Raw genomic sequence first — 60,948 nt, 5'->3', positions numbered from 1 at the left:
TTAGATTTTCTCATTTTAGGAAGGTGCTTTATTATCTGAAACTAGGGTGTCTCAATTTTGTATGATTAAGATTAACGCCTCCATAATACTGGAAAGCATAAAGCAGGTAACATGTGATATCTGCCCCAGTGTTCCTGGGATTTCTGTACCAACCACCAATATGCCCACCACCACCCTGACACACTTCTCACACAAGGCAAATACTCAGAAATGAATTAACATAGACTTCCTCAGAAATGCAGAGATTTCCCCAAACACTCAAAGCAAAGGAGAACCAATCAGATTATGGAGGACCTCACTGTAGATGTGAAGGACCTTCAGTGGAACTGAAGGAGAATCCTTAGAGAATATAAGTCCGTGATGTGTTGGAAAGCAGAAGTCCACTGTGCGAGGAAGATACATAAAACTAGGTTTCTCAAACTAATTTCCATTCAAGGAGGGCTTCTCAAACCACATTTTCAAGTCTCTGTTCCTCCTGGACAACGGCACCTCACCTTTGTCATCGGCTTCATTCCCACCTACCTGGGTGTGTAGCTACTGTCTCCTCTCTCTTGACATCCCAGAGCTCCCTCTTTTGTTCCAAAAAGATGACCAGATCCGGCTTTGACACAAGACCTGTTTGTTAGAAAAAAGGAATAGGAGTATTGCTGGAGATTTTACTTTTCAACTGGACTCAGTGGATAAGAGAGGACATTGTACAATTATGGAAAATGATTTCCCCAGTGCTGTTGCCCAATAGTCCCTTTAGAACACCCAGGATGGTTTCCAAGGTTCACATCTTGATCTCCACTTCCAAGTATTACCAGTATCATAACGAGTAGAAATTGGTATTGAAGATGGAACACCATTTTATGCCCCTCAATGTGTAGAATTGCCATTGATCTAAGAAATGATGATGCTAGTCTAAGAAAGGGAAAACTAACCTGAAAGAAAACATCATGAAGATATTTCTTTACATCTACAAACTCCTACTTCTTTCCCTTACTGTAAGGATTTGTATCCCAGTCATACAAAGAGGAAGCTTCCAAGAGACAGTCTTCAAAGGAAGAAACAAACCTGAGTATGGTTTGGGAAATATGGAGGGTGTTATACTCACCCAAGAAGAGGAGGTGTCCATAGGTCTCTAACATCACATCCCTGTACAGTTCTCTCTGACTGTGATTCAGGCATCCCCACTCCTCCGGAGAGAATATTATGGCCACATCCCTGAATGTCAGCGATCCCTGAAATAAATACCACAGTTACCAAATGGACACATGAGGAGTTCATAATCGTCCCTAAGATGCAAGAGGGAGTTCATGTCACCAGCTGGAACCCACAACCTGACCTTCAGTGCTTACCTGCAGGTGCTCACTGACCTTAGCCCCTCAGTTTACTTAACCTCTTCTTTCCAACTTACCTTTTACTTCAGGCAAAACACTCCATGGGCATACTGTCCTGTGGTGGAAACAGAAAGTATCCAACAAAAGGTAATGACTGCCCTGATGAAGAGCTTGAATTGGCTCAATTTGTACTTAACCCCTGACTCACATCTATGCAGATTAACATTAGAGTAAAGCATGAAGTGAGGAGAGTTACCTTAGTCTCATTATATATATCTTTAAGTTTATTTCCTGAGAGAGAGAGCATAAGTATGGGCGGGGCAGAGAGAAGAAATCCCATCAGGTTCCATGCTCAGCATGGAGCTTTACTTGGGGCTTGATCTCAAGACTGTGAGATTGTGACTTGAGCCTTCATCAAGAGTCATAAGTTCAAGAGACTGGGCCACCCAGAAGCTCCCTTTTACCTCATTATAATACTAAAATCTCCACGCAAGGAGGAGTACAAATCACACTTCCTAATTAACATATAGAGAATGTATACAACGGTTTTCTTAAGGCTCATGTGCAACCTTATCCCCAGCTTCCCCTTTCTAAATATCCACCCTAACCCTAAATAAAAGGAAACCATTCTGGGGCACCTGTGTGGCTTGGTTGGTTAAGCATCTGACTCTTGGTCTCAGCTCAGATCGTGATCTCATGGTTTGTGAGTTCAAGCCCTGCATCAGACTCTGCATTGACAGTGCAGACAGTGCAGAACCTGTCTGAGGTTCTCTCTCTCTCCCTTTCTCTCTGGACCTTCCCCACTCTCTTTGTCTCTTGAAATAAATAAACTTAAAAAAATTTTTAAAAAAGGGAATGATTCCCCCTTCCTCTGTGAGTCCCTGCTTTGGAAGGTATTCCCTGTGATATCCTTATTTCCTGTAAATCAATTTTCCTTTGTCTGACATCCCCACTTGGTATAGTTTTTTTGTGATTCACCAAGGACTGTATTACTGTTTGTTCAGTTATATTAGGAGAACTGGTTCTGGCTTAGATGAGTTTCTTGCCTTCTGCAGTAAGAGAATTTGTAATACAGTATTATGCTCTAATATATTCTTTAACTTTGAGGTGCGAACCATTATAAATATTGTGTTTATTCAAGAGAATTTGTAAAATGAAGGCATCAACACAGGCATACACATTTTGGAATCTGTATTTCCATCATACAGTACATGTGGTGTGAATTTCTTAATGGAAAGTGTTAGTGAGTTACAAATATACTTAGAATATTCTCATCTGAATAGAATTCACAACAGTGCCTTGGAGATCTTTTTAAAATGCAGATTCTGGGGGCGCCTGGGTGGCTCAGTCGGTTAAGCGTCCGACTTCAGCTCAAGTCACGATCTCGCGGTCCGCGAGTTCGAGCCCCGCGTCGGGCTCTGGGTTGATGGCTCAGAGCCTGGAGCCTGTTTCAGATTCTGTGTCTCCCTCTCTCTCTGCCCCTCCCCCATTCATGCTCTGTCTCTCTCTGTCTCAAAAATAAATAATAAAAAAAAAATGCAGATTCTGTTCAGGACTTCTGGGATAGGGTAAGTGTCTGCATTTCTAACAAGGCATTAGTCTGTGGGCCAAGGGATACATATTTCAATAACGAAGAGGTAGAACTCAAATTCAAGAACTCTTGGAGAACGTGGAGCTGAATGGGTTTTACAGAAATTACAAGTTCTTCTAGAATAGCAAGAAAGGCAACAAAGCTTTCCAAGCATTTCCTGGTTAGTAGAGAGCATCTAACAGTTTCTCATAAATTCATGGAAAATAAATAATAATAATAATCTAAGACAAGAAACACATGATTCTTCTATGTTTAGTGAAAATTCTGTCAAGCATCCAGTACATGGTATGGATCAGGTTTTGGCCCAAGTTAACTGTCCTAGAGTTGATCTAAAAGGACACACAGGTCAATATACACAAGGGACCCTAAAACAATGTTCACAGCAAGTGTTAAAACCTGAGCAGGCTGATGGAAAGAAGAAGGTATGCACACACAATTGATCTACGTTTATACATTCCATGCACACATCCATACGTTTTGAAAGGAGTTATATTAACATTAAACGTGATAGAATAGAAAATTATCAGGCTGACTAAAAACTAATTTCAATGAGCAGTGACCGGGTGGCTTAGTCAGTTAAGTGTCCAACTCTTGATATCAGCTCAGGTCATGATCTCAAGTTTCGTGAGTTCATGCCCCACCTCAGGCTCTGTGCTGACAGTGTGGAGCCTGCTTGGTATTGTCTCTCTCCCTCTCTTTCTCTGCCCCTCCTTGTCTCTCCCGAAGTAAATTACAAAAAACAACCAACCAAAAAATATTTTCATGATTTCATGATTTCATGAGCACGAAACTCCTCAATCTAGTTGTAGGTGATAATGCTTAGGTCTGTTACTCACACTATGAACATAAACAGATAGAAGAATATGAATATAACAGTTTTTATTTCTGAGTCTAGTATGATGAAGGATACAAACAGAAACATCTTTACTTTCACCACAGAAGGCTGACCTAGAGCATGCATAGTTTGGATGAGCATCAAATAAAGACTGATTCCTGCATTTTTTTTTTTTTAATGTTTATTTATATTGTGAGAGAGAGCGTGGGCAAACATGGTGTAAAAAGGGGAGGGGCAGAGATAGGGAGAGAATCCAAGCCAGCTCCTGGCTGTGACTGAGCCACACAGGTGTCTCTGGATGCTGGATTTTTTTACAGGGTCACATGACTGTTAGTATGTCTCACCAATTGTTAATATTGAACTGAATGAGGGGCACCTGGGTGGCTCAGTCGGTTGAGTGTCCGACTTCAGCTCAGGTCATGATCTTGTGGTCTGTGAGTTCAAGCCCTGCATCGGGCTCTGTGCTGACAGCTCAGAGCCTGGAGCCTGTTTCGGATTCTGTGTGTGTCTCTCTCTCTCTGCCCCTCCCCTGCTCATGCTCTGTCTCTCTCTGTCTCAGAAATAAATAAAACATTAAAAAAAATTTTTTTTAATAAAAAATAAATAAAAAAAAATATTGAACTGAATGATAAGCACCAGAGAAATCTTGCGGAAGTACTTTTGCAAGAAGAAATTTAAAGAAAGTTTTGTGATTGAACACCTTGTGCACTGACCCTCCCCCATGAACATACAAGCTTCACACAGCCAAAGTACATTTCTTTCTGCCCAGAGTCCTGTCCTTATGCTATTTCAGTAAATTACCTGTCTTGTCTTGTACCATACAGTATCTCAAGAATACTATCTTGACCATACTACTCAATGATACCATAATGTAATATTGGAAATCTTTTTTTAATATTTTTTTTAGATTTTTAATTAATTTATTCGTTCTTGAAAGAGAGACTGAAGGCACAAGTAAGGGAGGATGGAAAGAGAGAGGCAGAGAGAGAATCCAATGAGGGGCAGAAAGGGAGAAAGAGAGAGAGAAAGAGAGCTGTGGGACTTGAATTCATGAACTGTGAGATGGTGACCTGAGGTGAGTCAGATACTTAACCAACTGAGCCACCCAAGCACCTTGAAAGCCTTTTTTAAATTTAATGTGTATTCATTTTGAGAAAGAAAGAGTGAGGTACAGGGGAGAGACAGAGAGAGAGAATCCCAAGAGGGCTCCTGCTGTCAACATGTAGCCTGACATGGGGCTCTATCTCATGAACCTCCAGATCATGATCCGCACTGAAATCAAGAGTGGAGACTTCATAGACTGAGGCACCCAGGCACCCCTCATTGAAAGTTTTCTTTCAATTATCATTTGTGTTCTATGGTATTTCGGGATTTTAAGACACTTAAAGATGTTAATTATGCGATTCTTCTCTTTCTGAAAACACAAAGAAGTAAATAGAGGAGTATGTCTGTGTCATGACTATGCAGTGAAATAAAAACCTACGGGATGAAGGTCTGATTGATTTAGAACCTCTACTCCCATAAGTCCTTACATCTACTACACAAGTTGAGGGCCTTCATTGCTCAGTAGAAACTGATGTGAGGTGGGCCAGGAGTAAATAAATGCTCAAGAAACTATTCTTGAGACCTTTTTGGTGAACGAGGCTGATCTTATTAAAGCACAGGGATGGGGCATGTGGGAAGAATGAGCTGCAGTGTGATTGTGAGGAGACATTCATTATATACTTTAAGTTGGGGGTGGGGGTTGGAATAAAGATTCTGAAGGGATTTCATAGGTTAAAGAGGACTCACAGGATCCTGGAAGTCTGGCTATTGTCAAGGGAAGCTTGCTTTAATGTAAAGCAGTTGTAAATTCCTTGAGGAATATTTTCCTCTGCCAATCTTAAGTACTTCTCAGTGGGTTGTAAGTTGTAAGACAATTTAATTTTACCTACATTTCTTTTGCCTTTGTTTTCTTCATCAGAAACTGCAAGGTAAGGGTGCCTGGGTCCTCAGTCGGTTAAGTGTTTGACTCTTGACTTCAGCTCAGGTCAAGTTCTCATGGTTTTGTGAGTTTGAGCCCTGAGTCATGCTCTGCATGACCCTGTGGAACCTGCTTGGGATTCATGCTTTCTCTGCAACTCCAATCCTCCTGCTCACTCTGTGTCTCTCAAAATACATAAACTTAAAAAAAAGAAACTACAGAGAAAGAGAAACTAGGAGAAAGAAGGTTCCAGTTTAAATGCGAAGGTGTCTGGAAATCGCTCAGGGAATCTACCTAAAATCATTACAACTAATAAGAAGGAAAATATGAACGTTATTGGGGGGAAATCTGGCAGAGAGCCAAAGCCAAGGAATAGAAGGTAACATCAGCTGCAAGTACACCATTCATGTCAGTGCCTAAGGCACACCTCAGGACACATGGTCACCAGTGTGTTCTTGTGGCTCCCAAACAGTAAATAAGAATATAAACAACTTTGAGGATACAGTGCATTTATGTAGCCTTCAGTCACATATAGTTTCCGTGTTCTGTAATGTCTAGACTATTTTAAAGTATATTTTCCACATCCAAATGCACAGGAACATTCAAGGTTATTCTGTGCCTCATATCCATCTGGTGTAGGAAACAGGGTGCTGTCGAAAAAACCACCAGATGCAGAATAGAAGCGAGGCAAGATTTTATTCCCAGCTGGGCCAAACCTGATCTCATGATCTTAAGGAGAAAAGTGCAGAGAATGGCCCGAAACAAAGGTAGCAGCGAGCTTACATGGATTTTAGCAAGTCAGAATACGTCATTATTTGGTTAACCAATTACAATTTACAGCATTTCATGGTAGCCAGTTATATTGTGACACACAGATGTTAGTTTTGGCGGGAGCCTAACAATTTAAAGTTCTTTGTCCTAAGAGGGTTTAAAATGACCAGTGATAGTTAGACCCCAAAGATGCCATGGGGCAGCGAGTATGTAACTTTTTACATGTTGGTCTTGCCTAGGCCAGATCTTGGTAGAAGGGGTGGGGGAGGGTTGTGCATCCTAAGTTCTCTATTTAGCAAGCAGGCAAGGTCACAGAAGCGAGATACGGTGGTTAGTAATTTCCGATAAACCTAATAGGGAACTATATAAGCCTTTTATCTCGATTATTCATGAAAGGTGAGTTTAAGCCAAATTTATATACAATACCCTTTCTGATATATTATAAGTTGACCTATGACAGTGTATTTGTGCATTTTCATAATCTTACTCTACCCACAGCAGAGAAATCATCCAGATCAGACCTAAATGGGGACTGTTTTTCTTGAGTGCTATCCCAGAACCAGCAAAAGGACATGTGGATTCAACACCTTCCCCTCTGGATCTGTTACAAAGGGAATATTTTCAATACTTGTAGGAATTTAATTCAAAGGGAAAACTGTTGATGCCCTACTGGAAGCCAGGTTGAAGAGAAGGGAGCAAAGTCTCTGGGATATAGGGGAGGAGTGTTCTAAAGACATATTCTAAAGAATTCTAAAGACATATTCTAAAGAATATCATTTCTGAGAAGGTTAAAACTTAGGTGAAAACAAAGCAGAACCATCAGAATTAAAAAAAAAAAAATTGCCTTTTTTTTTTTTTTTTTAAATTTCTCTTAGAGAGGATGCATGTAAATGGGGGACAGGGACACAGGGAGAGAGAGGAAATCTTAAGTAGGCTCCAAACTCAGAAGGAACCCTGATGCAGGGCTGGATCACAGGTCCCTGAGATCATGACCTGAGCCCAAATCAAGAGTCTGATGTTCAAATGGCTGAGACACCCAAGTGCCCTGCAATTTCTACATGCACGGACTTCAGGAGAAAAAGATGACAGGTCCTCCGACCTGGGATGCAAGGCTTACCTGAGAACTGGCCATTTCTTCTTCTTTCACCTGGCCTTCTAGATCTTTTTTCTCAGAAGATCTTTGTGGAGAAATCACAGCAGAATAGGAGAAAATGTCTGTAAAGACACCAACACAGCCTCTCCACCTGTAACCTGATCGCCTGCAGGCAGGGCTTTGAAATGCAAAAAAGGCCCAAGTTCCTAGTCCTTTGGGTCAAGAGCTATTCAGAAACTGTCAGCTCCCACTTGGGCACCAATCTCTGAGTTTCTCTCCTCTGCTTTCAGGGGGACTCCCCTCCCACAGGAGCCCACAAATTCTGCTACAGCATAGGAACAGTGTGCTACATGGACCTGACCCTCCCCAACTCCTGTACAGGAGACCCTGTTGCCTCCCCTTGAGGAAAAGCCTGCATTCAACTTTCATAAATAGAAGGGAAGCCTGCCTGCTTACTCTGGCCTAACTTAGAATTTTGATAGGGAAAGAGAGGATTCAGTACACAGAAAGGAAAAGATTAGGACCTGAGATCCCTGGGTGGGGAAAACACTTTTTGGAACAATGCTGGGAGTGTCTGACCACAGCAAACCCCCTCAGGTGTAAGGTTCCTCTTAGGATGTAACAGATACCACTAACTTCCCCTCAGATGCCCCTCAGGAATTTCACCATAAAGACCTAACTAAAAATTAGTGCTAGGGGCGCATGGGTGGCTCAGTGGGTTTAACGTCCAACTTTGGCTCAGGTCATGATGTTCAACTTTCGCTCAGGTCATGATCTCACAGTCCGTGAGTTTGAGTCCCGCATCGGGCTCTGTGATGACAGCTGAGAGGCTGGAGCCTGCTTCAGATTCTGTGTCTCCATCTCTCTCTGCTCCTCCCCTGCTCATGCTGTCTCTCTCTGTCTCAATAGTAACTAAAAACATTAACAAAAATAATAATTATAAAAATTAGTGGTAGACCATAAAACGTATGACCCACAAGGAACTGTGTGGCCTCCCCTCCCCTAGTACAATGGGAATGAGATAATCAGGAATGGAAAACCTAGCACCTAGAGTTAGCAAGCCAATACAAAATAGGAAAAGGAAAAAGGGGAAAGGGAAGGTGGGAGAGAAGGGGGAGAGACCCAATCCTCACAAAAAAAAGATCCTTGCCTATTGTCTCGGGTTTTCATCCTCAGATGCCCCTCTCTGTACAGCGAGCTTTCCTACCACTCTCCCTCTCTTAGACACTAATCACCTCTGCCTGTGGTGCATTTTGTGCCCACCTCTTCTTTCTTTGAAGCAGGAAGACCAGGAATCCCTGGTGTTGAGGTCAAAAATCCTGCACCTGAATCCCCTGGAGCACTTCCCTGAAACCACACTGTGGTTTCCACCCACCCAGGTGAGGGAATGTGAGGGGGAGGGCAGCAGCAATGATCCTTCTTGAAACTCCACAGGTGATCCTACTGGGAAGCATTTGGGGAGGAGATCAGCAAAGCACAGTCACCCAGGCTAGGGATGTTGTCCAGATTAAAATCCATGCCTTCTCCACTGACCAGAGTTTGTGGAGATTTACACATTCTCCCTCTTTCTGCTACACAGAGGGAGACACCCTTCCAAATGGAACTTACCCTGATACATGCAAATGTCTGTTACAAAGGAAACCTGTCCTGGGTTTCAGAGCTTTTCCTTGGTCTGTTTCAAATAATCCTTCTGGCAAAGAGACATAATTAGACTTGACGAGCTGCTGCCCTTCAGGAGGAAAGTTTATTTCCCTAAGTCACTGCCAGGTAGTTTTCCAAATGCAATATATATATTTTTTTTAATGTTTATTTACTTCTGAGAGAGAGAGAGAGAGAGAGAGAGGCACAGAGCATGAGCAGGAGAGGCACAGAGAGAGAGAGGGGGAGACATGGAATCTGAAGCGGGTTCCAGGCTCTGAGCTGTCAGCACCCAGCCCAACACATGGATCCAACCCTCCAAACCATGAAACCATGACCTGAGCCGAAATCAGACACTTAACTGACTGGGCCACCAAAGCGCCCCAGAAATTCATATTTATTGAGAGGTATCATGATTCATGCACTGATAATGAATACGCGACAATCTAATTGCTTTATGGTAGCCTAGTACAATCAATACAATGGCTTCAAGGTAGACCAGCCTGTACACAAATGAGTGGCTCCTCATAAAATTGTTACAAATGTGACCTTTCTGTCCAGTGTAGGTTGTCTTATCTATTTTCAGTCTTGATGATTGACTAAACATGTTCCCAGGTTCATGACATGTGTATGGGTTTTTTTTCCCACATGAATCCTCTGATGATCACCATCTCTGGAGGATGGGTTAGGAATTTTCCCACATTCGTTATATTTGTAAGGATTCTCTCCGAAATATATACTCCTCTGTATACTAAGGTTGGAGCTTTGATAAAACACTTCCCTACATTTATTACAGTCATAATGGTTCTCTGGAAGATGAGTCCTCAGATGTTTATTAAAGTTTGAACACTGCTTAAATATTTTCTCAGATTGACTGCATTGAGCAATCCTGTTTTCATTGAAAGTGTTGTGGTTATGTTGTAAGGTTGACTGCTCAGTGAAGACCCCTCAACGGGATATCACCTACCACTTTTTTTCTTCGGTTTTAAATCTCTGATTTTCAGAAATATTTGATTGAAAGGTCAATACAATCCTATTGTCAAAATGGTACAAATAATATTTTCAGCATAGACTAGGTCACCTTCCAGGTTTTCCAAATTTTTTCTGCAAATATGTACGTTTGACCCTTTGATTTGAGCCTTTACTTAGAGGAACACACCGCTTTGCAGAAGTAGTGTAGTTAGAAAGGGGGGTTCTAAAATGTTTATATCCTTCACCATTTTGTGCAGTGAAACTCTTATTATGGGTAATTGTCTCCCTTTGGATATGTCCTTCATGATAGCTTTGATGCCCTTCACCCTCCCCAACACTGTTCCAGTCTCTCATTAAGCATAGTGTCTACCTACTGACAGTCTTTGGAAACAAGTTTCTATGCACATCTTTGGGAGGAGGCTCTGGGTGCCATTTGAAGATACAGCTGAAAGGTAATGAATAAAAGTAAAATCAATCCACTACTGTCAGATGAATACAATTAAAATTTCTGATACACAAAACTAAAATCAGAGAGTTTCAACTTAAGGACAAATGAATCATTAGTTTTTATACTTCACTCAGAATGTATCTGAATTTCATCTCTCAGTTTTTGTTTTTTTTTTTAATATATAGTGATTGTTGGCACATTTTACAACTTTGATGGTATTTGTTTATTAAGAAATGAAATGCTCAGGGCATTGAGCATCAGACTCTTGATTTCAGCTCAGGTCACCATCTCATGATTTGTGAGTTGAAGCCCCATGCCTGGCTCTGCAGTGACAGAGTGGAGCCTACTTGGGATTCCCTCCCTTTCTCTCTGCCCCTCTGCCACTTTCTCTCTCTCTCTCTCAAAATACACTTTTAATACAAACTTAAAAATAATGAAATGAAAACTTGTTGTTTGCTGGATTCTAAAGGATGGGTGATACCCTTAAATTCTGTGGAATAGGAATCTATTAATGTAATACATTTCTTAAGGTCTTTTAAGTGCTTAATTCATAAAACTTTTCATGAGAGCTTTCCATGAGAGATTTTAATGAATATTCTTTACACCTTTATTGTCCATGAACACATGCCAATAATTCAAAATGTTCCTTTCTTCATAGGTACACAGTCACACTTTAAAATTATAGATACACAGGGTCACTTGGGTGTCTCAGTTGCTTCACCATCCAACTCCTGATTTCAACTCAGGTCATGATCTCATGGTTGGGATTCTCTCTCTCTCCCTGTTCCTCCCTCCTTGTGCTCTGTCTCAAAATCAGTAAACTTTAAAATAAAATTATAGTAGGTATCCTTTAAATAATTCATCTTTCTTATGTAGAATTTTTTGGGTTATATTTTCTCTTATTCTGGTTTGCAATTCCATAATAATATGCTTCCTTTTGTATAGAAATTTCCACAGCATTATTTAGGTGTGGTTTTGTTTTTACCTGTATGTTTTGTTATAGAGTGACAATTTTCAACTCATTACATTTTTGGACAATGTGAGTGTAACTCAAATATGAATTGGTTTTGTTCCCTTTGCCATTAAAAGTATCTATGTGTTTGTCTGTAGAAATATTACCCATGTGTCCTTTGTGACTCACCTTGTGTATTTCTTCCCTTGGTTAGTGGTCAGTGAATGTTGTATTATGTCTACGGGAATTGTTAGAATAATAGAATCCATGACATCATCTATTTATTGGTGAATGTATTATCAGTAGGTATTTTCATTGTGGTTCCCTTAGAGATTACTTAAAACATCTTAAAGGCATAACAACTATTATATGTGTCACTAGCCCCACGTCAGTCTGAGCCATTGTAGTTGGATGACATTCCACTGAAGCTGATCCACAGCTGGCAGAAAACTCAGTCCTGCTTGAGCTCCATGATGTGTTCTACTCTGAGGATTGTGCAAAATACTGATTAGTTGAGGAGCAGTTCACCAGTCATAGGCAGTGCGTATTTCTGCCTCAAACAGTCCACCTAGTTTTTAGGCTAGATGCCCCTCTCTTCATGCACAGCTCACATAGCATTTTTTTCCCCATCTGGTGGGGAGCAGAAAGAGGATGTCTGTCCATTGTAGAGACTGACACCATGAAGTTGGGGACCAGACTGTGCTCACATTTAACACTGGCACAAGTGACAATAACGATGCATTTTGGGGTAGTTGTTGTTTTGTGTTCTGCTATACCATGAAAAGGCCAATGTGTACTTTGTAGAAAGGAAGATGCATATTTTCTAGTATGTATACAGTGAGTATATAGATGCTCATGTCAGATGAAATGGCTCATATACCCTATGGTGCACTCTGGCTTCTCCGTTTCTTCCCTGTGGTATTGTCCACCTGCAGCCATGTGTTCACAGTTGCTCTCTCATGGCCACAGATGCTTGCCCCACCATCAGCTATCAGACTGTGTTCCATGCAGCAAGGAGGGAGTATAAATCAGATGGGACTTCAGGAATTTATTTTGCAACCACTCCTGTTTCATTCAGGGAAGGCCATCCTTTTCAAGGCCCCTCTCTCTTCATCTCATGGACCTGAACGTTGGCAAACCACAACTCTAAGAACGTATCTGTAACACAGGTGGATACGTGAGATGGTTGGGAATGGCCAGTGTAACCTGAAGTGCTTCAAGGCATCTGACACTAAGGACATCATGCCTTGCACTGGAATCAGATGTCATGAAAAATCCTCTGAAATTTAGAGTATGCCTACCCAGATTCACAAGAATTTATCATGTATGCAAATGGGGTGCTAATTCTCTATACCTGATTACAAACAACTAATTAAGAGTGTAATTATTTATTGTGTTATAGGAAAAGTCATGAAATGCAGATTCAGAGTAAGAATGTTGCCATATTCAACTCCATTATAAAATATAACATCTATTAATGTGTGGCCATATGTGTTTCATATCTTACTTGATGAAATATTTGAATAAATTCCAATTCATGTAAATTTGTATTATTTGATGAAAGAATCTGAGGACAAGTGTATTTTTGGGTGATTCCAGCATGCTCAATGACGAACATGAGACATGGAAGATGTGAAAACTGAACCAGACTATGTTAGAGTCAGACTTATTTATGAATAAAGCAAATGTGTATGTTGTGTGTGTGTGTGTGTGTGTGTGTGTATCACACCGCTAACATCACCACAAACACAGAAGGTTTCTAAGAGTGACTTTAAATTTTTTTAACGTTTATTCATTTTTTGATAGAGAGAGACAGAGCATGAGTGGGGGAGGGGCAGAGAGAGAGAGGGAGACACAGAATCCAAAGGAGGCTCCTGGCTCTGAACTGACAGCACAGACCTGATGTGTGCTCAAACGCACGGACTGTCAGATCATGACTGAATCAAAGTCGGATGCCCAACCGACTGAGCCACCCAGGTGCCCCTAAGAGTGACCTTTAATGTGTATAACTCAGGGATGAACTTTGATTTAGTTACTGCAGAGACTGTCAAATTTATTTTGAATCAGATTTACCTGAAGCACTTATAAAATATCAGATTTCTAGGTCTCTTCCCATGTTACCATTTCAATACTTCTGGGCTGTAACTCCCCAATTTTCCTTTCTCACACATTCTCAGGTGATGCCTAAGGGCCATGTTTTGGAACCTACTTGGAGAATAAACATCTGGGGGAATATTTATGGTTGTCCTCTTCAATAAAAATATTATCCCATGGTGGTGCCTGAATGGTTCTGTTGGTTAAGCGTTCGACTTCGGCTCAGGTCATGATCTCGTGGTTTGTGAGTATAAGCTCCTCATCAGGCTCTGCACTGAGCATGGAGCCTGCTTCAGATCCTCTATCTCCTAGTCTTTCCACCCCTCTCCAGCTTCTACTTGCTCTTTCTCTCTCAAAAATAAACAAATATTAAAAAAAAAAAAAGATATCAGCCCATGAAGAATGTAGTCAGATACACAGATGACCATGAAATTGTTGTAGGTGGATGTGGTCTTGGTTTCTAGATGGGAAAGTAGACTCATGTGTAGTCTGGGCTTCTCCTGTGTTTTAACCTGGAAAGGTTGACCAGTGTACCTTGTCCTCAGTAGTCAAATAAATAGTGACTCTGTTACCTCACATCAGTAGAAAAGCAATCAGATTTGTCCAAGTGCATAAAATCGTAAGGGTTAAAGTCTTTACAATAAAGCATTAATAACAGTGAACCATACATTTTAAAGGCTATAGAATGACTTTAGACTTTGGTGAATAGTGTACTTTGGATTTCATTTTTCATGGAGTACATAGCCCACAACTTATGTTGCCCTGCTGTTTTCACTGTGTTTGAATATAAATATTGAACCATGGAAAATGACAGCTGTGTATTGAGAGTGGAAACGATACTCCTGGTCCAGATTTTCACTGGAAACCTGCAGGATTTCTAATGTCATCATTTTCCTTTACTGTAGTGGAACCAGGAAAGTTTGACAGGTTTTTCTTCTATGGGACCTGGAACACCAAATGATTTATATGCACATGAAAACTTGGAAGCACAGAAGTGCTTATCAGCCTGGGTTTACAATAAATATCCCATGGCGAGTTTTAAGAAACAGCATCACCTGTGCCCCCTGCCAGAGTCTGTCTATTGGTCAGGGTGAGAGTATCGGTGCTGCTTTAACTACAAGCTCCAGGTGACTCTCAGGTGAGGCCAGGGTGAAACACGAGGATTCGCAGGCATATTTGGGAGGGCTGCATCTCCTTTCAGTAGAAGAGATGATGATAGTCTGTTCAGCGTGGACTTGGAAGGGGCAGGTCAGTGCAGCCTACGTTCCCTGAACTGTGGCAGGACGTGTGGCTGTCTGTAGGAGGGGAGGACATCTGAAACCGGGAAGGAGAAACTCACAGGTAAGTGTCCACGGAGGAGCTCCTTTATTCTGAATCTCCCCTGAGACAAAGTCAAGGAGAAGGCAGCATTTACTGCATTTCGAGATTCTTCTGCCTCTGAGGTGATGAAAGCAGGTGAAGAGGCTGTGGTGAGGCCTTTAAAGGCCTACAGGTGTGATTTCTCCACCTAATAGCACCTCAGAAAGCACTTGAGAGCAGAAGGGAGAGGAAGAAACAGCTGCTTCTCAGGTAAATCTTGTCCTGACTGAGCTCAGGGCCTGTGTCCTCATCTCTTACTGAAATGCTATGACTGTAGAGCTTGAAAACATTTTTTTTTTCCTTAACCTCTGATGAACCTGCCTGGCAAATTTCTTTTGGACTAGTATTTATCCCTTTTATGATAGTCAAATTCAGCTCTTCAGGACATTCTTGTGTTACATCCCTGGGCCTTCTCTCCATTCTCTCCATCTGGACTTTCCATACAGCATGAGGATTTGTACCATGAATTCATGAACTGCAACTATTGAAAATATTCCCTCTGTGACAGACCCATGTGGTGCAGTGTTGATACCCAAGATTCTCACTGAGATGGGTCTGGTTTCAGGACCCCAGTGAAGGAGGAGAATATGTAATATTTAGGGACTGTCTGGGTGTGGCCTGAGTCTATGTAAACTAGTTAATGTGATATTGAGGCAGTTGTGAGATCCAGCTAGAGGTTTGCCACATTCATTATATTTGTAACGTCTCTGTGCAATAGGAACTATGGTAATGAGTAAGGCTTGAGCAGTCTGAAACGTTTTTTACCACATTCTTTGTAAGTTTTCTCTGCAGTATGAGTTCTCTGATGTTGGATGAGACTTGAGTACTGATTAAAAGGCTTGCCAAATTCTTTGTATTGGTAAGATCATCTCCAGTATATATTCTCTGATGAAGAATCAGGGTTTAAGCATTACTTTAATATCTTGCCACTTTCCAATGGGTATTATTACTCTCCAGTATGAGTTATCTGATGTGGAATAAGAGTTGAGGAATCCTTAGAAATTCTGTCACAGTGTTAACATTTAGAAGATTTGCTCTAGTATGAATTCTAAGTCAAGTTTGAACAGTGAAGAATGGTTTTCCCACATCCTTTACATTGGTAAGGTTTCTCTCCGGTATGGATTCTGTGATGTTCATTAAGATGTGCCTGGTGGGAGAAGGCCTTCCCACAGTCTTGACATTGGTAACCTTTCTCTCCAAGATGGATTCTGTGATGTATATTAAGATGTGCCTCGGGGGAAAAGGCCTTGCCACATTCATTACATTGGTAAGGTCAGTCTCCAGTATGAATTCTGTGATGTTTGGTAAAGCTTGACTGTCGCATAAAGGCCATGCCACATTCTTTGCATTGGTAAGCTTTCACTCCAGTATGAATTCTGTGATGTTTGGTAAGGCTTGACTGTCGCATATAGGCCTTGCCACATTCTTGGCACTGGTAAGGTTTCACTCCAGTATGAATTCTGTGATGTTTGGTAAGGTTTGTTTGTCGCCTATAGGCCTTGCCACATTCTTTGCACTGGTAAGGTTTCACTCCAGTATGAATTCTGTGATGTTCTGTACGGGCTGAGGGTTGGGTAAAGGCCTTGCCACATTCTTTGCATTGGTAAGGTTTCTCTCCACTGTGAATTCTGTGATGTGCCTTAAGGGCCGATTGCCAGTTAAAGGCTTTGCCACATTCTTCACACTGGTAAGGTTTCTCTTCAGTATGAATTTCTTGATGTTGTTTAAGGTTTGATTTCTGGTTAAAGGCCTTGCCACATTCTTTACATTGGTAAGGTTTCTCTCCACTATGAATTCTATCATGTGTCTTAAGGCCTGGGATCCAGCTAAAGGCCTTGCCACATTGTTTACATTGGTAAGGTTTCTCTCCAGTATGGATTCTGTCATGTGTCTTGAGGGCTGAGTGCCAGATAAAAGCTTTACCACATTCTTTACATTTGTAAGGTTTCACTCCAGTGTGAATTCTGTGATGTTGTGTCAAAGGCCTTGCCACATTCTTTGCATTGGTAAGTTTTCTTTCCAGTATGAATTCTTTGATGTCCTGTAAGGGTTGAGAACTGGTTAAAGACATGGCCACATTCCTTACCTTGGTAAGGATCAATGATGATCACCAACAATGGAAGACTGGTTAAGAATTTTCCCACATTCAATATATTTATAATGATTCCCTCCCTTAGGGATATTCCTGTGTGAAATAAGGTTGGCACTTTGATAAAAGACTTCCCCATATTTATTACATTCATCATCGTTCTCTGGAAAGGAGTCCCCAGATACCTTTGACCTTCACTCTCCTCAACCTTGTTCCAGTCTGTCATTAAGTGTACATTCTCAAGGGAACTATATTTATATCTACTCATGACCCTTTTTGGAACGAAGAGTCAATGCATGACTTTGGCAGGAATGTCTCGGTGCCATGTGAAAATATAGCTGAATGAGATCAAATAACAGAAAAGTAAAATCATTCCAGAGTACTACTCTCAGATATTATGTACTTCTAATATAGAACCTTAAAATCAATCAGAATATCAGGAAGACAGCTAAGAAGAAATCATCAGGACTTGCTTCTTCCATGAACACATAAACTTGCACACAAGGAACTGACAGCATAGCTTAGTAGAGAATTCTGTAGCATCTCTTGCTGTAGCACAAATCATGTTCTTATATCTCAGAAAATGAAGAAAAGCACCCTATGTGCTATGTGCCAAAATTAGCAGAAGCAAGGCAATTTAAACTTAAGAGAGAAATGAAAACTATAGAATAAAGCAAAAATAGGAAAAATCAACAATAGAAAATTTGGTGGTTAGAGAAACCCCCCAAAGTCAACAGACCTGTCTCTAATGAAGCCAGAATGATAGAGAAGACTAACTAAAATCAGAAGTGAGGTGAAGGCAGACACAGTATAACTGATCCCATAGAGATAAATTAAATCCAGCCCAAAATAGATAATTACATGGCAAGAAGTAAATACCAAAGAATTATTATGAATTTCCAAAAAGATAAAACCTACAAGGACTCTATCATGAAGAAATCTGTCTGTCTGGCTACCTAGCTACCTACCTACCTATCACTTTGGAGTCTTTAACACACCATAGAGATTTTGATTACCTGGGGAAAGAAAGGTGCATTTTGGCACACTGTTCATTTGGAGAGTAGAGCAAGAGCCCAGGCATGTACCACAATGGCATTTTGACGCCCTCCCTTACAGCCTTGAGAACTGTACCAGTACTCTTGTGGTCAGAAAGCAGCTCCTGCCCAAGATTTTGGAGGAAAGATCATTCTCCTCTTTTCCACATCCCCAAGAAATGATTGTTACAACAACTGTGCCTCTGATTTTGAAGAACTAGACATAGATAGATTTCCTCATATTTGGAGTGTCAGGAGGGGAAGTTGGCACAGCTCCACAGGGTAAGAGGGCTTGATTATTTACAACGGGTGGTCTGCCTTGCACATTTGGTCCTTGCAGGCCTGTCATGGCAGAATCATTGGTTGCCAGGACCAGAGGCAATACTGGGGCTCAAGCCTCCATCGTCTGGGGAGTGGCTCATTTGAGATGGGGTAGACTGTGTGCAAGCAGCATCTCAGTTTCCAGGTAAGAGCTGGCCAGTGGATCCTGGTCACCTCGTGGTGGTTCTCTATGGCTTTGGGCACATTTTGAATATAATGGCATTGGGCAGGATATTATTGAACACTTGCCAACAATTGCGATATAATGAGAACTACGGTCCAAGGGGAGAATACTGGTTGTTGCTTTATTGGAATAAGCTATTTTCTTTGGTGACACTAATATTTACACTGAATTTCAAGTTTTTAATAGATCCTAAGGATGAGAATCTTAAAATGATAGAAAAGTCTCCCTCCTATCATTTAAAGGATTATAAAATTATTATCCGTATAATTTTCCATGTATCCACCTATTAATACTCTACCAAAATACAAAGCTTTCTTTCCTTAGATACTCTCCAAGAGTGTTTTTTTAAAAAAATACAATTATAAATGTAGATTATTTTCCTCCTTCCTTATAGTTGGGCATTATTCCACTTCACTGGTTTTCTACCAAAGGATTTTGGGTTGTTCCCAATCTTTGGCTTTTACATAGGGGTGGTGAATACTTGAAGGTCACTGTTGTGCAAGTTTGCAAGTACTGTGTAGGTAAATTTGAGGGGAAACTATTAGCGAAGACATGAAAAAGTATACATAATTTTGCTAGATATTACCAAATTGCCTTCCACAGCTATGTAGATAATTTCACCCCCAATAGCAAGCATGCCTGTTTCTCCCCAAGGTCACCCAGAATGATTGGCACTATTTTGCTGATCTTTTAAGGCACATAGTCTGAGTTCAGTATTTCTGGCTTGAGTCTGCTTCATAGGCCAGCAGTTGTGGCTCTCTCAAATTTCCCTCAGCTAGTGCACCCTTCCCACAATCACTTGGCAATGAATGTGTGTGCAAATGTAAACTGGAGAATTGGGAACCCAAATTCTGCAATGTGAATGAAACACACAATGGTCTTTGCCTTTAAGGAGTGCCTGGGTGACTCAGTAGGTTAGCATCAGACTCTTGATTTTGGCTCCTTTCATGATCTCATGGTTTGTGACATCCAGACCCTTCTCGGGCTCTGTGCTGTCCATACAGGGCCCGCCTGGGATTCTCTCTTTCCAAAAACAAATAAATATTAAAAACAACAACAGGGGTGCCTGAGCCCCTCAGTCGTTTGAGCAATTGAATTTGGCTCAGTTCACAAACTCGTGGTTAGCCAGTTCAAGCCCCACATTCAGCTCTGCAAGAGGAGAAGGAAATACCAAGGAAAAATCAGAAATTCATAAAATAGTTGGGACACCTGGGTAGGTCGGTCTGTTAAGCGTCTGACTCCTGATTTCAGCTCAGGTCATGATCCCAGAGTTGTGGGATCAAGTCCCGGGTAGGGCTTCACTCCCAGTGAGTAGACTAAGATTCTGTCTCTCCCACTCTGCCCCTTGCCTCACTTGCATGTGCTCTCTCTCTCGCTCAAAATAAATGAAAAAATAAAACTAAAAACTTAAAAATTAGAAATAAGAGAGCAGAATAAACAATAACATGGAAAATAATGCCCAGGTTTTTCAAAATAAACAAAATTGGAAATTCTTCAACTACATTAACTAAGAAAAAACGAGAGACAACTCAAACACCAAATGGAGAAATGGAACAGAAACCTCACAACAGATAACCACAGAAATACATAGTGTGATAACAAATCACTATCAACAATTATATACTAACAAGTTAGGCAAAATTGTAAAAAAATGTAATTTTAAACAACGCACAAGTTACCAAGTTTGAGAAAAGAATCTTGAACTCAAGAAATAGGAAATCTTCTTAGACCCTCACAAAAAAATAAGTTGAATTTGGAATAAAAAACCTCCCAGCATAGGAAAGCCCACAACCTCTTGTCTTCATTGGCCAATTCTGACAAACATTAAAAACAAAACAAAATTTAGGACAATCTTCATGAAAATCTTAAAAGTAGAATAGAGGGAACCCACGGAAAATAACCCTAGGAGGCCAGCATTACCCTAGTACCAAAGCAGGATAATTGCCACACAAGAACAAAATATGTGGTTTGTCCATCCTAAGTATTGCTACTCTGGCTTTCTTTTGACCTTCATCTGCGTGAGAAAGGTTTCTCTACCACCCTCACTTTCTATCTGTAAGTGTCTTCAGGTCTATATGGAGTCTCTTGTAGGCAGCATATAGATGGGCCTGGGGTTTATTTTTTTGTTGTTTTTGTTTGGTTGGTTTATTCCATTCAGAGACTCTATGCGTTTTGATTGGAATGTATAGTACATTTTCATTGCAGGTGTTTATTGATAGATATATATTTATTGCCATTTTATTACTCGTTTTGTCATTGTTTCTAGAAACTTTCTTGATCCTTTTTCTGTCACTTTTGGTGTCTTCTTTGCACTTAAAGATTCCCCTTTGACATTTCCTGCAGAGCTAATTCAGTGGTGAGGAATTCCTTTAGATTTTGCTTGTCTTGGAAACTCTGTCTCTCCTTCCCTTCTGAATGACAGCCTTGCTGGATAGAGAATTCCCTGCTGCCTATTTTTCCCAGTCAGCAAGTGGAATAGATCATGCCACTCCCTTCTGGCTTGCCAAGTTTCTGTTGAAGAATCACCAGGTAACCTTATGGTTCTACCTGATAAGTGAAAGATATCTTCCTGCTTTGAAGAGTTTTTCTTTATCACCGTATTTTGTAAATTTAATTCTAATATATCTTGGTGTGGGCCTGCTTTTGTTGATTTTGACAGGAGTTCTCTGTGCCTTCGGGATTTTATTCTTTATTAAAACTTTTTTTTAAGTTTTTCTTTATTTTTGAGACAGAGAGAGACAGAACATGAGCAAGGGAGGGGAGAGAGAGAGAGGGAGACACAGAATCTGAAGCAGGCTCCAGGCTCTGAACTGTCAGCAGAGAGCCCGATGTGGGGATCAAACTCATGCACTATGAGATCATGACGTAGCCAAATTCAGAGGCTTAACTGACTGAGTTGCCCAGTTCTATTTTTAATTTTTTGTGTGTGAAGTAACCCTTACACCCAACATAGGGTTTTGACTTCCAGCCAAGCATTCAAGAGTTAGGTACTCTACTGCCTAAGCCAGCCAGGCATCCCTCCATTTACATTGTCTTTTCTGTAGGTACACATCAACATTTCATGGTGTGCTTACCACAGAATAACAGGTACTGAGAAATGAATTATTATCTTTCAATTGAACCAGTGTGAAATGTGACTATCACATGCTACCCAACGTTATCTTATCAGTTTCTACAACTGATAAAAATCCTCTTTCCCCTCAAGTCAGGATGGGTGACAAAGACCATGGGCTGTAAAACAACACAGGGACATCTAACCCCAAAACCGCGTGGGCTCTGTGAAGCAGACATCCTCGCTACTGGTGACCGGTGATCTGGTACCCAACTAATCTGTGTCTTGCACACAGGCCAGAGCACAGGACTAGCCTCATCGTGGGGCTGCATGGAAGTCAGGGAGGTCCCTGCTGGCAGGGAGTCAAGATACCTGGGATGTCATCAATCTTAGGGATCAGAGAGGTGTTGGGGTTGTATACCTGGGATGCCAGTGCTTTGTGGAAACACCACACCCACCTTGCTGGTTCTGACTATTAGTGTTCAGAAGCCTGCTTCATCTTCAACTTCCTTTCTGTCACATGACACCTTAAAGCAGTGGCCACAATGTTTAAATCCTCGTATTTCCCCTTTCCAGCTACTGCCACATATCTGGGCCTGGGAAAGGATGGTTATCTATGGCATCCAAAGCAACTGGTCCTGAGGACGGCCAAGGAATTCATGAACACATGAGGAAAGGATCTGACTTCCCTGAATCTAAGAACCTACCACATTTCCCATGTCCCCATGTCTGTCACATTTGTTCATTACAAGTATCTTCCTAAGACTTTACAGTGACCAAAGGAGGATTCCTACCAGATCTTTCCCTGCATTTCAAGAATTCTCCATATGTGCTTTTAGTAGGACCTATCGTCCTGGTCAAGGATAGCATCCTCATATTCTATCTGTCCTCACAACTCTCTCTATGCCAAGTGAATGAGAAAATCCTGTGGTCCACTGATGTTTTCCTTTTCCTCCACGGAAGTGATGACCACATTGTATTTAAATCTCAGGTATGGCCTCCATACCAGTTAACAACCATTTCCCTTTGAATTAAAAGTTCCAAATCACACCTAAGAACCTACCAGAGTCTGTGCGGCTTATGTGGGAGTGGGAGAGCGGTAAAAATGGGATATCCACAACACAGCATAGAAGGACTGCTGTGATGCCTGCATCACTGTAATGGAGATGAGAACATTAAAAAAACTGGAGATGATTTGGAAAGAAAACAAGCAAAATGTATCCTTCTCCATCCAGAGTCAGCAACACATCTTGGACGGTGTCCTCTCCCCACGTGAAGAATTCATAGCAATGTTTCAGCCTAGATGTTTTTCAGTATTCTTTGGGCTGCAGAATTATTCCTAATACAAGATTGTTTTCTCCCTACATGTAGAACATCTAGTAAGCACCAAGCAACGTCGCATGCTTGGTCTCATCAAGTCAATGTTAAAACAACCCATGACACATGAATCTGCAAGTTTTCACTTCGAAGTTTTCACTCCCCAGTGGAGAACTTGGATGATGTCACTTCCAAGAAGGAAAAAACAGTAACTAAAGAAATCTTACTTCGTGTTCTTGTCCAAATGAGAGAAGTGAAATGTATTAATAAAACTATACGGAATTTAGTATGTTCACTGTTGAACTACTCCCATAATCAAACTACTTTTGGAACACCATGTCATTTCATGCAAACCATTCTTAACATCCCTGAGTATACCTGATAAGCAGCAGTTCCTAAACATTTGAATGAGGGAAAGAGTATATGCTACACAACTAATAGGCAGGTAGACAAGACAGGATTTGCATGGGGAGATTCTCAAGCCATGATGCAGGAGATTTAGGAGAAATGAATCGAATACGATCTATAGAAAATTATTCCCATTTTCAATCTGTAACATTTTTGTTTACTACGTAATCATTATTTTGAAATTACCTCATTGTATCTAATATTCCCTTTCCTTCTGAAGATATAGGTACACACACTTAAATATATACACCCCTATACTTGCACTTCTTTCTAGTTAGTTCTTTTATTCCAAACTACATCTTTAGCAGGACACCTGGGTGGCTTAGTTGGCTAAGTATTCAACTTCAGCTCAGGTTATGACCTTGTGATTTATAAGTTCAAGCCTTATGTTGGTCTGTTTGCTGACAGCTCTGAACCTGGACCCTGCTTTGGATTCTATGTCTCTGTCTCTTGCTGGCTCTTCCCTGCTCATGCTCTCTCTCTCTCTCAAAACTAAATGAAAATCAAAAAAGATTAAAAACAAAAGAACAAAAAACTAAAATGTATCTTTAGCTTAATATAACATACTGTATTCTGTGCATACCCAAACCATAAAAATTTGTGTTCTGTATACTCCTAAAAAAAACATACGCAGAGAAAAAGAGTGTAAAATGTTAAAAACAATAATTGATAATTCTGTACATATGGCTTATAATTATACTTGTAATAACTTTGTTCCCTCGGGAGTTAAATAGAACCTGGGGACGTTGGATTGTGAGCCATGGTTGAATAAAAGAAAACAAAGAACGTGAAACAATAAATTTTGCTACTCACTGATCCTAGAGGATGTACCCAATATGCCTTGAGGTCAAGGCTGAGTGAAGGCAGAGACAGTGGCAGGAACTGGGGCAGATGCATTTTGTAGGGTCTACAGTTGGAGTGCTTTGCACTTCCTAAGCTAAGTCTAGAACGTACAATTCAAACCCACATGAGAAGGGCATGGTGAACTCTGTAGGGCTCTTCTCTAAGGGATGCTGAAGGTAGACACACTGGGAGTGGGTGCTCTTTCACAAAGGTTATTGGGGAAGCCCAAGCAGGAACTACTTTGAGACTTTGAGGGCATTATCTACTCTATTGGCTGCTGGGTCTAGCTAGAGTCCCTTCAATCCCCCTGTAGCCAGTCTGGTTATACAAAATGGATCCCATGGCCACAGTATCAAGAAATTGAGTAGCTATGCTCTAGGGGCAGCTGGGTGGCTCAATCGGTTGAGTGTCCAACTTCAGCTCAGGTCATGATCTCACAGTTGGTGGGTTTGAGCCCCGCATCAGGCTCGGTGCTGACAGCTCAGGGCCTGGAGCCTCTTTCAGATTCTGTGTCTCCTTCCCTCTCTCTGCCCCATCCCCCACTCATTCTCGGTCTCTCAAGAATGAAAAAATGTTAAAAAAAATAAAAAGAAGAAATTGACTAGCTATGCTCTCAAGAATACTTCCATGTCATCCATATTAACAGCACCCTAATGTTCCAGCAGTCCCAATAAGGAAGTTAGAATACATAAACTTGCGGAGAATAGATTAGTGATATCATCTACTACTTTCCCAAGCATGAGTGACCCTTGAACAATGCAGGGTTTCAGTGTGGCCACCCCTCATGCCATTGAAAATCTGTGTATTACTTTGACTCCCCAACACTATATTTTAATAGCCTACTGGTGACAAGGAACTTGATCGAGATTGATTAATGTATATTTTATGTTGTATGTATTATATATAGCATTCCTATAGTAAAGGAATTTCAAAAAAGGAAAATGTTAAGAAAATCAGACGAGAAAATAAATTTCTGTACAATGAACAAACCTGACTATAAATGTACCCACATAGACCAAACCCATGTTGTTCAATGGTCAAGTGCACTTTGTGTTACTGTTTACCTACAACCTTAATGAAGGTGGGGCAGGCTAAGGTTGGTGTAGGGGAACAGTTCATTCATTAAGACAGTGTTAACACATTAAAATCTATTCAGTGTTCTTAATCAAAATGTATTAAGTTCAAACACATGCTAAACATACCGTTGCAAAACCACTGTACGATCCTTGGTCAAAACACCCATTTCAAGCATTCAAGAACTATTCTGTTCCTCTGATATAAGAATCTGTGAGTTGTGCTTTCCATGCTGTGCAAGCTGAGGCTCATCATTGAATAAATGTGGATTTACAATAATTTTACACCCTTTTATGCAAGAGTTAGCTATGCTTGCCTAAGATGTGTGAAAATCTCTATTTCAACTGCCTAATATTCTTGACTTCTATCGACTGCTATTATGAAGATGCATGCAAATTTTAATCAACAGCCAACATAATCTCCTTAGAAAAAACTGGCATATCTATTTAAAATTCAGAATGTTCCTCTATCTTACTTGTATTTACTTATTTTTTAAAAATTTTTATTATTTTAAAATTTTATTTATTTATTTTGAGAGAGACAGAGAGAGCACAAGCAGGGGAGGAGCAGAGAGAAGGAGAAACAGAATCCCAAGCAGGCTCTGTACCATCAGCATTGAACCCGACGTGGGGCTTCAACTCATAAACTGTGAGGTCATGACCTGAGCTGAGATCAAGAGTCAAACACTTGACAGACTGTGCCACCCAGGCATCCCTACACTATCTTACTTTTAATGCAAATAATGATGCCCTGAACGATCACTTCATGGTGACTTACGTCACTGTTATAGATCAGCCACAAGCACCATGTGAATGTAGACTTTCTTCATACATTGTACATGACAATGTCCATTATGTTCCATGGAAAAGTTGGTATGAGTGAATTCCCCATCATACTACAGCCCTGCATGTCTGAGAGACAGAAACAATCAAATCCTTTTGCATGCACACGAGCTAATAATATTTTTCACCCCCTCACCCCCAAAATCGCAATTATGGTCAGAAGAAAAAGGAGACGGTGACATTATTCCTCTCCAGACACACATCCATCTTCCCTTGATCCTTTCACGCAGATTAACAAACACAGTTGACCATGTTAGAACATGGGATTGAACAGTATGGGTCCACTTATACACAAATTTACATATATTCTGTAAATCTGTTTTCTCTTCATTATGATTTCCATAATATTTTCTTTCCTCAAGCTTGCTTTATTATTACTGCATATAAAATAGGCCATGTATTAAAAATGGGTTATTGGCTGTTCTAGATGAGGCTTCTGGTCCACAATAGGCTATTTCCATGGGAAAGTAGCTATGTTTCTAAATTTGGGGACTCGCAAGTTACAAGCAGATGTTCACTTGTGGAGGGGTTGGTACCCCATAGCACCTCCATTGTCCAAGGATAAATAAGTGATCTGAATGATTTGACTTTGGATTTTCATCTATAATAAATACTGATTTAGAATCATGTCTCAAAAGTGGTATTGACTTCTTTCTGCTGAGAATTCTCTCAGTTTATTTAGATTTCACATTCCATTATACAGCTTGACAATTGTTCACAGCTGTAATGTTTTTTATATTCAAATAAGTTTGTTGTTTTTTAAATATATATTAAAAACAAGGTTTTTCATTATTCATTACATTTCTGGGGTTTATATCCAGTGTAGTTTTCTGATGTTTTATGAGAGTTCAGTTGTGGGTAGAGTTTGCCAACATTCTTGACATCTGTAAGCTGTCTCCTCAGGATGGTCTCATGTTGAAAGGTTTTGATGAGGATTAAACGCTTTGTCAAATTTTTTACATTGGTAATCTTTCTTTCAGTATGCACTCTGTGATGGCCACAAAGTTTGAAGTTCTGCCTAAAGCCTTTGCCACATTTTTAAAAACACTTTTCAGCCTTCTCCCCAGTATATATCACACCACGTGTTGACAAGTTTTGTGGTACTGAAAGCCTTTGCCATATTGTTACATTTGTAAGCTTTCTTCCCATTATGAAATCTCTGCTGTTGAGCAAGTTTTGAAGACTGGTTAAAAGTTTACCAGAGTTGCTGCATTGTTAAGTCTTCTCTCCAGTAAGGATGCAATGATGTGCCATTGGATTTGAGCTTTCATAAGACACTTTCCCACATTTATTACTTTTATACTGGATGTTTGGAAACGGAGTTCTCTGAAATTGAGGATTTGACCCTTGCTTCACGTTTCTTGCCAGATTCTTGGCATTGGAAAGTTGTATCTCCATACTAAACACCTTGGTAATTATGGAAGATAGAGTTCTCACTAAAGCCCTTCTGAAGTTCACCACACATAAAAACTAGATCCCAATTAGGCACTATGTGATAACATTGAACAGTGATGTTTGCATACAGACTGTCTGGTTATTAGAGACTTTGGAAAAGGAAGGATAAGGCAAGGTGGAAGAATAATTAACCCTCTGAAAAGACCTCTCAAAACAACCACATTTAGACACTGAGTAAGGAAGATAAAAATTCTAACTTTTAGAAACATTTCAGTGAATAAGTGAATGAAGGATTAAACCAATTTTATATTTGAAATGATTTCAGTGATTAGTTTTGGCATGGATTGGTTCATTTTCCAGAATTTCCAAAGTCCTTTCAGAGAATATTTAAGAATAAAAATGAATTTTGGAGGGGCAGCTGGGTAGCTCAGTTGGTCGGATATCTGACCTCAGCCGAAGACACCATCATCTCATGGTTCAAGAGTCCAAGCCCTACATCAGACTCTCTGCTGATAACTCAGAGCCTTTAGCCTGCTTCTGAATATGCATCTCTCTCTCTGCTTCTCCCCTGCTTGCACTCTTTCTCTCAAAAATGAGTAAAGTATTTTTAAAGATTTACAATAATGTATTTTAGTTTTCCCCAAACAAAAACTGAAGGAATTCACCACCACTAAACCAGCCCTACAAGAGACCCTAAGGGGGATTCTGTGAGTGAAATGTTGCAAGGACCACAAAGGACCAGAGACATCACTACAAGCATGAAACCTAAAGGCATCGCAATGACTCTAAACCCATATCTTTCTGTAATAACACTGAATGTAAATGGACTAAATTCTCCAACCAAAAGACATAGGGTATCAGAATGGTTTAAAAAAAAATCTATTTGTTGTCTACAAGAGAATCATTTTAGACCTGAGGACACCTTCAGATTGACAGTGAGGGGAAGGAGAACTGTCATGTTACTGGAAGTCAAAAGAAAGCTGGAGTAGCCATACTTATATCAGACAAACTAGACTTTTAATTAAAGGCTGTAACAAGAGAGGAAGAAGGGCATTATATAATTATTATAGGGTCTATCCATCAGGAAGAGCTAACAATTATAAATGTCTATGAGCTGAATACAGGAGCCCCCACATATATAAAACAATTAATCACAAACATAAGCAGCCTTATGGATAAGAATATGGTAATTGCAGGGGACTCTGATACCTCACTTACAGCAATGGAGAGATCATCTAGACACACAATCAATAAAGAAACAAGGGCCCTGAGTGATACACTGGATCAGATGGACTTGACAGATATATTTAAAACTCTGCATCCCAAAGCAACAGAATATACTTTCTTCTCGAGTGCACACGGAACATTCTCCAAGATAGATCACATACTGGGTCACAAAACAGCCCTTCAGAAGTATAAAAGAATTGAGATCATACCGTACACACTTTCAGACCACAGTGCCATGAAACTTGAAATCAACCAGAGGAAAAAGTCTGGAAAACCTCCAGAACCATGGAGGTTAAAGAACACCCTACTAAAGAATGAATGGGTTACCCAGGCAATTAGAGGAGAAATTTAAAAATATACAGAAACAAATGAAAATGAAAATACAACAATCCAAATGCTTTGGGATGCAGCGAAGGCAGTCCTGAGAGGAAAATACATTGCAATCCAGGCCTACCTCAGGAAACAGGAAAAATCCCAAATCAAAACCTAAGAGCACACCTAATGGAAATAGAAGCAGAACCGCAAAGTCACCCCAAACCCAGAAGAAGAAGACAAATAGTAAAGATCAGAGCAGAAATAAAAAATATAGAATCTAAAAAAACTGTACAGCAGATCAATGAAACCAAGAGTTGGTGTTTTGAAAAAATAAACAAAATTGATAAACCTTTAGCCAGGCTTCTCAAAAAGAAAAGGGACAGGACCCAAATGGATAAAATCATGAATGAAAATGGAATTATTACAACTAATCCCTCAGAAATACAAGCAATTATCAGGGAACACTATGAAAGTTTATATGCCAACAAACTGGACAACCTGGAAGAAGTGGAAAAATTCCTGAGCACCCAAACACTTCCAAAACTCAAACAGGAAGAGATAGAAAACTTGAATAGACCCATAACCAGTGAAGAAACTGAATCAGTTATCAAAAATCTCCCAACAAATAAGAATCCAGGACCAGATGGCTTCCCTGGGGAATTCTACCAGATATTTGAAGCAGAGTTAACACCTATCCTTCTCAAGCTGTTCCAAAAAAGAGAATGGGAAGAAAAACTTCCAGACTCATTCTATGAAGCCAGCATTACTTTGGTTCTCAAGCCAAAGACCCAGCAAAAAAAAGAGAACTACAGGCCAATATCTCTGATGAACATGGATGCAGCAATTCTCATTAAGATAGTAGCAAATCGAATTCAACAGCATATAAAAAGAATTCTTCACCATGATCAAGTTGGATTCATTCCTGGGCTGCAGGGCTGGTTCAACGTTCTCAAAGCAATCAATGTGATACATCACATTAATAAAGATCCTGTCAATAAAATGATACTGTCAATTGATGCAGAAAAAGCATTTGACAAAATTCAGCATCTTTTCTTAATAAAAACCCTCGAGGAAGTCAGGATAGAAGGAACATACTTAAATATCATAAAAAGCATTTGTAAAAAGCCCACAGTTAATATCATCCTCCATGGGGAAAAACTGAGAGCTTTCCCCCTGAGATCAGGAACACGACAGGGATGTCCACTCTCACCGATATTAACATAGTGTTGGAAGTTCTAGCATCAACAATGAGGCAACAAAAAGAAATCAAAAGCATCAAAATTGGCAAAGTTGAAGCCAAGCTTTCAGTACTCAGCAAAGTCGCAGAGTACAAAATTAATGTACAGAAATCAGTTGCATTCTTATACACTAATAATAACGCAACAGAAAGACAAATAAAGAAACTGATCCCATTGAAAATTGCACCAAGAAGCAAAAAATACCTAGGAATAAACCGAACCAAAGATCTGTATGCTGAAAACTATAGAAAGTTTATGAAGGAAATTGAAGAAGATACAAAGAAATGGAAAAACATTCCATGCTCATGGATTGGAAAAATAAATACTGTTAAAATGTCAATACTACGCAAAGCAATCTACACATTCAATGCAATCCTAATCAAAATTGCACCAGCCTTCTTCTCGAAGCTAGAACAAGCAATCCTAAAATTTGTACGGAACCACAAAAGACCCCGAATAGCCAAAGTAATATTGAAGAAGACGACCAAAGCGGGAGGCATCACAATCCCCGACTTTAGCCTCTACTACAAAGCTGTAATCAAGATAGCATGGTATTGGCACAAAAACCGACACATAGGCCAATGGAATACAATAGAGACTCCAGAATTGGACCCACAAAAGTATGGTCAACTAATCTTTGACAAAGCAGGAAAGAATATCCAATGGAAAAAAGACAGTCTAACAAATGGTGCTGGGAGAACTGGACAGCAACATGCAGAAGAATGAAACCAGACCATTATCTTACACCATCCACAAAAATAAACTCAAAATGGATAAAGGACCTGAATGTGACACAGGAAATGATCAAATCGCGAGGAGAAAGCAGGAAAAAACCTCTCTGACCTCAGCCGCAGCAATTTCTTACTTGACACATCCCCAAAGACGAGGGAATTAAAAGCAAAAGTGAACTATTGGGACTTAATCAAGATAAAAACTTCTGCACTGCAAAGGAAACAAGTCAACAAAACTAAAAGGAAACCGACCAAATGGGTAAAGATATTTGCAAATGACATATCAGACAAAGGGCTAGTATCCAAAATCTACAAAGAGCTCACCAAACTCCACACCTCAAAAACAAGTAATCCAGTGAAGAAATGGGCAGAAAACATGAATAGACACTTCTCTAAAGAAGACATCCAAATGGCCAACAGGCACATGAAAAGATGCTCAACGTCACTCCTCATCAGGGAAACACAAATCAAAACCACACCAAGATATCATCTCATGCCAGTCAGAGTGGCTAAAATGAACAAATCAGGAGACTATAGATGGTGGAGAGGATGTGGAGAAAAGAGAACCCTCTTGCACTGTTGGTGGGAATACAAACTGGTGCAGTCCCTCTGGAAAACAGTGGGGAGGTTCCTCAAAAAATTAAAAATAGATCTACCCTATGACCCAGCAGTAGCACTGCTAGGAATTTACCCAAGGGATACAGGGGTACCGATGCATAGGGGCACTTGTACCCCAATGTTTATAGCAGCATTTTCAACAATAGCTAAATTATGCAAAGAGCCTAAATGTCCATCAACTGACAAATGGATAAAGAAATTGTGGTTTATATACATAATGGGATACTACTTGGCAATGAGAAAGAATGAAATATGGCCTTTTGTAGCAACGTGGATGGACTGAAGAGTGTTATGCTAAGTTAAGTCATACAGAGAAAGACAGATACCATATGGTTTCACTCTTATGTGGATCCTGAGAAACTTAATACAAGACCATGGGGGAGAGGAAGGAAAAAGAAAAAGGGAGGGAGGGAGACAAACCAAAAGAGACTCTTAGAAACTGAGAATAAACTGAGGGTTTGTGGGGGCTGGGAGGGAGGGGAGGGTGGGTGATGAGCACTGAGGAGGGCATCTGTTGGAATGAGCACTGGTTGTTGTATGGAAACCAATCTGACAATAAATATCATATTTTAAAAATGGGAAGCAACCAAAAATAAATAAATAAATATTTAAAAAAATAAAACTTTACGAAAATGGATTTTGGTCCTGGGATTCAAATAGAACTGACTTAAAGTAGGGTTTTCCCCCAAGTATTTTATACGCTTGATCTCTTCTGGCAGTATGGGTTCCATTAAGGGCAATTATCCCAGTTTGGCGATATCCATCGTAACCTCATTTCTGCCCTTCTCTACCCTCCATCTTCATCCAAGTCATCACTGAGTGTAAATACTAAGAGCCACAACTTGCATTTGTTCCTACATCACTCTTTAAAAATGGGGCGCCTGGGTGGCGCAGTGGGTTGAGCGTCCGACTTCAGCCAGGTCACGATCTCGCGGTCCGTGAGTTCGAGCCCCGCGTCAGGCTCTGGGCTGACGGCTCGGAGCCTGGAGCCTGTTTCCGATTCTGTGTCTCCCTCTCTCTCTGACCCTCCCCCGTTCATGCTCTGTCTCTCTCTGTCCCAAAAATAAATTAAAAAAACGTTGAAAAAAAAAATTAAAAAAAAAAATAAATAAAAAAAAAAATAAAAAGAATATTCTTTACCTGACTTTGCCAACAAGCCTATGGTGTTATGAAAAGACACAAGTAAAAGATACACGATCAGTTCTCACACTTACTATCCTCACATGCATATATGTTAAATGCTAATATCCAAAATTAATACCCATCACAGGATATCAGCAGTGAAGAAGTAGGGAGCATCAGGACGGTGGCTCCTCCATGGAGACACAAATGGACTAAATTACCTTGTGAGTGCTCCAGAAGGCAATTAGGAGAACCCAGCCCACACAGGCAAGTAGAAAAGAAGAGAAACATCAAAGAGACAAAGTTTGTGACACTGGCCCACAAAGCTACTCACCCTTCCTGACGCTCCATGCCAACACTGTGTGAAAACTGTTACCTCTCATCAGGAGATGAACACAGGAGTGACCTCTATGTTCAGTGATCTGGCTTTTTTGCAGGTGCCTGAGGGACTTGTTTCTGTCATGCAGAACATGGAAGCAGAGGGAATGAGGGCACCCGCTGGATGCACTATGATGGATGCTGAGACAACAGGAGAGCTTTTGTTTACACACTGGAGAGACTACAGAGCTGAGGACAACAGAGGAAGGTATGGGCTCTAAAGAAGTAACTATACTTTCGTAAACTGGGAAATTCCAAAAATTCAGACATTACCAATTACTTGTGTTCTCCTGTACAAACAAGTTCATAAGCCTAAGCCCAGAAGCTGTTTTCTTAAATTCACTAATCTCAACAAAAGGCCACAAGGCCATAAAGAAATAGAAGAACTTGTTTCACTCACAGGAATGAAAGAAATCTCCAAAACTGACCTTGAATTAATTAGGAAGTATTAATGTTATGACCAAGAATTCAAGAAGAAAACATCATAAAGATGCCCATGGAGGAAGAAGAGAAAACAGACAGGTAACTAAATGAGAGCAGAACAACTATGCATGACCAAAATGTAAACCCAAAGAGGCAAAGTATAAGAAACAATCACCCAGAATTTGGGAGCTCAAGTGGAGAATCTCTGAATTTAAAAATATACAAAGAGTCAGCAACAGACTTGCTCAAGCAGAAAAAAGAAGTGGGCAATCTAAAGACCCCTTGTTTTAAATTACCTAAGAGGACCAAAGAAAAATGTGGAAAGAACAAAGTCTAGGGACACACGGGACACCGACAAGTGGAACAATGTGTACAATAATGGGACCCAAAAGGAGAGCAGAGTGAAAGGGGGCAGAGAGTTTCCATGAAGAACTAAAGGCTTGTAGCTCTCTTGTATGTGGAAAGAAGAGACAAATTCACAAACACGGTAAATTCACAATAGGATAAGTATCTATGGCAGGAGACGGGTGAGGGACAGGTTGCTTGGTGATGGCTATTAAGGAAAGCAATTGTTATGATGAACACTGTATATAAGTGATGAGCCACTGAATTATACTGAAATCAATATTGCACTGTATGTTATCTAATTAGAATTTAAGTAAAAATAGAAGAAGAAAAAAGACAAGACATGAACACAGTGACACGTTGTAATTAACTGACCAAAAATGACCAGTGAAAAGAGAATTTTGAAAAGCTTGACAAAGGCAACTCATCTTGTACAAGAGAGCTCCTACAAGATTGTTAGTGGGGTTCTCGGTAGATGTTATAGAAAGAAAAGCATTGAACGATGTATTCAAATACTGAAAGATCAAAAAATATCCACCAAGAATACCCTACCTGGCACAGCTGTTTTCTATGCATGTAGAAATTAAGACTTTCCCAAGGCAAAACCCCTCTAAGTTTATCAGCAGATCTCTCCTACAAAAATGTTAAAGAATGTCCTTCTAGGGGCACCTGGGTGCCTCGGCTGGTCACGTATCCAACCTTGGTTCAAGTTATGTTCTCACAGTTGGTGAGTCCGTGCCCTGTGTTGTGATCTTGCTGAAGACTTAGTGCCTGGAGCCTGCTTCAGATTCTGTCTCTGTCTCTCTCTCAAAATATAAATAAACATTAAAATTTTTTTTAAAAAGTCCTTGTTGAAATAAAAAGATTCTAAACAGTAACTGAAAAGACATAACATAAAGCTCTCTGAGAAGTATAAATATTTACACAATTATAGAAACCTATAGTGTTGTAACAAGGTAGGACAAGTCACATTTATTTCTGCTACAGACTTTTTCTTAAATAAAAGCATAAAAATCAAATCTAGGTAATAATAAATGCAATATAAAAAAAAGAATTTATGATGTCATCAATATAAAGTGGGTACAGGTGCAGAGATGATAAGTAGAAGAGTTTTGTATAAAATTGACACTATCGGCTTAAAACAGTGTGTTAGGGGCATGAAGTTGGTGCATTCAGTTAAGTGTCCAACTCCTGATTTCAGCTTAGGACATGTTCTCCCAATTTGGGAATTCAAATCCTGTGTTGAGGGTTGCTTCAGGGGCTCATTTGGTTAAGTGCTCAACTTCAGCTCAGGTCATGATCTCGGGATTCATGAGTTTGAGCCCCGCATTGGGCTCTGTGCTGACAGCAAGAAGCTTGGAGATCCAGATTCTGTGTCTCCCTCCCTCTCTGCCCCTCCCCTGCATGGGCTTGGTCTCTCTCTCTCTCTCTCTCAGGAATAAATAAAAGTTAAAAAAAAAAAAAAAAAAAGCAAGTCCTGTGTTGAGCTCTGCACTAGCAGCATGTATGAAGGTTTGTTGTACCTTTAAGATGCTTTAAGTACTCTCTAAGGTAGCCTGAATGGAAATACATACAGCCAATACATTCACCAATAAATACATGATGAAATTAATTCTATTATCATGATAACTCACCTAAACAGGATACAACATTCATTTACCACTAATCAAGGAAAGAAATACACAAGATGAGTCACAAGTATGCATAGGTAATACTGCTACAAATACATAGATACTTTTATTAGCAAAGGGCATAAAGCTGATCTTATCTGACTTAGACTCACTCACATTGTCCAAAAACATAATGAGTTGAAAATTGTCACCCTAAAACAAAATACACAGGTAAAAGCAAAATCCCACCTAAATAATGCTGTGGAAAGTTCCATACAAAAGGAAGCACATTACTATGGAATTTCAAAACCAGACAAAACGTAAACCAAAAAATTCTACATAAAAATGATGAAGTATTTAGAAGAGGCCCACTATATATACATATATAGATATATATTTTTTTAAATCTTCTTTATTTTGAGAGAGAAAACGTTAAAGCAGAGGAGGAACAAAGAATCCCAAGCAGGCTCCACAGTGTCAGCACAGAGCCGGATGCAGGGCTCAGACTCACGAACCGTGAGATCATGACCTAAGGCCAGGCATCCCTAGCTATAGCTCTAATTTTCAACTGTGACTGTGTACCCATGAAAAAGGAACATTTTGAATTACTGGCATGTCTTCAAGGGCATTAAAACATGTAAAGAATGTTCCTTAAAATCAACCATGGAAACCTCTAATGAAAACTTTTGTGAATTAAGCGCTTAAGACATTAAACAATGTGTTATGTTAATAGATCCCTCCTATCACACAGATTTCAGGGTATAATCCATTGTTTATTTTTCTAATGTTTATGTATCTTAGAGAGAGAGCACAAGCCAGGGAGACTCTCAGAGAGAGGGAGACACAGAATCCAAAGCAGGCTCCAGGCTGTGAGCTCTCAGCACAGAGACAGACACAGGGCTCAAAGTCACAAACGGCAAGATCATTTCCTAAGCTGAAGTTGAAGGCTTAACCAACTGAGCTACCCAGGCTCCCCTATAATCTATTCTTTAGAATCAAACAAACAAAAACCTTTCATTTCCTTTTTTTGTGATTTTTTTTAAATAAGTTTGAGAGAGAAAGGAAGAGAGGGAGGGAGAGGGAGACAGAGAAGGGAATTCCAAGCTGGCTCCACACTGGGTGCAGAACTGGACTTAGGGCTTAAACTCAAACCATGAATTCATGACCTGAGCTTAAATCAAGACTCAGAGCTCAACACTCTGAGTCACTCAAGTGACCCCAAACCTTTCATTTCTAAATAAACAAGTATCATCAAAATTGTAAAATAGGCCAACAGTCACTTTATTAAAAAAATCTTTGGTATTAAATACATATACATTCTGAGGAAAGTAAAAAAATCCAACAATTAATTTTTCCTGAAGTGAAATTACATTTATAATTAAAACTCTTTTTCTAAATATAGGAAGTTTACTAATTGTCTCCCTCACTTCTCATAAAGCCCATGCCCATGTCATATCAGGATTTTTGATATAATAAATCATTAAGGAATCTCATATACAACTACTCAAATATAATTTTATATTATACAAGACAAAAATCATAGACGGAATCAATTATTAAGAAATAAAGTAACAATTGAGACTTTATTATAGGCTGTGAGTTTTTAACTTCTAATGGCATTAATTTATGTAGAATTATATGAAAATAATAGGTGCCTTAAATTATTTCACCATTGAGAAATGCAACACATTGAGTGAAAATTTCTTATTTTACTTAATACAAATAAAATGAAAGTAAACTTTTTAAAGTATTTATTTTGAGAGAGGGATAAAGGGCAAGTGTGTGAAGGGCAGAGAGGGAGAGAGGGAGAGAGGGAGAGAGGGAGGGAGGGAGGGAGGGAGGGAGGGAGGGAGAGAGAGAGAGAGAGAGAGAGAGAGAGAGACAAAGCATGATCTGGGCTTTCAGCCAAGAGCCCTATGTGGGGCTTGAACTCAGAAACCCTGAGATCATGACCTGAGCCAAACGCAAGAGTTGGGCTCTTAACCCACAGAGTCACCCAGGCATCCTGAGGTTTCTTTTTTTGTTTTTTTAATATTTGTTTTATTTTTGAGAAAAAGAGAACATGTGCCAGACGGACAGAGAGACAAAGGATCCCAAATAGGCTCTTCACTGACAGCAGAGAGCCTGATGCAGGGCTCAAACTCACAGACTGATATCATAGCTTGATTTCAACCCAGACGCTTAACCAACTGAGCCAACCAGGCAACCCAAGAATGAACTTTTGAGGTGAAACAAAAGACGAGATTTTCTCATTTTAGAGAGTTGATTTGATACCTGATGAAATTACTGGGCCTCTACTTTGTATGATTAAAATGAAAGGCTCCTTAATCCTGGAAGGCATCAACAAGAAAACTTGTGATGTCTCCCTCTAGCATTCCTGGGATTTCTGCAGCTAACTCCAAGATGCCCACCACTACCCTCACACACTTCACACAAGAAGCAAAACAGAACTCAGAAATGGATTAACCTAGACTTCCTCAGAAATGCAGAGATTTCCGCAAGACCTCAAAGTAAATGGAGACCCAATTAGATTATGGAGGATCTCACTGTCGATGTGAAGAACCCTCAAGTGGAACTGAAGGAGAATCCTTACAGAATGTAACAGCATGATGTGTTGGAAAGCAGATGTCCGATGTGAGAGGAAGGGACCTAAAACTGGCCTTTTCAACCTAATTTCCATTCAAGGAGAGCTGCTCAACCACATTCTGAGGTCCAATTCCTCCTTCACAACTGGACCTCACCTCTGTCATCAGCTTCATTCCCACCTACCTGGGTGTGTAGCTACTGTCTCCTTTCTCTTCACGGCCCAAACATCCTTCTTGTGTTCCAAAAAGATGACCAGGTCTGGCTTTGACACAACAAGACCTGTTTATTAGAAAAAAAGAATATGAGTGTGGTTGGAGATTCTAACTTCTGATCCACTATTGTGCTTAGTAGAGCAGAGAGGACAGAGTAGAAGCTAGAAAATGACTTCCCAAGTGCTGTGGCCCAACAACCCCTTTAGAACATGCGGGACAAATTTTCCATGTTCAGATCTTGACCTCCACTTAAGAGTACTACCATGACAATAATGAGTAGAAATCGGTATTTAAGACAAAAGAGATACCGTTTTATGCCACTTAGCCTTTAGAATTGTCATTAATGTACAGAAATGATGATGTTACCCTAAGGAAGGGAAAGTAAAGCTGAAAAGGAAACACCATGAAGATTTTTCTCTACGTCCACAAACCCCTACTTCTTTCCCTGACTGCAGGGATCTGAATCCCAGTCATGCAAAGAGGAAGATTCCAAGAGACAGTCTTCAAGGGAAGGAACAAATCCCTGAGTATGGTTTGGGAAACGTGGAAGGAATTATCCTCACCCAAGAAAAGGAGGTGTCCATAGTTCTCTAACATCACATCCCTGTACAGTTCCCACTGACTGTGGTTCAGGCACCCCAACTCTTTCTGAGAAAATTCTATGGCCACATCCCTGAATGTCAGCAATCCCTGCAATAAAAAACACACTTGTCAAGTGGCCACAGGCAGAGTTCATAATGCTAGGTCAAATGAAAGGGGCAGTTAATGTCACCAGCCAGACTCCAAGACCTGACTTTAATGCTTGTGCTTGTACCTACCGATCTTAGTTCCACATTTTACTTAACCTCTTTTTCTATCTTATCTTTTACTTCACAAAAAACTCCCCATGGGTTTGGTCACCTGTAGTGGAAACAGAAACCATCTAACAAAAGGTAATGACTGCCCTGAGGAAGAGCTTGGATGGACTCAGTTTGAGATTAACCCCTGACTCACACCTAAGCCAATGCATAATAGACTAAACTACGAATTGAGTACAGTTACCTTCATCTCATACATACATTTTATTTTAAATCTTATGTCTTTGAGTGAGATAGAGCATGCCCAAGTGGGGGTGGGGCAGAGAGAGAGAGACAGAATCCCAACCAGGGTCCATGCTCAGAGTGGAGCCTGATCTCAGGACTTTCATCCTGACCTGAGCCTAAATTAAGAGTAGGACGCTCAATGGACTCAGCCACTCAGGAGCTCCCTTTTACCTCATTATAATACTAAAATCTCACCCAAGGAGGAGCACAAACCTCATTTCCTATGAAATATGCAGAGTATGTACACAACTGTTCTCTTAAGGCTTATGTGCAACCTTATACTCCACTTGGCATAAGATGATGGCCTCCCCTTTCTGAATATCCACCCTAACCCTAAATGAAAGGACACCATACCCCCTTCCTCTGTGAGTATCTGATTTGGAAGTTCCTCCCTGTGATTTCCTTGTTTCTTGTAAATCATTTTTGCTTTGCTCACATCCTCACCTGGTATAGTTTTTTTGTGATCCACCAACGACTGAACTTCTGTTAGTTCAGTTAGATCGGGAGAACTGGTTCTGGCTTAGGTGAGGTTCCTGCTTGATGAGGTAAGATTATTTGTCACCCAGTATTATGCTCTAGTATATTCATTGCCTTGGAGGTAAGAACCTTTATAAATACTGTTTTTATTCAAGAGAATTTGTAAAATGAAGGCATCAACACAGGCATATACATTTTGAATATTGTATTTACATCATACAGTACATGTGCTATCTATTTCTTAAATGGAAAGTTCTGGGGAGTGACAAATGTACTTAGCATATTCTAATATGAATTAGAATTTCACAACAGGACCTTGGGGATCTTGTTAAAATGCATATACTGTTCAGGAGTTCTAGGATGGGGTAGATGTCTGCATTTCTAACAAGGCATTAGTCTGTGGGCCAAGAGATACATATTTCAATAATGAAGAAGTAGAACTCAAAGACAAGAACTTTTGGGGAACTAGGAACTGAATGGGATTCATAGCAACTACAGGTTCTACTAGAATAGCAAGAAAGGCAATAAACCTTTCCAAGCATTTCCTGGTTAGTAGAGAGCATAAACTGTTTTTCATAACTTATTGAAAAATAAATCATAATCTAAGACAACAGACACATTATTCTTCTATTTCTAAGTGAATATTTTTTCAAGCATCCAATATGTGTAGGGATCAGGTTTGAACCCAGGTCATCTGGCCTAGAGTTGACCTAAAATGACACATCGGTCAATATACAGAGGGGACCGTAATACAATGTTCATAGCAGGTGTCAAACCTGAAAAATGATGCTAAGAAGAAGGTATGCACACAAAATTGATCACCTTTATACGTTCCATGCTCACATCCATAAATGTTCAAAGAAGTTGTATAGATATTAAATGTAGAAAAGTGTAATGGTGACTAAGAAACATTTTCAATGAAGGACACCTGGGTGGCTCAGGTGGTTAAGTGTCCACGTCTTGAATTTGGCTCAGGTCATGATTTCACAGTTCACCAGTACAAACCCCACCTCAGGCTCTGTGCTGACAGTCTGGAGCTGGCTAGGGATTCTCTCTCTCTGCCCCTGCCTCTCTCTCACTCAAACACAAAGTATTTTCAGTGACATGAAACTCATAAAACTAATTGTACATGATGATGCTTACGTCTTTTAGTCACACTATCAACACAAAACACACATTAAAATACAAATGAAACAGTTATCTGACTCTAGTATGATGAAGGATACAATCAGAAATATTTTCACCTTTAGCACAGAAAGCTAACATACAGGGTATTATTTGGACATTCATCAAATAAAGGCTGGTTCCTACATTTTTCTTTTTTTATCTATATTGTCAGAGAGAGCGTGAGTAAGTACGGTGTGAAAGGGGGAGAGGCAGAGAGAGGGAGAGAACCCCAAGCTGTGACTCCAGGCTCCAGGCTGTGACTGAGCCACCTAGGTACCCCTGGTTATTACATTTTTACAGGGTCTCATGACCACGGGTACATGTCACCACTGCTTCATATTGAACTGAATGGTAAGCACCAGAGAAATCTTGCAGAAGCAGTTTTACAAGTAGAAATTTAAACATTTGTGATTGAATACTCTGTGCACCTACCCTCCCCTTGAACATAGAAGCTTCATGCAGTCAAAGTACAGTTCTTTCTGCCCACGGGTCCTGTCCCGGTGCTACTTCAATAAACTATCTGTCACCAGAGTATCTCAAGAGTTGTCTTGACCGTAGTACTCCATGATCTGCTAATATAGTTTTTATTTGAAAGCCTTTTTAAATTTTATTTTTTAATTAATTGTTACTATTGAGAAAGACAGAGAGAGACAGGGTGGAAGTGAGAGAGGGCAGAGACAGGGACAGAGAGAATACCAGGAGGGGCAGAGAGAGAGGGAGAGAGAAAGGGAGAGGCATAGCTCCTGTTCACCTGATGCTGGGCTCCAGCTCAGGACTGGTGAGATCATGACCTGAGTGGAAGTCCGACGCTTAATGAACTGAGCCATGCACGTGCCCCTCATTGAAAGATTTATTTCATTCATCATTTGTGTTCCGTTTTATTTCGGGATTTTAAGACACTCAAACATGGTAATTATGTGATTCTTCTTTTTCTGAATACACAGAAGTAAATAGAGTATGCATGTGTCATGACTATGCAGCAAAATAAAAAGCTACAGGATGAAGGTCTGACTCATTGAGAACCTCAACCGCCAGAGGTCATTACATCTACTGCACAACAGTGAGGGTCTCATTGTCCGGTGGGAACTAATATGAGGTGGGCCAGGAGTCAATGTTGAAGGAAATAGTCTTGAGCCTTTTTGGTAAACGAGGCTGTTGTGTAAAAGCACAGGGATAGGATCTGTGGCAAGAATGAACTGCAGGGTGATTGAGAGGAGCTGCTGATTATATACTTTAAGTTGGGGGGGGGGGAGAGAAATATAAGTTTCTACAGGGATTTCATATGTTAAAGAAGACTTCCAGGACATGGAAGTCTGACTAGGGTAAAGCTAAGCTTGCTTTTTCGCTCTAGGAAAGCATCAACATTAAAGCAGTTGAGCATTCCTTGAGGAGTGTCTTCCTCTGCCAGTCTCAAGTATTTCTCTGGGGGTTGTAAGTTGTGAGAAATTTTAATTTTATCCACATTTGTTTTGCATTTGTCCTCCTCCTCAGAAACTACAAGGAAGGGGTGCCTGGATGGCTCAGTCAATTTTCTGACTTTTGAATTAGGCTGAGGTCAAGACTTCTTGATTTGAGAGTTCGAGCCCCGTGTCCTGCTCAGTGCTGATCCTATATAGCCTACTTGGGACTTGTGGTCTCTCTTGGCCACTCACCTGCTCTCACTCTCTCTCTTACTCAAAATAAATTTAAAAACAAAATAGAAAAAAAAGCTACAAGGTAAAAAAAAAATACAAGAAAAGAGAAACTAGGAGAAAGATGTTTCCAGTTTAAATGTGATGGTGTCTGGAAACTGCTCAGGGAATCTGCCTAAAATCATTACAACTGTTAAGGAAAATATGAACATTACAGGGGAGGAATCTGGCAGAGAGCACAAACCCAAGTAATAGTAGGTAACATCAGCTGTAAGCAAACAAATGGATATCAGTGCCTAAGGCACACCTCAGGACAGGGGATCACCGGTGTGTTCTTGAGACCCCCAACAGTAAATCACAATATAAACAAGTTAAGGACACAGTGGATTTATACAGACTTCAATCACATATACTTTCATGTCCTGGAATATCTAGTGTATCTTAAAATAGCTTTTCCACATCCTCAAGAGCAGTAACATTCGAAGTTATTCTGTACCTCATATCCATGTTGTGTATTTGTGCATTTTCATAATCCTACTCTACCCGGGGCAGAGAAAGCATTCAGATAAGACCTAATTGGGAACGGTTTTCCTTGACTGCTATCCCAGGACCAGACCCCATCAGCAACAGGACACTTGGCCTCAACACCTTCCTCTCTGGATCTGTCACAAAGGGAATATTTTCAATACTTGTAGGAATTTAATTCATAGTGAAAACTTTTGTTGCCCTACTGGAAGCCATGTTGGAGAAAAGGGAGAGAGATCTCTGAGATATAGGGGAGGAGTGTTCTGAAGACATAACCTAGAATATCATTTCTGAAAGGTCAGAATTTTGATTAAAACCTAAAGCAGAACCTAAGAACTAAAAAAATTAAATCAATGGCATTTAAATTTTTTTCATTTATTGAGAGAGAGAGAGAGAGAGAGAGAGAGAGAGGGAGGGAGGGAGGGGCATGCATGCAAATGGAGGACAGGGACTCAGGTAGAGAGAGAAAATCTTAAGTAGGCTCCAAGCTCAGAAGGAACCCTGATGCAGGGCTGGATAGCAGGTCCCTGGGATCAAGACCTGAGCCTAAATTGATATGCCCCGATTCGAGAGACCCCCGAAAACAAACCACCAGAGTCCAGAGTCAAAGCCAAGCGGCAAGGGTTGTTTATTGCAGGTTCGAACCCGGTCCTCCGCGCACTCGTTGCCGGTAATGCAAGAGGCCCCCCGAGCAAGGATCTTACAGCTTCTTTTATAGACAGGCACAAAACAAGTTAGGGATTTTTTTTGAGGTTACAGAGTTGTTATAGGTTGACATTTAAATTTGAATGCTCAGCAGAACTTGATTGGTTCCCACCTTTATTTCAAACCATTCAGCAGAACTTGATTGGTTCCCGCCTTTATGTCAGACTAGGACCGGGCGTGCCCTGGCTGGTTTCGGGAATGGCGGGGGAAAGGGAAAGATCTTTTCTTTGCAGTTGTGAGTACACCCGGTAACTTTTCTCTTAGCCTCTCAAAATCAAGAGTCATATGCTCAACTGAATGAACCACCCAGGTGCCCTGCAATTTCTACATGCATGGATTATCCTGAGAACAAGGTGACAGGTCCTCTTGCAATGGACTCAAGGCTTACCTGAGAATTGGCCATTTCTTCTTTCACCTCCTCTTCAAGAGTTTTCTCAGAAGACTTTTGTGGAGAAATCCCAGCTGAAGTGGGAGCAAATGCCTTTAAAGCCACCAATGCAACCTCTTCACCAGTAACCTGGTCACCTGCAGGCAGGGCTTTGAAATGCAAAAAAGACCCAAGTTCCTCCTCCTTTGTGTCAGGAGCTATTCAGAAACTATGGTGTCCTACGTGGAGACCAGCCTCTGAGTTTCCTGTCTCTGCTTTCAGGGCGCCTCCCCTCCCACAGAAGCCCACCAATTCTGCTTGAGCATAGGAACAGTGTGTTACATGGACCTGACCCTCCCCAACTCCTGTACAGGAGACCCTTGAGCCAAAGCCTGCACTCAACTCTGATAACTTAATGGGAAGCCTTTCTGCTTAACTCTGGCTTCCCTTATCATTTTGATAGGAAAAGATTGGATTCAGTAGGGAGAATGGGAACCATTAGGACCTGAGGTCCTTGGATGGGGAAAACACATTTTGGAACAATGCTGGGAATGCCTGACTACAGCAAACGCCCTCAGGTGTAAGGTTCCTCTTAAGAATGTGACAGACACCACCTACTTCCCCGCAGGAATTTGACTAAAGACCTAACTAAAAACTAGTAGTAGATGATAAAACTTAAAACCCACAAGGAACAATATGGCCATAGACCACCCCTCCTGCAATAGAAATGAGCCAATCAGGAAGGGACAACCCAGCACCTGGAGTTGTTAATCCAGTAAGTGTAGGACTTGAGAAGGAACAAGGGGGAAGGGAAGAGGGAGAGACCAGAACCTTATACCACAAAGGCCCTTGCCTATTGTCACTGGTATTCACATTCCAATGCTTCCTCTCTGTAAAGAGAACTTTCCTACTACTCTTCCTCTCTTATACTCTAATAAAGTTTTGCCTGTTGTTCATTTTGTGTCCGCCTCTGTGGGACCCAAGGAATTTAACAAAAATCCCCTACCCCTGGACAAGCAGAGCAAGACTAACTCCATTTTGTGCTACACCCACCATCTCATGTATAACCCCCATATGACCTACTTATTCCTTAAGACACTCCCCCACACTAATCAAGCCGCTGAGCACACCCTTACTGTAAACCAGCTCATATAGGAATATGGAACCCCTAACCGCCAAAGAATGTAAACCCCGCCTTTTGCCCTCCAAACTTGCGCACCAATTCTGACCAAAGTGATAGGCTAGTTCAAACAGTTACTATAGGGTAAATTGTAATTCAATTGGCCACCTGGGTGTGGACTGACATGACTATGCAACTCTTTGTGTGTGTTACAATCTCATTGGCCACTGACCCCTATAAAACTGCTTTGCCTTTTAACCTAGGGGTCCAAGTCCCTGCTCCGCTGTGTTAAGTATACTTGGGCCCAAGCTTGAGCTTGCAAATAAACCCTCATGTGTTTGCATTGGTATTGGCTCCTCGAAATCGGGGGCATTACACCTCTTTATTCTTTGAATTGGTGAGAAAACAAATCCCTGAATCCTGGGTATTGATGTAAAAAATCCCATAACAGAATATCCTGGAGCACTTCACTAAAACAACACTGTTGTTTCCACCCACTCCAGTTGAGGGAATCTGAGGGGGAAAGTAGTAGCAATGATTATTAATGCAAACTCCACACACGATCCTATTGGGAAGCATTTGGGAAGTGAGCAAGCAAAACACAGTAACCATAGGTATGGTTATTGTCCAGATTTAAATCCATGCCTTCTCCGCTGATCAATTTCTGTAAATTTACACATTCTCTTTCTTTCTGCTTCACAGAAGGAGACACCTTTACAAATGGAGCTTTCCCTATTATATGTGAATGAGGAAGTTTGGGGTGATAGTGGGGTGGTCCAGAGCTGATGGCCAAGAAAGAATTCTTGAAGATATCTTCGGTGCACCCAGGTGATTTTATTCAAGTATGGGGACAGGGCCCATAATTGACAGACTAAGAGAAAAATTACCAGGTGTACTCACAACTGCAAAGAAAAGACCTCCCCCTGGCCATTCCTGAAACCAGCCAGGGCGTGCCCGGTTGTAGTTTGAAATAAAGGCGGAAGGGGCACCCGGGTGGCTCAGTGGGTTAAGCATCCCACTTCGGCTCAGGTCATGATCCCATGCTTTGTGAGTTCGGGTCCCATGTTGGGCTCTGTGCTGACTGACAACTCAGAGCCTGGAGTCTGCTTCAGATTCTGTCTCCCTCTCTCTCTATCCCTCCCCCACTCGTGCTCTGTCTCTCAAAAATGAATAAAAACATTAAAAATTTGAAATAAAGGCGGGAACCAATCAAGTTCTGCTGAGCGTTCAAATTTAAATGTCAACCAATAACAACTCTGTAACCTCAAAAAAAAAAATCCCTAACTTGTTTGTGCCTGTCTATAAAAGAATCTGTAAGATCCTTGCTGGGGGCCTCTTAGCGTCGCCGGTAACGAGTGCGCGGAGGACCAGGTTCCAACCTGCAATAAACGACCCTTGCCGCTTGGCTTTGACTCTGGTGGTTTGTTTTTGGGGGGTCTCTCAAATCGGGGCATATCATTTGGGGGCTCGCCCAGGATCCCCCCAAACCCACCAGACCCCAAGTCAACGGGTCGTCCCTGAGACCGATCGGTAAGGGAGCCGGCTCTGTCCATTTCTGTTTGTTTGTTCGTTTGTGGCTCTCCCGCGTGGGATCTGTATCGGTGACTGACACGGCCCTGGCGGACGCGCTATAGGGCAGTCGGTCGGGTCCAGTAGGAGACGTCCACTGGCACCCGTCTGGGGCACCTTTTTGGGCCCATCGGAATTTTTCTGTTCGGGTGGCAGACACCCGAAACGCGCTAGCGATCTAAGTGTTGTGTTAAGTATTGTGTTCTCTATTCTATAACCTTTAAGTGTTAAACTCCTTGTCTTTCACAGGTGACCTGGCCTGGCCCAGCCAGAAATCCTCATAACTTTAATGTTTCTCCTTTTAATCCTTTCCTCCACCTCCAGGATACAGATGGGCCAATCTCAAAGCACTCCTCTCTCTCTCCTCGTTGCTAACTTCAGGGATGTTAAAACCAGAGGACAGAATTTGAGTTTAGACATCCAGCGGAGAAAATTAATAACCCTCTGCCACTCCGAATGGCCAACCTTCGGCGTTGGATGGCCAACCAAAGGAACTTTCTGCCTCCCTATAATTGCTAAGGTGAAATCAAAGATTTTTCTACCGGGTCGTGAGGGACACCCGGATCAGATTCCCTACATTCTTGTATGGCGGAGTTTAGTGGAAAATCCACCCCCTTGGTTGGCCCCCTTCCTATCCTCGGGAACGTGTAAGGTCCTTGCCATGGGGCCTGCAGGTCCCCCAAAATCAAGGACGCCAGCCACGCCCTTGTATCCCATATTGCCCGATAGTCAGGACCTACTATCCCTAGACCCTCCACCCTATCATCCCCCTCCCCTCACACCCCAGGCCCTGCCCGCAGCAGCCGCCCCACCAGTCGCCCCGCTAGTTACCCCCCCTAGGGGAACTGGGAGGATGGGAAGCGGCAGCTGCGCCAGAACCAGGAGGACAGGAGGCAGCAGCCGCGCCGGGCCCCATTGAAAATGAAACCAACCGCGAGGGGCCAGCCGGCCGAACCCGCGGGCATACCCAGCGTGAGCCAAACCCTCGCCTCCCCGACTCCACTGTGGTCCTACCCTTGCGGGAAATAGGACCCCCCGATGGAACAGGCAACCCCCGACTCCAGTATTGACCCTTTTCCACCAGTGACCTTTACAACTGGAAAACACAGAATGCTCGATTCTCTGATAACCCTAAAGATCTAATAGCTCTTTTAGACAGTGTCGTGTTCACCCACCAGCCCACCTAGGATGACTGTCAGCAGCTCCTCCGCATCCTGTTCACTACAGAGGAGCGAGAGAGGATCCAATTAGAAGCAAGAAAGCTGGTTCCCGGAGACGACGGTCGGCCGACATCTAACCCTGACCTCATTAATGCGGCTTTCCCCCTAACCAGACCTCCACAGGACGAATGGGACTACAACACAGCAGAAGGTAGGGGAAGGCTACTCATTTATCGCCAGACTCTGATGGCGGGTCTCCGGGCTGCAGCTCACAAGCCCACCAATTTGGCTAAGGTATATTCGGTCGTACAGGGAAAAGCAGAGTCCAGCTGCTTACTTAGAGAGATTAATGGAAGCCTTTAGGCAGTTTACCCCCATGGATCCAGAAGTTCCTGAGAACCAGGCTGCTGTCGTTATGTCCTTTGTAAATCAAGCAGCTCCTGACATTAGAAAAAAAACAAAACAAAAAAACAAAAAAAACTCCAAAGGCTAGAGGATTTAGAAGGTAAACAGATCCAGGATCTGCTCCGTATAGCAAAACGGGTCTACAGCAACAGGGACGCCCCAGAAGAGAGACAGATCAAGGCCACAGAGAAAATGACTAAAGTCCTGGCCGCTATAGTCCAGAAAGAACAGCCACCCCCAGAAGGCACTCAAACAACATGCCCTCCCAGGCGGCACTTAGATAAAGATCAGTGCGCCTGTTGTAAAGAAAAAGGCCATTGGATACGAGAATGCCCCAAGAAGAAACAACCCCACCCCGGCCAAGGGCAATGGCAGCCTAAAATAGCCCCCATACTGTTCACCCAAGATACAGAATAGGGAGGACAGGGTTCGGATCCCCTCCCCGAACCTAGGGTAACATTGCAAGTGGAGGGGACCCTGGTCCAGTTCCTAGTTGGTACCGGGGCACAGCACTCAGTTCTGGTCAAGCCCCATGGAAAAGTATCTGAAAAATCATCCTGCGTACAAGGGGCCACCGGAATAAAGAAATACCCCTGGACAACTCAGAGGACTGTGGACTTAGGAACTGGGAAGGTAACCCACTCCTTCCTGGTCATTCCCGACAGCCCTGCCCCCTGTTGGGGAGGGATTTGCTTACCAAAATGGGGGCCCAAATTCATTTCCAACCGGGGGGGCCCACAGTGACTGACTTCCACAATCAACGCATATCTGTACTCACTGTGAAACTAGAAGATGAATATAGGCTCCATCAGGAACCCACTCCTCGGGATCAGGACATCGAGCCCTGGCTTCAACGCCTTGCAGACGCGTGGGCAGAAATGGGTGGTATGGGGTTAGCAAAACATCGCCCAGCCCTATTTATAGAGGTCAAGCCTGGGATGGACCCCGTCCGCGTGCGCCAATACCCTATGCCCACGGAAGCCAAAAATGGCATCACACCGCACATCCGCTGCCTCCTTGACTTCGGGGTCCTACGCACCTGCCACTCAGCATGGAATACCCCCCTGCTGCCCGTGCGCAAACCCAACAGCAGGGAATACAGACCAGTGCAGGACCTGAGAGAAGTCAATAAGCGGGTGATGGACATACATCCAACCATTCCTAACCCCTATACTCTCCTGAGCGCCCTCAGCCCAGAAAAACAATGGTATACTGTTCTGGATCTAAAAGATGCTTTTTTCAGCCTACCACTAGCGCCTAAAAGTCAAGAGCTATTTGCATTCGAGTGGACAGATCCAGACAGGGGCATAAATGGCCAGCTCACTTGGACCAGACTGCCACAAGGATTCAAGAACTCTCCGACCCTGTTCGACGAGGCTCTACACGAAGATTTAAGTGAGTGCAGACAACAACACCCTAATATAACTCTCCTACAGTATGTTGATGATCTCTTAATAGCTGCCGAGACACCCGAAACCTGCATCCAGGGAACCGAAGGTCTCCTGCGAACTCTGGGAACCTTAGGCTACCGCGCCTCAGCAAAGAAGGCTCAGATCTGCAAGTCGGAGGTAACTTACCTGGGTTACTTACTGAGAGGGGGGCAACACTGGCTAATGGATGCCCAGAAGGAGACTGTCCTTCATATTCCCAGACCGCAGACACCACGACAGGTGAGGGAATTCCTAGGGTCGGCTGGGTTCTGCAGACTATGGATACCAGGGTTTGCTGAATTAGCAAAACCTTTATACCAGGCAACAAAAGATCAACAGCCCTTTAGTTGGACGGAAGAAGCCAAACAGGCCTTCCAACAAATCAAAACTGTTCTGCTATCAGCACCTGCCCTGGGACTCCCCGATGTCTCCAAACCCTTCCACCTATATGTAGATGAAAACCGAGGCATAGCTAAGGCCGTGCCAACTCAGCATTTAGGCCCTTGGCGCAGGCCAGTAGCCTATCTGTCTAAAAAGCTAGATCCAGTGGCCGCCGGATGGCCACCCTGTCTCCGGATGATTGCAGCCACTGCCCTAATGGTAAAGGACCCTGATAAGCTGACCATGGGCCAAGAGCTACAAGTCACCGCCCCGCATGCCATCAAGGGCATCCTCAAGCAGCCATCTGACCGATGGCTGAACAATGCCCGACTCACTCATTACCAGGGACTGCTGCTGAACCCCCTCAGGGTCATCTTCACCCCCCCAATGGCCCTGAACCCAGCATCACTGCTGCCAGACCCAGACATGGGAACCCCACTTCATGACTGCACCGACATACTGGCTTAAGTTTATAGGATCCGGGAGGACTTGCAGGATCAGCCATTATTGGACGCAGACGCCATCTGGTTTACCGACGGAAGCAGCTTCGTTCACCAAGGACCAAAGGTATGCGGGGGCGGCCGTGACTTCAGAGACCGAGGTTGTGTGGGCAGAAGCTCTACCCCCAGAACCTCGGCCCAGAAGGCTGAGCTAATAGCCTTAACCCAGGCCCTAAAGTTAGGAAGAGACTGCAAGCTAACCGTGTACACTGATAACCGATATGCCTTTGCCACCGCTCATGTACATGGGGCGATATACAGAGAACGGGGGCTCCTCACAGCTGAAGGGAAAGACATCAGAAATAAAGAAGAGATTCTAGCCCTGCCAGCAGCCTTATGGGAACCCAAAAAGCTAGCGATTGTGCATTGCCCAGGATACCAGAAGACAACCGACCCAATTTCCCGGGGCAAAAATTTGGCCGATCAGACTGCAAAAAACATAGCTCGGCCCCCAGCGCAATTGCTGACCCTACAGCTGCCAGACCTTGGACCCTGGGAATTGCCCCCCAGCCCTGAGTATTCAGAAAGTGACATTCAATGGATGAGGAAACTTCCTATGACCCGAATCAAAGATGGCTGGTGGAGAGACTCTAAAAGCAGCATTATACTCCCAGATAAACTAGGATGGCAAGTTCTAGAGCGGATCCATCGCAGCACCCACGTAGGTTCCCGGCGAATGTTGGACTTACTGAGACAGACTGGACTAAAGATCAGAAATGTCTCTGATAAGGTCGATCAAGTAGTCACTAAATGTACAGTGTGCCAACTCAACGATGCGAGTAGCAATCCTCAGACAACAGGGGTAAGACAAAGAGGGAGCAGACCGGGGACTTATTGGGAAGTAGATTTCACTGAGGTAAAACCAGGAAAATATGGATATAAGTATTTGCTAGTTTTTGTAGATACCTTTTCAGGATGGACTGAAGCCTTTCCAACCAAGAATGAAACAGCGCAGATTGTAGCCAAAAAGATCCTAGAAGAAATCCCGCCCAGGTATGGTTTTCCAGTAATGATAGGGTCAGACAATGGACCTGCATTCATCTCTAAGGTAAGTCAGGGACTGGCTTCCATACTTGGGGCTGATTAGAAATTACATTGTGCATACCGACCCCAAAGCTCAGGACAGGTAGAGAGAATGAACAGAACCTTAAAGGAGACCCTAACCAAATTGACCATGGAGACTGGCGCTAATTGGGTGGTCCTTCTCCCCTACGCTCTGTTCAGGGTGCGTAATTCCCCATACAAACTGGGACTCCCACCCTATGAAATAATACATGGTAGACCACCCCCCCATCATCCCTAACCTAAAAGATAACCTTGTCAAAGCTGAGAATGATAATAGTCTTGAATTCTTGTTCTCTGAATTCTTGCAGAGGGTCCATGAAGATGTATGGCCCAAATTAAAGGAACTGTATGAGACTGGACCCCCGCCTATTCCACATCAATTCCAGCCAGGGGATTGTGTCCTCGTCAAATGTCATTGGCAGGGAACTCTGGAGCCCAGGTGGAAAGGACCCTTCCAGGTCATCCTGACAATGCCTACTGACATCAAAGTAGACGGAATCACCACCTGGATCCATTTCACCCACGCCAAACCAGTGGACCCGTTCTTAGACCTCATCGGACCTTCAAAGACAACCTGGACTGTTGATCGGACTAAGGACAATCCTTTAAACTTGACCCTACGCCGCCAACGGACTGAGGTGTAACTATGACACTTGCCCTTCTCTTGATTGTTTTGCAAATTCTGTCTGTAAATTCAAACCCCCACGACCCCTATAATTTGACATGGGAAATTACTAATTTAGAGACTCATGAAGTCTACAACAAAACCCTAGGAACTGCCCCATTAAATACCTGGTGGCCAGATTTATATTTTAATTTAGAAAAAATTAGTCCATTAAAAGAAATGGAAGTAGGTAAATGGAGGCAACTGCAAAGGAGGGTATCAATAAGTAGAAATGGATTTTATGCATGTTCGGGATTTAGGATGGGGGCGATGAGGCACACATGTGGAGGGTTTGAAAACCTCTATTGCACAGCCTGGAGTTGTGTCACCTCCAATGATGGGGAATGGAAGCGGGAAGTAAAACCCCAATTTATTGAAATGTCCTATGTCCAACCATGTACCCGCACCAGGTATGATGAAAACTGTAACTTTATTCGTATGAGATTTACAGAGGAGGGGAAAAAGGACAGGTGGTGGGTCTTAGGACTCACTTGGGGACTCTACTTATATCAATATCCCCTCTTTGGGACTGCCATTCAAATAAAATTAAAAGTCTCCCCTCTCATACAACCGGTAGGGCCAAATCAGGTATTAGAAAAAAAAAGAAAAAAAAGAGACGAGTCTATCCCAGAAGGTATAGACTCCCTATGGAAATTGCTAACAGCAGCGTATGAGGCCTTAAACCGATCGGACCCTGAGGCAACAAGGGCCTGCTGGCTATGTTATGATATAAAACCCCCCTTCTACGAAGCCATAGGTCTAGCTGCCCCTTTTTCACAGTCAGACGAAGAGTCGCCAGCAGCTTGTAAGTGGAATCGAAAGGGCCCCTGCCTCACACTGCAAGCGGTCACTGGCAATGGGACTTGTATAGGAAAGGTCCCCTCTAGCCATATCCAGCTCTGTGCCCAGACTAATTACTCTATGGGTGAATCTAAATGGATGATTCCAGCTCCTGACAGTTGGTGGATTTGTTCTAAGACAGGGCTCACCCCATGTGTTAGCAGGGATGTTTTTAATTTGTCACCCGAATATTGTATCGTGATATTAATATTTCCAAGAGTTATTTACCACCAAGAAAATGTTGTATATGATCTGTGGACCGAAGGGACGGAAGCAAGAGAGTCAATAAGAACAAAACGGGAACCCTTTACGACCATAACCTTGGCCGCCTTATTTGGCCTCGGTGCCATAGGAGCAGGAAAAGGGATCTCATCACTAGCCATCCAGCACCGAGGGTTCGATAGACTAAGGGCAGCCATTGATGAGGATATAGCCAGACTTGAGGACTCAATCTCCCACCTCGAAAAATCTCTGACCTCTCTTTCTGAAGTGGTCCTACAGAACCGAAGGGGGCTAGATCTAGTCTTCCTCCAACAGGGAGGTTTATGTGCAGCCTTAAGAGAAGAATGTTGTTTTTATGCTGACCACACAGGAGTAGTCCAAGAGTCCATGGCTAAAGTTAGAGAAGGCCTGGCCAAACGGAAGCATGAACGAGAACAACAACAAGGTTGGTTTGAGTCTTGGTTCAATCAGTCCCCATGGCTAGCCACCCTGCTTTCTGCTCTAGCTGGGCCCCTTATACTCCTCCTTCTCCTACTCACCCTCGGGCCTTATATTATTAATAAACTAGTTGCCTTTATCAAAGACTGAGTTAAAACGATCCAACTGATGGTCCTTAGGACCCAATACCAACCCATCATTACCGAAACATTTGAGTCAGACACATAAGATCCAAGATTGGCTCTTAAGGCACCAAAGAGAGGGGGGGAATGAGAGACTAAGAGAAAAATTACCAGGTGTACTCACAACTGCAAAGAAAGACCTCTACCCGCGCCCCCCCCCCCACCATTCCCGAAACCAGCCAGGGCGTGCCTGGTTGTAGTCTGACATAAAGGCAGGAACCAATCAAGTTCTGCTGAATGGTTTGAAATAAAGGCGGGAACCAATCAAGTTCTGCTGAGCGTTCAAATTTAAATGTTAACCAACAACAGCTCTGTAACCTCTAAAAAAATATCCCTAACTTGTTTGTGCCTGTCTATAAAAGAAGCTGTAAGATCCTTACTCGGGGCCTCTTAGCGTCACCGGCAACGAGTGCGCGGAGGACCAGGTTCGAACCTGCAATAAACGACCCTTGCCCCTTGGCTTTGATTCTCGACTCTGGTGGTTTGTTTTCGGGGGGTCTCTTGATTCGGGGCATATCACATTGAGTTTCAGTTTTCCAAGATGAGAAAATTCCAGAGGTTGGTTTTGTAACAACTTAAGTATACTTAACACTACAGTTTAAAATGGTCAGAATAGTAAATTTTATGGTATATGTTTCAACCCCAATTAGGAGTAAAATATAAAACTTAAAGTTGATACACAGTTATGAGTTTTAAAATATTACCTTCAATTCAAGACGTTATTTCTCATACAATGGGAATATACTTTCATACAGAAATACATTATGACCTGAATTCTACTATAACAATTCACCAAGACAGGATAAAACAACCACTGATCACTCTTCAAGAAAGGAAACAAGGTAAATCATAAGCCAAAAAAGTATGGGTAATATTAATACCAACAAATATACAAGTAATTTATTGGCAATTGACATATGGCTGATTCCTGTTTAAATTAAACCTTAAACTATACAGAGTTGTACTGGGTTGTTCAGTGAGTACTGAAATGTACTGAGTTGAAAATTGTTATCCACAAACATAAAACGTAGATAAAAAACAAAAACAAATTAATTCATGTTGTGGAATCTATCAGACAAAACGATGAATGGTTACAGAATTGTCTAACAAGAATAAAAGAAATTTTATCCATCAAAATCCTGAATAAATCATCGATATTTATTAAAAAAGCATCTGCTAAGAAAAAAAAAAAAAGAAAGAAAACCTCCACCTCCAACTATTATTGATACAATAACAAGCAGCGGAAACTAAAATGTAAGTAGTAGCCAATACCGAGAACCCAGAAAAGGATGCACAAACATATTGCCAACTAATCTTTGACAAAACAGGAAAGAATATCCAATGGAATAAAGACAGTCTCTTCAGCAAATGGTGCTGGGAAAACTCGACAGCGACATGCAGAAAAATGAACGTGGACCACTTTCTTACACCCTACCCAAAAATAAACTCAAAATGGATGAAAGACCTAAATGTAAGACAGGAAGGCATCAAAATCCTCGTGGAGAAAGGAGGCTAAAACCTCTTTGACCTTGGCTGCAGCAACTTTTTATTCAACACATCTCCAGAGGCAAGGGAAACAAAAGCATAAATGAACTATTGGGAGGGTCAGAGAGAGAGGGAGACACAGAATCCGAAACAGGCTCTAGGCTCTGAGCTGTCAGCACAGAGCCTGACGCGGGGCAGGAACCCACGGACTGTGAGATCATGACCTGAGACTAAGTCCGAGGCCCAACCGACTGAGCCACCTAGGGGCCCCTGCTTTTGCTTATTTTGATGCAAATACTATGTGCCTTCTGAATGTGGATTTCTGTTTCCTTCCCCAGAGTAGCAATGTTTTCTATTATTTCCTGAAATAACTTTTCTTCCCCTTTTGTTACTAGAGTTCCTAAAATTAAAATGTCGTTCTTTTTGATGAAGTCAGAGTTCCCTAAGTCTCTTGTTATGTTGGAAAACTTTTCTCTCTTTTGTTCAGGTTCACCATTTTCCATTATTTTGTCTTGTAGGTCACTAATTCATCACTCTGCTTCCTCCAGACTGCTGTTCATGGCAGGAAGCTGATTTCTAATCTTGTTTATTGCATTTTTCATCTCTGGTTGTTTTTTCACTCTTTTACCCCTACGGAAAGGGTCTCCTTATGTTTCCTATTCTTTTCTCAACCCAGTGAGTAGTTCCTAGGATTATTGTCTTCCATTCTCTATCTGGCATGTTACTGACAACTGTTTTTGCATAAATCTCTGGCTGAGGCCATATGTTGTTTTTTCATCTTCTATCGTGGCATTTTTTCTAAGTCTCTGCTTTCTTCTGTATGTTCAGAAAGTCAGTTCTGTCTCCTCACTGCAGGCCAGTGCTCTGCAGATGCTCTCCTTGTCTGCTGTAGACAGTGTTTCATGCCTGGACTGAATGTGGTGAGTGTTCACTGGGTGTGCTGAAGTCTGTTTGCAAAATCATACTTCACACCGACTCCACTAGAACGATGGCCCTGCAGGACTGTCAGGTCCAGAGACATGGTGTGGCCAGGGGCTTGTGCAGGTCTCTGGAGAGGGGCTGACCTTGCTGGGCTTGAGCGAAGCTTGACTAAGAAGGATACTCCCACCACAACATGGGGGTGGTGGTGGGGGAGTGGGGCTGTGTGTAACCAACTTAGACAACCAGGGACCATGCTGAGATGTTCTGCTCAGGGGCCCTGTGTTTATCCTGAGGGGTGGGGGAAAGAAATGGTGCCACCCAACTCCTTTCTTTTCAGACAGGCATATCTGTGAATGTTGCCTCTAGGTAAGTCTCCTAAAATAGTGAATAATCTCACCCTGTGTACTCCGCAGTGATCTTCAGATCTCTGTTTCCAACCTGTCTGCCCCACCCACCAGTTGTATGCCTGCCTTCTCTCCAGGAGCAGTGCAATACCCTTCTGTCTACAGCTGGCCTTTGAAACTCTAGGCATTAAGCCATGCTGGTTGAAAAAACTCACAAAGTTCAACCCCTCTTGTTTTCCAAGCCACTGGCTTTGGGGAAACATTCTCCTTGGGCATTCCTGTGTGGTCCTCTTTCTCTGCCCTTCTCCACATCCACACCTTGTTGCCTTCTTAGTGATTAACTTTGTATTCTTCCCTACAATGAATATTTTGATATAATGTCTGAATAGAGTGACTGACATAGTGCTTTCTACTCTGAATTCTGTGACAGTTACTGATATTTGATGTTAAATTAAATACTTTTCTAAGTATTTATGGCTTTCCAGTTACTTTTATGCATCTCTGGTGTTTGTTAAAGTGTACTTTTAATACAAAGGCATTTTCTCATTCAATATGTTTGCACGGTTTAAATCTAGTGTGCATGCCGGGATATTAAGGATCACGTTCCAATGAAAGGCACTGAAATTTTCTCTACGTATTTTGGTTTCTATCCTCTAAGACAGCTATGATGTTGAGCAAGTTACGAATTCCAGCTATAGGCTGGACACATTCATGACCTTTATAATGTTGGTCCTCAGTGTAAACTATCTGATGCTGAGTAAGGGTTCAACAGTCCTAGAAGTTGTACCACACTGTGACATTTTTAAGTTTTTTCTCCAGTTTGAATTCTGTGTTGTAGAATGAATCTTGACCTTTGATTAACAGGCTCACCAATTCTTTATATTTGCAAAATACTTCCCCAGTATACATTCTATGATCAGTAGTAGGGGTTTACCATTGATTAAAGGCCTTGCCACACTCTTTTGTATTCAATTGTTATTCTCTAGTATAAATTCTCCAGTGTGAAGTAAGGGGTGAGTAGTCCACAAAGATTTTCTCACATTCCTTAAATTTGTAAGGTTTGTTCAAGTATGAATTCTGTGATAATGAGTAAATGTCAAACAGTGATCAAACACTTTACAAATTGCATTGGTAAGCTTTTTGTCAAGGATGAATTCTGTGATGTTGAATAAGGTGTGAAAGTTGGTTAAAGACCTGGCCACATTCTCTACATTGGTAAAGATTATCTCCAGTATGACTATGGCGGTAATGAATAAGAGTTGAGTGATGGACAAAGAGACACATTTGTGGGTGACAAAATGTTCCCCTTGAGTAGGGAAATGTTTCTTTTCTTTTTTTTAACGTTTTTATTTTTGAGAGAGAGAGAGAGAGAGTACAAGCAAGGGAGGGCACAGAGAGAGGGTGACACAGAATCTGAAGCAGGCTCCAGGCTTTGAGCTAACAGACACAGAGCCCACAATGTGGGTCTTTAACCAGTAAACTGTGAGATCATCACCTGAGCCAAAGTCAGGCACTCAACTGACTGAACAGTCCAGGCACCCCGGAAATTTGTATTTTCAAAGGTAATTTACACACAGTTTTGCAAAGTAAATGTACTTTTTACATTCCTCTCAGCAACATAGGCAAATTCTAATTCCTTAACATTTTCATGAATATCTGGTGTTATCTTTTTTTACTTTAGTCATTCCAGAAAATTTTGACAGCTTCTCATTGTAAAATATGAAATGGTATTACTACAGTTATCCTGGTGACTCAAAATGAAACTACTTAAATGTGTAAAGTTGAACAAAAATCAAAATATCTGCAGTGAAACATCAGTAGGCTTGATATTGAAATAAGCAAAATAAGCAAAAGCAGGTCCACAATGAGACAGGTTTGAATTAAATTTGCAAACTATGGTAATAAACAAAAAATCTTAAATGCGGCAAAAGAAAAGCAGTCCTCACTTGCAAAGGAAGGCCCATAAACCTGTTGAGATTTCTCAACAGAAACTTGGGAAGCAAGAAGGGAGTGGCATGATATATTCCATGTACTGAAGGGGAAAAATCTGCAGCCAAGAACTCTATCCAGCTAGTCTATTCTTCAGAATAGGAGAGATAAAGAGGTTCCCAGAGAAGCAAAAACTAAAGGAAACTCACCACTTAAACAGCCCCATGAGAAACATTCAATGGGAATCTTTGAGTGTGAAGAACATACCAAAAGTGACAGGCTTGAGAGGATCAGAAAAAATCTCCAGAAACAGACAAAACAAGTAATATAATGGCAGTAAATGCCAATGTATCAGTAACTCCTTTGAATGAAAAGGTATTCTAAACTCCTGTCAAAACACATAGGCTGTCTGGATGGATTAAAAACCCAGACCAGTCTACATGTTGCCTACAAGAGACTCAATTTAGACCTGAAGATATCAGCAGACTGAAAGTGAGTGGGTGGAGAGACATGTTTCATGCAAATGGAGGTCAAAAGAAAGAGTACCAACACTTTTACGTTGGACAAACTAGACATTTTTGTTCCTGTATTGTGCTATTCATCCTTTGCTATCAGAGTAATTCTGGCCACATAGAATGATTTTCAATGCTTTCCTTCTATTCCACTGTTTGCAAGATTGTGATGAACACTGTCATTTATCATTTTTTAAAAAGGTTTCTTAGCATTGGGGCGTCTGGATGGCTCATTTGGTTGAACGACCGACTTCAGCTCAGGTATTGATCTCACAGCTTGTGAATTTGAGCCCCGTCCCTTCCCAGAGCTCAGAGCCTGGAGTCTGCTTCAGATTCTGTGTCTCCCTCTCTCTCTATCCCTAACCCACTCACATTCTTTCTCTGTCTCTCTCAAAAATAAACGTTAACAAAATAAAAACAAATTTAAAAAAATTAAAAAATAAAAGGTTTCTTAGCATTGACCAATGAAGGCATGTGGTCTTGGGCTTTTATGTGTGGGAGGTTTTTTATTCCAAAGTCAACTTTCATTCTTGTGGTCTAAGAAGATTTCCTATTTCTTGGGTTCAAGATTCTTATTTCAATTAGGTAACTTATGCATTTTTAGGAATTACCTTTTCCCCTACGTTATGGGATTTGTTAGCTTATAATTGTTCATAATAATCTGTTATCACACTATATACTATTTGGGGTATTGTTTTATCATTTTCTCTTCCAACCATTTTCTCTTCCAAAAACCAACTCATTTGGATTTTGAGTCTTCTCTCCTGTTTTTATTCATGTAGTTAACTCAGTGTCTATTATGCTTATTAAAAAAAAAAAACAGGGCACCATTTACAATGTTATTTTATTATTTGGTCTGTATTTTATTTATTTCTGATTATTCCTTGTAATTTACTACCTCTACTAAGTTTCACCTGTATTCCTTTTTTCCCCCCAGTTCCTTGTGGCTTAATGTCAAGAACATAATGTTAGGGCACCCAGGTGGCTCAGTCAGTTTACTGTCCAATTGTTGATTTCAGCTCAGGTTATGATCTCATCCTTCATGAGTTCGAGCCCTGACTCAGGCTCTGTGCTGTCAGTACAGAGCCTTCCTGGGATTCTCTGTCTCCCTCTCTCCCTCTGCCCCTCCACTGCTCTTTCTCTCCACCTCTAACTCTCTCAAAAAGAAACACTGACAAAAGAAAAAATGGTGGAACAAACAACTTGATTCAAGCATTGGTAGTATAAAAATTCAAAAATAGAGTGTCTACTAGATCTGATTAGCAGAAGTAAGCAATACAAGTGATGACCAAAACACACCAGTAACAACAAAAATAAAAAACAAAGGATTCTTGGGGTGCCTAGGTGGCTCAGTCGGTTAAGTGTCTGACTTTGACTCAGGTCATGATCTCATGGTTAGGGAGTTCGAGTCCTGGGTTGGGCTCT

General features: G+C 41.6%; 3 protein-coding genes across 3 annotated transcripts; 1 reads left to right on the top strand and 2 right to left on the bottom strand.

Moving 5' to 3' along the window:
• Positions 1-258: 258 nt before the first annotated feature.
• LOC102958212 (protein ZNF738-like) lies at positions 259-47,029 on the bottom strand. The gene is made up of 6 exons (XM_042970019.1): positions 46,969-47,029; positions 44,378-44,514; positions 38,966-39,092; positions 38,374-38,469; positions 523-615; positions 259-383 (listed from the first exon to the last, which is right to left on the bottom strand). The coding sequence occupies exons 1-6, from the start codon at positions 47,027-47,029 to the stop codon at positions 259-261; spliced, it is 639 nt and encodes a 212-aa protein (XP_042825953.1).
• On the bottom strand, positions 16,087-17,284 carry LOC102958490 (zinc finger protein 678-like). Its single transcript, XM_042969974.1, is given in 2 exon segments — positions 16,087-17,017; positions 17,019-17,284. Coding segments are annotated over 2 exon segments (1,197 nt in total).
• Positions 47,030-47,630: 601 nt separating the features above from the next.
• LOC102971337 lies at positions 47,631-50,058 on the top strand (the record flags this gene model as incomplete). Its single annotated transcript, XM_042970018.1, is given in 6 exon segments — positions 47,631-47,663; positions 47,886-48,017; positions 48,233-48,416; positions 48,741-48,900; positions 49,063-49,271; positions 49,274-50,058. Coding segments are annotated over 6 exon segments (1,503 nt in total), but the record flags the coding sequence as incomplete, so codon positions are not given.
• Between the last annotated feature and the right edge of the window lie 10,890 nt (positions 50,059-60,948).

This window comes from Panthera tigris, chromosome E2 (genome assembly GCF_018350195.1).
Source record: "Panthera tigris isolate Pti1 chromosome E2, P.tigris_Pti1_mat1.1, whole genome shotgun sequence".
NCBI classification, from domain to species: Eukaryota; Metazoa; Chordata; class Mammalia; order Carnivora; family Felidae; genus Panthera; species Panthera tigris.
This window is presented reverse-complemented; position numbering and strand designations above follow the sequence as displayed.

Coding starts and splice junctions, on each gene's coding strand:
- LOC102958212 (XM_042970019.1), bottom strand. CDS start 47,029: ATGGACAGAGCCGGCTCCCTTACCGATCGGTCTCAGGGACGACCCGTT. Junction 38,470..38,965: donor TGGACACCTCCTTTTCTTGG/GTGAGGATAATT, acceptor TCTAATAAACAG/GTCTTGTTGTGTCAAAGCCA. Junction 616..38,373: donor GACAGTAGCTACACACCCAG/GTAGGTGGGAAT, acceptor TCTAACAAACAG/GTCTTGTGTCAAAGCCGGAT.